General features: G+C 37.4%; 1 protein-coding gene across 2 annotated transcripts; it reads left to right on the top strand.

Moving 5' to 3' along the window:
• Positions 1–2863: 2863 nt before the first annotated feature.
• Positions 2864–59122, top strand: LOC135363432 (alpha-mannosidase 2-like). 2 transcript variants are annotated; one of them, XM_064583972.1, is made up of 10 exons: positions 2864–3168; positions 3626–3740; positions 4949–5016; positions 33276–33441; positions 34763–34981; positions 35741–35863; positions 39607–39721; positions 52893–53026; positions 55834–55975; positions 58674–59122. In XM_064583972.1, the coding sequence occupies exons 1-10, from the start codon at positions 3110–3112 to the stop codon at positions 58817–58819; spliced, it is 1287 nt and encodes a 428-aa protein (XP_064440042.1). In that variant the 5' UTR covers positions 2864–3109; the 3' UTR covers positions 58820–59122. The 2 variants fall into 2 exon arrangements, with proteins under 2 accessions (XP_064440042.1, XP_064440043.1); XM_064583973.1 differs by having other exon boundaries at positions 3137–3193.
• The last annotated feature ends 5531 nt before the right edge of the window (positions 59123–64653 follow it).

Here is a 64653-nt window from a genome sequence, read left to right on the forward strand (position 1 = left end):
ATAGTGAGATTTCCATCATCATGCTCTAGTTTGGGTAACCATTCATTAGGATCATTGTAGAGGAGATTCCTATGTTGGGGAAGGAGTTTTGACTATTATTTCATTATGGCTTAGTTATTATTTCTTCCAGATTTTTTTCCTATCAAAAATGGTGTACTTCAATAATATTTTAAAATTGTTAAAGTGTGCTCTGATTTTCTTATAATACAGATTTAAGAAGTGAACCTCTTTTTTTAATAAATGCTCTCTCCCATATGTTAAAAGTGTATACAACATATAAAGTCAACATTACAGATTGATCCACAACTGATATCACTAATCATTATAAGTGTTAATTAAAATTTTAGTTATAGTATTTTGACTGCCTTTCTAGATATTTGAAAAACAAATTCTTGAGGTTTCATTAGTTGACTTGAATCCTTGAAAATATATTCATGGTAGCATCTTGAATATCTTCTCAGTTTTCTTGTGGCAAATGTATTTGGCATCTGTTGAGGTTGAGCTGGGCTTAAAATGGAAAACATTCATTGGCTGATAATGATAATTGGTTTTTCTCCCACAGAAGGCATTTTTTAAAATAAGGTCAGATCCTCCATTTTTTTCCTTTTCACCTGCTCCTGTCTTCTTGGTTTATTGAATTTAAAAGTGAGGCTTATATTCAGAAAAGAGTTCCTAAGAGGAAATGAAGAAGTCATTCTCCTATACTGTCTACCTGCTCTCTCTCTGGCTGCCATATTGAAAGAGACTTGGGTACAGGTCATTGAGTTTTTGCAACTGAACATTTTCTATCTCATAACCTTTCCAGAAGGGCTGTCATTAGTTCCTCCATATGTTTGGTTATGCTTTTAGCTTATAAAAACATCACCATACAAAATTGCATCTTAGAGAAAAAAGACAATAATTCTCAAATTATACTTGACATTTGTAAATTTGCTTTGCGAGCACTTCACACTTCATTGAGAAGTCATACACAATTATCAAGTCATTAGCATAGACATTTTAAGTAGGAAATTTCAAAACACAAGTTAGAGAGTTATAAACAAAGAGGCAGCTAGCATTGGGTGCTCTCTTGTTCTTAGACTGTTGACTGTTTATTCAAATGTTGGCAGAAGTGTCCCTGTGAACAAGTGTATGAGTTAAGGATTGCATTTGGCTGCTAGTAATAACAACTTAAAACTGAATAAATCCTATCCTACTTATTTTTATGCCACGTGGAAGAAGTCTGCAGGTCCCCAGTTCAGGTATAGCAGCTCTACAGTGCCGACAGGGGTCCAGACCCTTCTAGCTTTCTCTTCTGCCATCTAAAGGTGATTCTTACTTAGAGTACTGCTCTCAACAGTAGATTGAATGTTTATATAATTATCACCTGGAGAACAAGAATACATCATGGCTATTTGAAGGTTAATTCTAATCATGGCATGAAAAAATGAATTAGAGGGGGACAGTGTTTGTGATGGATGTTCAGCCTAAAAGTGGATAATGGGGCTATGTGCAAGAGAAGAAATGGTAATGAGATCAGTTACAGAAATATTTAGAATTCTGCCTATTTCTATGTTGTAGTTAAGGTAGGTAGGAGAAAAAAATGAACAAAGGGTAAGTATGAGGGCCCATATGTATAGATCAAACTTCACTGACAAACATGATAGTATCTGCCTGAAACAGTAGTAATGATACCAGAGTAGAAAACTGTGATTTCTAAGTGATGGTCCGGTTCAGTGATAATAAAATACGGGCATGTTAGAAAATTAGAGGCTCTGGGAAATCCCACAATGATGAATTGTTGAAACATTAAAATTTTGCTTTACCCAATGTTTCCCAAACTTATTTACTGTGTTTAGTCTTGTTTTGCTTTAAACAGAATGGCTTTATGCATCCTGAGAAAGCATTTGGGGAATACACTACCAGTTCTTAGTGCTTACCTCGTTAGAAGACTGTGCATGTGCCTTTAGGATACAAACATTGATGTGTGGCATTCCCTCAGTTTAAGCTCCAGTGCACTGTAATACATATAAGGTTTTAGCTGATGGAGAACATGACTTTTTTTTTTTTTTAAGATTTTATTTATTTATTTCACAGAGAAAGAGACAGTGAGAGAGGGAACACAAGCAGGGGGAGTGGGAGAGGGAGAAGCAGGCTTCCCGCTGAGCAGGGAGCCTGATGCGGGGCTCGATCCCAGGACCCTGGGATCATGACCTGAGCCGAAGGCAGACGCTTAACGACTGAGCCACCCAGGCGCCCCTTCTTTTTTTTTTTTTTAAAGATTTATTTCACAGAGAGAGAGACAGTGAGAGAGGGAACACAAGCAGGGGGAGTACAACATGACTTTTATTCTTCAGGTTCTGACAGCCTAATAAAGATTGCCATATAGATAAAAATAAACTTAAATCGAGGGGCTTGTTCCTATAACTGAATTGTAGTCACTCATATTGTCTTTTAGTCTGGTGAAAACACTTGTTATCACCTAGGAAAACATTTGAATAGACTAAGAAACTTAGCTGGATGATGGCCTGAACTCACATGCAGAAGACTTTAACACTATGTATGTATAACACATTTGCATAGTTAATTAACTTACTGATTGTGATCACTTACATCTTTGAAAGTAATCTCAGTGCTCTGCAAAAAGAAGTTATTTTTAATTCTCTTAAACATTTTTTTTGTCGTTGCATGCCAACAAAAATGTTCTTAACATGTAGGTCCAAAATTGCGTCCTGTATTGGGGAAAATAATATAATCACTCTATAAACATAATAGATTCAATGGCTGATTGAAAGCATGTTTAGCCAAGTTTTTCGACAGATTTCTTCAGTGGCTTTACTTAGGGTTACCTGTTCTATAAAGCTTTAAAGAAACAAGATGGAACTTGAAAAAAAAAACCTTCAAATTCTTTTCCCACGTGTAGTGCTTCAGCAATAGTTGATACTGTACCAAGATTATATTCCAGAATTGATCTTGAGTAGGTTGATTCATACGCATCTCTTTGGTTCCTCAGACATAAAAGTACAATTGGAATACAATTAACAATTTTAATGACCAAGAAAAGTAACAAGGAGAAAGACAATTTCATTATCCAGACCTGTGAAAACTTTCTCTTTTTTTGAACAAGAACATGAAACTAAAGTCAACAAAATATTTATTTGAAGTTTTCAGGAATTTGAGTTTTTTGAAGTATGTATACTGAACGAATATTCTTGTGAGTGACAGTTAATCTCATGCTTTCTTTTGCTGTTTCAACATTTGTTAAAGAATTTTCTAAAGTAAAGGACCAAATCACTTTTTTGGTAACAAAGCCTTAAAGCTATTGGAGTGGTCATGTTGAATATTCTTAGTATTTGGCATGATACTTGTAGAAAGTATCGGTAGTTTGATTAAGTTTACACGTTTCAGGTGTATACAGAAAATTTTCTATTTTAAATGAATCCTTATTAGTGAAATCTTTTGACTAACATTTTTTTCCTAAGTACTTAGTTCTGGGCAAAGAAGAGTCCGTTCATTATAGCTTCATTATAGGTTTCACTTTGTGAATACAGGGTGATGGTGGTTTGGCCATTATTAAAGAAACTGAAAATATTGTATACTGATGTTTGAATTGCTTCTCAGACCAGTAAAAATTTTTGGTTCACAGACTCTTTCATTCATTAACGAATTTGAAGAAGATAATTGGATATTCTGCACTACTTCTTATTTTGAAGGACAAAAACTCGTACAACTCTTACTCTTTTGATAACCTCCTAGACATGGTTAGTTGCTACCTTTTATATTATCATAAAAATGTGTGATTCTTTTGTTCTTGATTCAGAAAAGGGGGTGAGAAGCTGAGTGAAAAGAAACCTTGAAAAATAGTGATTTCCTTATACATGATTTGAAAGAATTTGTATCATTTTATATGAAATACCTATGTGTTCTTCTTTCCTGTAAGTGTGTCTGTATTTGATTTATGGTGTATATTTTGTTCTGACTAAATCTAAGCATGAAAACTAATGAACTTCATTATGTGGAACATACAGCTTTGAGAACACTATTAATATGGTACTGTAAGGTAACTAGACGCTGTAATTAGTTATTTTGCTTGGCTTTAATTAGAAGCCCCTGAATTGTCTTCTGGTTTCAGGATGAGCCCATGGAGCGCTGTGAGCAGTGCTCAGATGTGTGTAACAGCAGAGGAGCAGTTGAGGAATTAAAGACTAGCTATTAGCCCCACCTCTGTACCTGATTGCATGGGCCTGAAAAAGTTGCTTAACATCTGTGAGCCCTCATTCATTTATCTGTTAGATGGGATGATTCCTGCCTTGGCTTGTATCATGGTTAGGATCAGGGGAGCCAATAAAACAGAACATACTCTGAGAGGAAGAATATACTCTTCAGCAGCAAGGAAGAACAGTGGGAAAAAATGGGGGATTGCAAACCTCTTTAGACTTCGATTTGGCAACTCAGATGTTTTAAAACTGTAATATTTTATCATTAGAGTCTATTGTGAGCCATAGGCTTTGAAATTTTACATGTAATTGGAACTTACACATCTGGAATCCGAGATAGTAAGTTCAGTATTTTCATATACTGATGTTTGCAATCAAATTATGGTTACATATATTCATGTTGAAGTAAAAAATCCAATAAATGGACATACATTGCTTAAGGATATGAAACCTGTGATACAAAGGTAAAATAGTGAAACTTTTTGCAAAATGATCTTTAGAACTTTGATTTACTTGGTTCCTAATTGGACTCTAGTAGTCCGTGTAACACATGCCGTACTGAAGTCTAAAGACACACCCATAAAAATGCACACACAAAAGAATTACTTATTTTGAACTTTGATGGACCTTTATGTAGCTAGAAGGAGGACACTATTGTGTCCTTTTTAGGATTTTTGTAAGTACTATTACATAGCTAGTTTTGAAACTTAAGTTTTAAAAGTAAAATAAAAAATTTTTGTTTATTTTTACAGGATTTGAAACAAAACTCACAAGGTTCTCTACCACAAAAAACTGTAATAACACTGAGTGCAGAGCCAAGGTAAATACATAATTTCTCATACACTTTGCTACTGTTCTGACTTGACTTTTTTGCTTTTCATGTTTCTTTTCCCTAGCCAGGATATACTTTGAGGCAGTATTTTGTTTAATAAATTTATTAATTTAAAAAAATTTTTTGAAGAAATGGATTTTTCTCCCATGACTGTCATGTTCAATGTTAATAGTTAACACAGTGTTTGATACATTAATTGCTGAATGAACAATTACAACTATTTTTTTTACAGATATTTGGTATGGGATCATAAATATGATTTATGATTATGTTTTTTCTTAACCCTTTGTTAACTTATCTTTTCATTGATCCCTGATCCCATTTTTAAAATGAAGGAAGAAACTTAATTATGAAAAGTTCCTACTATAAATTGCTTACTAGATAACTGTCATTGTGCTGGCCAGACTGTCTCATTTTGGCATTGTGGATTTATGTTAAGGCAAATGGGAAGGGTGTTCAGTTGACCTGAAAATGGGGCGATTAATTGGTGGCTGCCTCTGATTTATAAAGAAATGTTTTGTGTTTTTATTGGTAATCATTTAACCAAGTCTTCTGTTTTAAATGACCAAATATCACTAGGTCAGTACCCACTATCCCCAGATACACACTATATTCTTATATAATATAACTTTTTGCTATCTAAAGTGAGAAATTTAGTATGTACAAATTGTAGGATAAAAAAAATAATTGTAAAGGATAATTCATGATTTTAGGTATTCTTTATTAGAATCATTTTAAAATAAATGGAATCAAAGTATTACAGAAAATTTACAATTGCTAATAAAATTGACATTTTGGTTACTCAGAAAATAAAGCCTTAGTTTGCTAAATCTCTTCAGGAAGTAGAGACTTAAAAATGTATACAGCTCATACCTTAGAACAAGAAGACAGGTATTTTTTAGTAACACTAAAGTATCACTAAAGTAATGGTAAAGAAATCCTACATTTCTTTCTTTGGGCCAGAAAAAGAAGGGATTAACTGGAAAAGACAGTTTAAGTCTCAACTTTGAAGTCCTGTTGCAGGCTTAACAGCTTTCAGGTTGCCAAGTCATAAGAGAGTAATGATACTCCCATTACAAAATGTTTTCTTTGTCTTAAAATATGTAATATTTTGATGTAGTTGAGGTTGTGTGGCTGTTCCTTAACTATTTTGCCCCTAATAAACTCTGGTATTAGGCATAATCCCCCTTTTTCTATTTTGGTAGGGGAAGATCTTTGTTTCTGCTGACTGTAAGAATGCCTTATGCTTGCTATAAATAATTTATGCCCCTTCCCCACCCCATTAGTCTTCCTCTGGGTGAATGGTAGGGTGGGTGGGATGGAGCCCTAATGGGTTACAAACCCTATGGCTTTTCTTCTTCCTCTATTGTCCTTGCTTTAGCCAGGAGTAAGTGGTATTTTAGCTCTACTTATGCTGGAGGAAGAAAGGAGATCCAGGTGTATTAACTAAGAAGAAATATATTTTGAGCTTTAATATTGAGGAGTTTTAATTATACATCAACGTAAATAGCATTTTGGGGACTATTAGTAAAATGATTGCTTTCTGATATTTCCTTTTAAACAGTTTGTATTTAAATAGTGTTCTTCATCTTAATATTACTCCTTCACAGTTCTTTTCTACCAAATGTCAGTGCTACTACTGTTTCTGTAGTTAGGTGAATTGGGAGTACTTAGGATTGTCAAGTTCTTATTTGTATCTTTATTATCTGTTTTGTACTTGAGGACCTCATGAATAGAACTACTTATACTTCTGGTTTTAAAATCTATATTTTACTTGTTAGCCACAAATAATCTGAGCTGATCTCTCAACAAAATCAGAGAAGAATGGAGGAATGACAGTGGCCTTTAAAATGGAAGAATTTCATAGTTTTATTTAGCAGATACTGAAAGTGATATCATTGCACTTCTCAGTCTTGAAGTTGAAAGTTTCAGGAGTATGGTCATGAGTCTTTCTCATGTTCTTCATGAGTCCCTATATAATGATCTAAGGCTTAGCATTATTTTGGCGATAAGAATAATTCTTGTTTGAGCAACAATTTATTAATCTAAATAAAACATGCATTCTCAGTGAGAGAGACATCCTCCTTAGGAGGGTAAAAATTGGTTCTTGGGGAGTTTGAAAAAAAGTATTTTTTTAAATATATAAAGCATAAAAATAGTACTCAATAGTACAATAACAGATATACTTTTAAGTGTATTAAAATTGTATGGGGGGATGATTAACAAAAAATGTCTAAAGAGTCTTTAAGGAGTTATGTGAAAAGTCTGAGAAATACTGATCTAACTCACACAATTTCATAGCTATTTTTTTTTAAAGTTTTTATTTATTTGACAGAGAGAGACACAGCAAGACAGGGAACACAAGCAGAGAGAGTGGGAGAGGGAGAAGCAGGCCTCCCGCTGAGCAGGGAGCCCGATGTGGGGCTCGATCCCAGGACCCTGGGATCACGACCCAAGCCAAAGGCGGACACTTAATGACTGAGCCAGCCAGGCGCCCCTAACTCACACAATTTCAATAATACATGTAAATGACTTTGATCATGCTGTTTGGCAACATTAGTTATAGCTATAACCTAACATAAGTTAGTTTGGGAGTCTTTAAAAAGGAGTGGCTAGGGGCGCCTGGGTGGCTCAGTGGTTAAGCGTCTGCCTTTGGCTCAGGTCATGATCCCGGGGTCCTGGGATCGAGTCCCGCATCGGGCTCCCTGCTCGGCGGGAAGCCTGCTTCTCCCTCTCCCACTCCCCCTGCTTGTGTTCCTGCTCTCGCTATCTCTCTCTCTGTCAAATAAATAAATAAAATTAAAAAAAAAAAAAGGAGTGGCTAATCTGCTCATGGGGATGTGGTACATATCTGTGAGCCTGATTGAGTTCACAAGGTTGGGTAAGCTCTATAGTATATGCATTCATAGTCTTTATGTGGAAAGAAGGTATAATTGAGAGTTAAAAGTTAGGGCACCCTGAACAAGTCATAAATTTTCTAGCCTTAAATAATCCTTTAATGTACCGAGGTGTTTCTTTTCCTCCAAGGCCCAATTGTAAAAAAAAAAAAACTGTAGTACAAAGATTTACAGGATTAGGGACGTGGAGGACATAGAGGATGGAAGGTAAACTCCTAGGACAGGCAGGGATTTCAGTCTCCTTTCAGTGTTTAGTACTTGAGGCAGGATGGAAGCAAATATCACTGCAGCACAGGACGCCAAATCATGTGTTTTGACAACGTGTGAAGGAACTTTTTTTTTTAAATGTGGATAATTTGAAATGCCACGGAGTATACAACTAAAATCTGAAACTTCTGTAAATCTGAAAATTTAATTTTTCAAGTAGAAAACTTTTAGTTTGAGAGCAATTTATTCAAACCCATTACAAATTTACCATTAAGTGCTTTTAATGTTTAACAAGGCGTTTATTGGTAAGGGATTTTTGGCCAGAAAAAAGAAGGGATTAACTTCAAATGAAACCACCAACCATGTGGAGACACAAAAGAAGTCCTTGTTTTTGGGGCTTGGGTGACTTTAGAGTATCAAACAGATATTAAAAGTACTCAGTTCCAGAAAAGGCACTCAGTACCTCCATTGTCATGTGCTTGTTGTAATGGTTCTTCCTGGATGGCTGCCCAGCACCTCTAATTTAATTTCCTCTTGTTTTCTCCATGTGTGCTTTCTTTTTGGATCCTAATCTTTATTAATAGCATCATTCTCTTTTTGGTTGTCTAGGTGCTGAAAAATAGTCTTTATATGGAAAGCAGGTACAATTAAGAGTTAAGAGTTAGGACACCCTGAACAAGTCATAAATTTTCTAGCCTCTAGAACCCACTTTGACTTCTACCTTTTCTTGTTCTTTTAAGTTTCATCAGCTGGAAAGTGTTTTGGATTTTCCCCTCTGCTCACCTCTGACATTCTTCGTCTCCTGTCTTCCTATTACTTTCTGGTTTTAAGGCCTCTATTATGATTTTTTTTTTTTAATGTTTTACTTGAACTACTGCAATGACTTCCTGCTCTTCTGTCTTCAGTTTCTCTCTGCCCCTGATTTATTGCATGTAGTTGTCACAGGAATCTACCCATAGCGGAACGCAAGAAAGACACCTGGGTGGAAGCAGCAAGGCTTCTCGGACCTAGCTTCAGAACTCCTAGAAGGTCCTTTCCGCTACATTCTTAGTGAAGCAAGTCACTAGCGTCAGCCAAGATTCAGGGGGAGGGAATTATTCTCCATTACTTGAAGGGAATGATGGCAGTCATCTTTGGAGACGGTCTACCACAGTTTATCCACTGGCCACTACAATTCACATACAATTCACCATGTGCACAATATTCCACCTCCTCCCACGATGCCAAAGTGCCATCCCATTATGGTACTGGCCTCAAATTTTCATCTAAATCAGATCCAAAATGACTCAATCATGTAACTGGGAATTGATGTTTTCTTATTTCTCTCAGTATAATAATTATTTGAAGTTAATTCTGCTAGACTGTAAACTCCTTGACAGTAGGAACTATTTCTTTTATTTATTTCTCCCACCATGCCTGTGGAATTGCAGTCAACATAGTAAGAATTGAATAAAGACTTGTTGAAATACAATTAATTACTGATTGAAGAGACTATTAAACTTCAGACACCAGATATGCGTAGACATTCTATGTGACGATGTGGTATCCTGGTATATCTTCTCTCCAAATAGTTCTTTCATCTAGTATTTGGAGTTTGGATGCCAGAGGGCTTATGAATACACTAAATAATACTACAAGCAAAAATAAATAACAACTCAAAGCTTTGAATTTGCTCAACATTTGGACAACTGTTCATTGGAGATTATAGAGTTTCATACCATGGGACCTGAAAAATTTTAGGTTGCCTCTCAGCATCATTGCATTCTTACAGAATTACCTTTGTTGAGATTGCTTTCTTGAAGGCTCTTTAGAATGGGTGGGTTCAAAAGATACTCCCAAATATCTAAATGAGTTGACTTGATCAGATGACTTTTTTTTTCTTTTTTATATTTTATTTAAATTGAAGTTAGTTAACATACAGTTTATTATTAGTTTCAGAGGTAGTATTTAGTGATTGATCAGTTGCCTATAACACCCAATGCTCATTACATCAAGTGCCCTCTTTAATGCCCATCACACAGTTACCCCATCCCCCCCACGTCCCCTCCAGCAACCCTCAGTTTGTTCCCGGTAGTTAAGCATCTCGTGTGACTTGCCTCCTTCTCTGTTTTTATCTTATTTTATTTTTCCTTCCCTTCCCCTATGTTCATCAGTTTTGTTTCTTAAATTCTAGATATTAGTAAAATCATGATATTTGTCTTTCTCTGACTAACTTATTTCACTTAGCGTAATACACTCTAGTTCCATCCACATTGTTGCAAATGGCAAGATTTCATTCTTTTTGATGGCTGAGTAATATTCCACTGTGTGTATGTATGTATATATACATACACATCTTCTTTATTCATTCATCAGTGAGTGGACATTGGGGCTCTTTCCGTGTTTTGGGTACTGTGGACATTGCTGATCAGATCAGTTTTTACACACAAGACTTTCTGTTGTTGCTGACTTAGAGTATTTGCCTGATTCTGCATTTTGTGTTTTTAATGTTGTTATCACAAACCATTCTTCTCACAGTAATTATCTATTAGTGTAATGGAATTCAAGACTTTAAATCATTTTTTCATCTGTTACCATATCATCAGTGTATTTTTAGACCAAATCACACTGTATCTAATCTTCCTACCAGTTGTTTAAATGTAAGTTTTAAATGAAGTAACCAAATTCACAGCCGTACAGTTACTGTTTGGAGTGGAATTTCTAGGGAAATAGAATTCTCACCATTCAGATTCTGGCAGTGTTATTTATTATAATATAGACCTGGTAGAGTCATTTATAGCTCAAGAACTGAGCTGAGATTCCGCTACTTGAACGAAAGTGGTTCTAATCTGAGCACGTGGCGTCTCCTGAGAGAGCTGTGAACGTCACGATGCACCTTACTTTGTACCTGGTGGTTTTTCTTGGGGGAGCTCGAACAGTGTTAGCAGTGATAACTGTGATGAGTTGTGTAAGAACTGTGCTTTATTGCTCATGGATCGTAACAGTGTGAGCTCAGATCTTGTCATGCACTAGAAAACTAGTACAGAAATGTCTTCACATTAGTTAGCAGAAAAATAAATGTACAAAGTCACAGAGATTGAGGGTTTCTGTCCTTGATAATGAAGGGCTGCCTTTTAACATTATCCCAAGGGAATTTAAAGTAATAATAGAATACATGATTTGACTAGGATTTGACACTCTGGATCCTCTGCAGGTTCTGTTATTATGAGAGACTTTAGAACTTTTCTTTTAATGGGGCAATTGTTAACTGAGAGTACTGGAGACTCTTAAAAATAAAAAACTGAGTTCTAGTCTAGTAGAGGTCTGTCTGGGTATTAATAGCATAGTCTATTTAAGAGTTAATGCTCATTACTGGTTTTGAAGGCGTTCCTAAACTCTCCTCTGAGATGCTTTTTTGTTTAAGTATTTCTTGCTTGTGAAAGGTGTTTGTGTGTTTTCATCTATGTTGCATCTGAGTTACATTTTATTCATTTTGACTTGTTTCAAGATATAGATTGACCGGTTCTCCAATTATCCAGAAACACGTTTCAGCCTGTGTGTAATGTGGGATATTTTTAGAAAGGATGTCTCACCCAAAAGACTTGAGTAGAATATAGTACATTACTTTAAGTAACCAAAAACTTCCTAGGGAGTTGGAGATACTTTCAACATGATATATTAGTTAATTTTATGTTATAACTAGTTTTAGAGCAATCATGTCTGGATCACAACATCAAATAATCTTATCTGGTGTTTGCCATTCTAAATCAGTCATTCGCAGGCTTGTCTTTTGCCTGACTTTTTTCAAGGAGATATAAAGGTCTCTGGGGGAGAGAATAGAAAAGGCCCTACCTTTCCCACAACAGTCTCCCTACCCTTAACATTTCTATTTATTTTATGATATCAGAAATGATGAGTATTAATTCCAGAAATACTGTTTCAGCCTTACATTGACTTAGATGAATAACACCTATTCTATGAAAAAACAAAAAAGTTGACACTTTGTTTTATGTGATGGCAGACTAGGGACTCTGAGACTGACTCTCTCAATTTCCTATTAAAACTCATGAAAACAAAGATGATGATCAACAATCAGAGGAACACCAAGTCTTGGTTTGACAGTCAGCCTATTGCCACAATTTAAGATATCCACAAACTATAAAGTTGATCAACTGGACTGGAAAATACAATTACTCACTGACCAGTGGTAAACAGTTAGAAATAATAGCTACATTGCAGGTCTCTAGAAGCAGGTGTGGAGATTGATTCCTTTTCCTTTTTATAATGTCTACCCCCAAAGCTTTGAAATTTGTGTACCTACCACCTAGAACAGAGAACTAATATTTTAATACAGGGACAGGGCTACTTTTTGAGGCTGTTAAGGAGATAAAGTAACTATTCTTTTCATTCTCTCTTCCTAAGATTTCTGTTAACCAATCTCCATTTAATTGGCCAACTAGATCAACTGATTCACTCCATTCCTTTTCTGTGCCCATGATAGCCTGACCTTGTCCCTAACAGGCCACTAGCTAGGGAAACTGGTACAATTCTCTCCCTCTGGTCTTTCCGTTGAATTGTATGATTATCATGAAACAATTATTTATTCCCAGATCAGTTGTTCTTGTTATTTTTCTTACACAATTTGATTAATTTTTATTGAACTGATGAATTATACAAAAGATTGTTTTTTTTTTAAATGAAGTTGGGTTCTTTAGAAATTTTCAACAAATGTGAGTCACTGGTGAGATGCCTAAAAAAAATTGGGAAGAAGTCATAAAGATGTAGAAGCAGTCTGTACTCATATGGCTTAATATTTTTTCAAGTGGTGAAATTCTTGGTCTGCTTTAGAAAAACCTAATCTGGAAACCATACATGATTAATCACATGCATGGTTATGCAGAAAATATGACACAGGACTCCAGTTAGTGGTCCCATAGTTAAACCAGAAGCTTTGCTCTTAATATCAATAGATTAGGAAATGTTATATATATAAGTATATATAAAACATATATGAAAACATGAATTATTAAGTCATATGTGTGTAACTTAAAATTGTACTACTTAAACTTTAACTTTCAAGTCAACTTTATCTCTTTCAGTTAATAGGTCTATTGCCAGCCTTAATCACACTTAAAAGAGGGCTTCCATTGTGTCTGTATTTCACAACCAATTTGGAGACTGAATCTGACAGAAATAAAATAGGCAGGTGCAGCCACTCTGGAAAACAGTATGGAGGTTCTTCAAAAAGTTGAAAATAGAGCTGCCGTACGACCCAGCAATTGCACTACTGGGTAGATACAAATGAGGTGATCCGAAGGGGTACGTGCACCCGGATGTTTATAGCAGCAGTGTCCACAATAACCAAACTATGGAAGGAGCCAAGATGTCCATCAATAGATGAATGGTTAAAGAAGAAATGGTATATATATATGTGTGTGTGTGTGTGTGTGTGTGTGTGTGTGTGTGTATACACACACACATATACACACATACACACACAATGGAATATTATGCAGCCATCAAAAAAAAATCTTGCCATTTGCAACGATGTGGATGGAACCAGAGGGTATTATGCTAAGCGAAATAAGTCAATCAGAGAAAGACATGTATCATATGATCTCACTGATATGAGGAATTCTTAATCTCAGGAAACAAACTGAGGTTTGCTGGAGTGGTGGGGGGTCGGAGGGATGGGGAGCTGGGTGATAGACATTGTGGAGGGTATGTGCTATGGTGAGCGCTGTGAATTGTGTAAGGCTGTTGAATCACAGACCTGTACCTCTGGAACAAATAATACATTATATGTTAAAAAAAGAGAGAGAGAGAAAAGATAGAAGGAAGGGAAAAATGAAGGGGGAGGGGGGAACCGGAGGGGGAGATGAACCATGAGAGACTATGGACTCTAAGAAACAAACTGAGGGTTCTAGAGGGGAGGGGGGTGGGAGAATGGGTTAGCCTGGTGATGGGTATTAAAGAGGGCACGTACTGAATGGAGCACTGGGTGTTAATACGCAAATAATGAATCGTGGAATGCTACATCAAAAACTAATGATGTAATGTATGGTGATTAACATTACATAATTAAATAAAAAAAAAAGAAATAAAATAGGCAGAAACAAGTGGGGAACTGATGGTAGAGCACTGACCTAGGGAAGTATCCGTTCAAGGAAATTACTATTGACAGTGGCATGGGCCAGAAGGATACCCATGATAGTCTTTGCTGAAGAAAGAATCCCTCCATTTGTTCACCAGAGTTGGCATAAAACAATGAATATACAGGCATAGCCACCTTGGATGGTAGCCCTTTGGACCTTTGCAATCAGGCTGGCTCTATGCATGTGGACTTACATTCCTTATTATATATTTTATATATTATATAACTTACTCTTCTCCATCACTGCATTTTTCTTCCCCTCCTTTAGGCATTATTAACAAACTGGTTATTTAATTTATTTATTTCTTGCTGTCTGTCTCCCTTGCTAAAATATTAGCTCCATGATGGCAGGGAACTACCTTGCTTTTGAATCCCCTGGCAAATCCCTTGCTTTTGAATCCCTTGCCAAATACTCGTCAAATAAACTAACTCTAGGTAAGAGAGGGGCTTTAATGCCAAAATAAAGACCAAGAGTACCTTTAGCATACACAGGGTCTGGATATCTGCTTCTGTGAGGGTAAGTAAAGGGAAAGTTATCCTAGCAAACCTTTGCAAAGGCTCTACAGAACGACAGAAAGTAGCGCTACATGAAGACTCAGAAGAACAATTTACCTTTTAAAATGATTTATTACAGAGACCAGGAAAACATTACAAAAAAACCTCTTTGGAGTTCTCAAAAAATTTGAGTCATGATCTCTAAGAAATCTGAAACGGGAAACAAAGAGCCGAGATGAAAAACTGGTGAGATGATACGGGGAAGGGACAAAAGGGAAGGTTATTGGTGGGGGCGCGATGAGTGAGCATCTTTACAAGTGATACTGAAGACTGAGGCCGACATTGTGAAAGAGTGTCCAGTGACACGAAAGAAAAAAACCCATGAGATGCTTTGCAAGAATGCAGAGAAAAGGAAGAGGAGTGGAAACAACAGGAGAGAAGATGATTGGTATGCAGGATAAGATTTAAACAAAAGACAGTGATTTTCTTCAGGAGAAAAAAATGGAGCAGAGACAATGATCAAAGACAGAACTGATGGAAAGTTTTCTGAGCTGAGAAGGTCTGACTTTATAGATAAAAGGGTTAAGTTCTGGGTAATACAAATGAAAAGAGGGTCACTCCTGTTATGTCTTGGTAACTTAGTCCAATTAAAAGGAAAGGGGCATATTGTAGAAGTACCCAAGCAGAAAGATATATACTGTGTAATATGGAACAAAAGCTAAACAGACTTAGGTTTCTTCTCTGTAATGAGAAGACTATAGAGTTTTTAAATCATTTTATACTCACAGTTATCTTTTGTATGTGAAAGCAACAAAAAAATACATTTTCAAATATGAAAACACAAAATGAACCATGGGTACTCTTCTTTTTGAATATTTTCTTGATAAAGTCAACTCAGCTGACTAATATTTGAATCAAAAGTAAGAAGGCCTTGAAAATAATGAGACATCGTGAAATGCAGATCATGACTGGAAATTTGGTTACCGGAACTGAAGCTAGGGATGTACTGTAGAAAAAGCTACAGGAATATAGATCTGTGACTTCAGATTATGTTAACATCTAAAAGAGGTGGAGAGTCAAGAGCATATAAGAGATCTTAAATAAGTAATTGTTTTGCCTCAGGAAGATTTAAAAGATAAAAGCTCCTGGTGAGAGTGATATTTCCTACTCAGTTGCCTTCATTTATTGTCCATGTACTGGTGACTCACCACATCCATATCTCTTCTGAGAAAAGTTGGCCAAGTTCTGCCCACAGGCCAGATAGGTAGCTCCGTCGGGATGGTCCACCTGTACCTCCATTTCAGTGCGTATAAAACTGAACTCCTGGGGCACCTGGGTGCCTCAGTCATTAAGCGTCTGCCTTGGGCTCAGGTCATGATCCCAAGGTCCTGGGATCAAGCCCCACATTGGGCTCCCTGCTCAGCAGGAAGCCTGCTTCTCCCTCTCCCTCTGCTTGTGTGTGTGTGTGTGTGTGCTCTCTCTCTGTCAAATAAATAAAATCTTTTTTTAAAATTTTTTTTAAATTAAAAATAAAACCGGATTCCTACTCTCTACTCAAATATTCTGTGGTCCTGAGCTCCTTAATAAAATTTCAGCATCATCATCCAGTTACCTGGGCCTCAATTTTTGAGTGATCATGTATTCCAGTTTTTCATTAGTGTCCCCTTCAGTCCCTGCTCATCTCTGTCTCTTTCACTTTCTCCTTGTACCCAAACAAATACCAGGTCTCTTCATTCTACTTCCTAAACGTATCACAGTTTTGTCCGCTTCTCCTTAACTTCAGTACCAGTGCCCTCCTTTAGGTTGCTACTGTCTCTCCCCTGAGTGATGGCGACACTCCTGTAACAGGTGTCCGTCCCTCCCTCATACATTTGTTGGAGGAATTAAATAAGGTTACGTATATGAATTTTATAGTGTAGAATCTGGTACTTAGTAGGCATTTAACGGATACTAGCCATGATGTTTGAGCTGCTCAAAACTCTTCTTTTGTCCACTGCCCTAAGGCTAAACTTACAGACTCTTTAACTTGAATTATGTGTCTACATTTTGGTTTCTCTAGCATCATCTTTCACATTACCCCAGCCTGCACTCTGTGTTTCAGCCCTTCAACTATCAATTCTCTTAACATGCCGTGTTCTCTTACTTCTAGACCTTTGCTGCCTGGAAACAAAACAAAACCCCCCTACCAGCACATCCCCAGGCGCGCACGCACACACACACACACACACTCTCTTTGCCTGATTGACCCCTGGTTATCGTTTAGGACTCAGCTTAAGTGTTACATTCTCTGGAAACTTTTTCCAGTATACTTGAGTCATATTAGGTGTCGTTCTTGTATGCTCCCATGGGACTGTGTGTCTAACCACTGTTGTCCCACATAGCACATGTATAATATTCCTATGAAGATGCTTGCTATAAACCCCGTGAAGGCATAGGTTGGGTCTTATTCATCATTCTTACATGACACCTAGCAGTCTGTCTAGAAAGTAACCCAGTAATACGTGCCAGGAGCGTTCAAACTAGGCATTGCACTGGAAAAAATCGATCCTGTGTAGAGATGAAGAGAACTGTGGGCAAAACCTTTCTCTCAGCTTTATCATCTGAAAAAATACTTTAAAAGACTTAAATGTTCAATAATAACCATCGAGGAATTGGTCAAATAAACTATGTTCATAAAATTCTATATAAAGAAGATGCCTGTGCTAGCATGTATTTTGTAATAAAGAGCATAGGATTGGTAAATTCTGAGGCTTAGCTTAAGTTTTTATGAAATCTGCCTTTCACATTCCATGGAGAAAATAAAGAAGACTCGCCTGAATTAAAGAAGTTATGAATGGTTGAATGAAATAAGAAGTACTTGGTATACAAGAGATGTTTGCTGATTGATCATTAAAAATTGTGGTAGAGAAGGTGACAATTATGAGAAGTTACGTGTAGTAATTGATAGGCAGTTAAGGACAGATTTAAAACTAAGCATCCCTCTGAGGAAAAGTATGTTTGTAGTGATCAATCTTTATGGGAAAATTTTTGCTTTAGGAGAATCATCTTGCATTCAGTATTACCTTCTTTTAAGATCAATAGGAGTTTTGGGTACTTCAGTATAATTTGTTGTGGGTATAGTGTTTCGCTTCAGATTGCATTCAACTGCATGTAACAAAAAGCATGCTACATTGGCTTCCCAAGAAACCAAGTTTCAAAGTAGTAGGTAGTCCGGGCCTTGTGATGTGTTCCATGAGGTCATGAAAGGACCAGGCCCCTTTTACCTCTCAGCTCTGAATTAGCCTGTGGTGGTTCTCATGGTTTCAAGATTGTGCCTGGTTCTCCAGACATTGCATTGTGTTCCAGCCAGGAAGGGGTAGGAGGAGCAAAGGATGAAAGTTATGCCACTTGAGTCTGCTGACTTTTATTAAATTGAGGATACAATAATTTTCTGGGAAGCTCCACTTGCTGAATTCTAATTATATTTCATTGGCCAGAACTGTGTCACGTAGCCACAAGCATGGAGAATCAAGGGCTTTTTTTTTTTTTAAAGCTACGATTACTGTCTTCCTGAGTAAAATTGAGTTTCTGTCAGGAAAGGAGAATATGGGAATGGCTATTGGGTAGGCAACTAGCATTATCTACTCATTAGGTTCATTAACTAGACGACTCAGGCCAGCTACCATATTTTCTGATCATGGACTACTCTTCCCTCCCCTCTTCCTCTCAGACTGGAGTTGTATTCTGCACACTGTGGAAACAGGTCTGTGCTGAATAAATCAGTCCTGGATGCTAGAAGCTTCTTAAAATCCTGTTCTCAAGACTCTCCTACCAGTTAGGTAGTAAAATCATATCTAACACAATTATTAAAGAAACAGATTTTCCATTTATTCTAAAACCAAAACATAATTAGATATTGTAAAATTAAGAATTGGGATAGAGATAAAGTAAAAGCATATATGTCCTGTTGGGATTTGGGGTATTCATATATAAAGAAAATATTCTTAAATGTTTACTGTTTCTTAGTGACCTATTTAGGGTCATGTTAAAAGATACTTATTCCTTGGTTCAGATAGTCAGCCATTCAGTGACAGATTTATTTTGTGTTCCTGCCTTTGTCGCACTGTGCTGGGATATGTTCATGTTCTCCTTCCCCTTTCATTTCTTGTGTTTTTTTGTTTTTTTGTTTTTTGTTTTTTTCTTTTTCTTTCTTGTTCAGAACCACAGATAGGGTGTCTTCTATAAGAAGTCTATGCCTTGGACTGCTTGTATAGCCTACCTTTAAATAAAATCCTCAATCCTTTACCTGAAATCTTTTGTGAATTCAGAATTTTTATTTTCTAGGAACATAATATGCATATATGGCATATTATTACATAAATATTTCAGTCTGGGACAGGGCTCATTAAATAATTTAAAATTTCTGAATATTAAGATCAAGTGGAATAAATAATTTTATGTGGCTTCATGTCAGTTCAGTTTAGGTTTTGCCACCAAATGAGTTTTGAAAAAACCTGATTTTCAGAATTTTTCAGATTTTGCAGATAGAGACTGTAGAGCTATATAATAAAGGTTTGGAAGAATTATGAAATAATTAGTTTAAAGTAATTAGCAAATTCCCTAATAAAGGCACAGTACAGGAGAAAGCACCATAACTCTTCTGACTTGCATTGGATTGTTACTAGCATCATGCTTAAGTGCCTCAACTTTTCCTCTTTGTCCAGCTTCCCATCCCTTCCAAAAATTGAAAAATGTCTGTCTTTCAAGAAATTTTTGCAAGTCAAGTGGTGCTGACTTTTCACCCTCAGTACCACATTCCCGAAGCACAGAGGTATTTAAGTGCTAACTTTTCTTCTTTATAAGAGTCCTTTCCTTGATTCTGCTTGTCTACTAGTGTTCTAGCCTCTTGAATATTCATTAGGCTTCCTCGTTATCAGAATTAAAAAAGAAATTCTTATTCCTTTCTTGCACCTCCTGAAAAAATACTTTTTATGGTTTTGTGTTAGGCAGTTTAAAGTTTATGATAGGCAGCTTTAAATAATATAACTATATTTATTATATATACATTTTTACTGTCACTTAGAAGTTTGAAGAAAATATTTATCAGTAGGCTACCATCATTCTCACATACTGATTTCTGAAAGATTTACAACGTGGTCAGAGTTTGTCTCCTTAGTGCTTTCAGGGCATGATATCTTAAATCATTCTTTTCATCAATTTTATGTGAACTTGAAAAGAATCTTCCTTCCCAGGCCCTTATAATTAGTCTACTGTGATTTTGTTCCTAGGTACAAAATTATTTTAGATTTTATTAGCTTTAGATTTTATCTGTGGAAGTGGCTGAACAGACTGCATTTAAAATGATAGTTTTAAGTTTTATTTCTTGAAAAGCAATGGCAAAGTAGTTATGTGTTCAGTGAACACCTGCTAAATTGCCTGGTTAGTCTGTGTTTTAATTGCCTTTTTATTGTTTATACTTTAAATCAAACTTTCTTAACTAGCTGCGTGGTTCTAGTTTGTTGTCAGATTATTATACAGTGAATTAAGTTTATACAAGGTGTTTTAGTTGTGTGGTTTGTCTAATGAAATCAAAGCGATTTTGTTTGTTGCTTCCAACATCTTGCAATTACCTCATCAAGGATCATAATTGGGAGAGTGCAGAAGATGGAGAGGAAAAATGTGTGCCCTCTGTGTGTTGGATTATGATGAGATATTTTGTTACACTGTGAAGGCAGAGTTAGCATGGGGACTACCAACTGTAATCTGGGAAGGATTATAATCATTTCCAGTTATGATATTTGGAAATGCATAACTTGGTAGAACTTAAGAAAAACTTGGGAAAGGAGATGAGATAGTGGCAAAGAAAAGCTGACGTTAGTTTTGCTGTATCTGCCAGGTAATGCAAATCTTGAACGATCCTCTTCTGTTATTGCTGTAATGCCAGAGGTTTTCCCCCCGTTAGTTGGAACTGTGTAATGCACCATGAAAGAGAGAAAGTAAATATCTGGACTACGAGTCATTTTTAAAAGTGATTTGTATTAGGGTTGGGCAGGGGGGAAGTGATGATTAAATGAGAGTCCTTAGCTGTTCTGTTTTGTTTTGTTTTCTGGTTTCTTGCACACTCAGTCCTCTGTTCTCTCTCTTCTTTCCTCCCCGTGTCCATTATGTCTTCTGAAATTGCTGAGACAGAGCTAATTAACTCAAAGCAGTTCACAGCATAGACTGAAGTGATATGGCGTATTTCAAAGTCTTCTGTTCTTCTGAACCAGATTTTTTTTCCTTCTAAATGCAGATTAATAAAGCGTGCACTACAAGAGGAACAAGGAAAAGGATTTTAGTGAAGGTATCCCGACCCTGAAAAAGTCAGGAAGGGCTTCAAGCCCATCTTGGACTTCAGAACACTTCACAACTTTGTGGTAAAAGAAAAATTTTAAATAGAGCCTTTGGACTTATTTATTTCATCCCTATTTGGAGAGCAGCATTATTTTATTATTTTCTTTTATTTTAGGCAAGAATATTGTATGTGAAATTAGGCTACTTTTCAAAGTAAAACATACCTGGGTTTTAGGGGTTTTTGTAGGTGCTTAAAATATACTCAAAGTATTATAGGTAGTTGGATGGCTTGTGTGTTTTTCTTCGAATCGTGTTCTTTATCCCTTGTGACATTGTGTTTGCCTTCACTGTAAGTGATGTTTTCTCTAGTGTTTTGTATCTTCTTCAGTTGGTTCATTGGATTGTAGAGTAGAATGTCTTTCCCAGGACCAATACTGTGTCTAAAAGTGTTTTGAAAACAGAAAGTGGTTTGTGTTTTGTTGTTTTCATCATTTTACCTCTTATATGATGGCTCACTTGCATGGAGAGACATAGCACCAATATAAAGTTTTTTTTTTTCTTTTTTTCTTTTCACCTGAAAAACCTTACACAGGATAGATTTCTGTTGTTGACAAAGATCTACAAAGGGAATACAAACATATTTGTCGTGTCTGTCTTTAGTAACAAAACAACTTTATTTTACTGCATTAACTTTTAAGGTCTTTTTATTCATGAAAATCAGCCTGTTTATGTACAACATGTTCCTCCAATGTTACAGCATTATAGTTATTGGAGAAATGAAATTTTCTCCCAGTAGATGAAAATTACATTTTGATTGAACATCATTCCTTATGCAGTCACCCATAAATATAATGCCTTCTGCTGTCTTTTCAGAAAATGGCTACAGATGTGATTTCTGAATTGACAAGAAAATTGAACATCTTAATGTTTTAGGTAAAGCAGATGGTATTTTTGTTTAAGGCAAAACTCTCTCATAGTGAAAGCAACTTAATTGGTGACAAGACTCTTAGGGTCAGCCAAATTATGTACAGCTTTTGTATCTGTTTCTTATTATTGCTTTAGTACCAAAGGTCTTAGAATAGTTGGAAAGGAGTATTTATCCTTCTTATTGCTGTTTTCTCTTATGCCCTTAAAATAGATGTAAGGTTTTTCAGGCCTGTTTTATTTATAAAAGTTGTAAAATTGCATGTTGATTCTACTTTGGTTATATTTTGGCTTTTAGAAGTGCTTTCCCCATTCCTGAAATATGTAGTTGTACTTTTGACAGTTAACGCCTTATAATATTGAGTTGTAGCTATAACGAGTATTTGCAGCAATAAATTCTGATAACATTTATATACTATTTTGTTTCCATACCATTGAGCTTTGGGCAGCTTTCATGGTCAGGTGCCTAAAAAGAGCACCGTATTGTGAAAGGAGCTCTGGACTGAGAGTCAGGGGCTCATTCTAGTCCCACCTCTGGCACTAACTAGCGTCATTTTTTTGAAACCTAATTCCATTTGCTACACGTGCTGGGAGAGAGGGATCCGAAGTAGGTGATAACTAGAGTTGCATCTAGCTAACAGTGGTTTTCTCGTCTGTTAACACCTAAATCGTATATAAAGCATTCATTTGGATAAACACTACGAAAGGAAGTTTTTATGTAGAAAACTCAGCTGTGGAAATTAAGCCAGCTTGTCCAATAACTGGGACATAGGAAACTATTTTCCAGAATAACACCACAATTGCAAAATGGAGACTTACTATAGCAATTCCTTTCCTACCACCTCTTATAAAGAGTTAGAACTTACTGAAAGAACAGCTTGTGTTGTCATTACAGCAGCTCAGGAAGGTAGCCTCGATTTCATCTCAGAGAAACTCCCTTAAACCGCAGTCCTGCCATTGGAGGTGATTAGAAGGTTTCCGAGTGAAGGCTCTTTATGGGGTGAATACAGAGCACTCTGATGAAGCAGCAGACCGAGAGCCTTGGGGACATGGGGACTCTGATGGGACTCTGAGTGCTGCGGACGGCCCATCTACTTCTAGCGCACACACTGGAGGGAAATAGGACCACCCTCCTTACCTGCAAGGTTCGGTTCCTTGGAGCCTGACTGCTTGAATTTAAATCCTGGCTCTCTCACTTAAGTGGCTCTGTGTCCGTGAGCAGGATACTGAACCACTCTACACATCTGTAGATAGGTATGATTCAGGATGTCACAAGTTAGTTATGAAACTGAGCGGAGTTAATTCAAGTGAAGTACCTCCTGAATGCTAGGCAGTGTTCCAAAGGCAAATTAAGTGCAGCTGCTGGTGTAGTCGGTATTGTTGTTATTACCATTTTGGCTGAAAAACTCTATACCACCTGCTGAGTCAAATTTACTCTGAGTTAAAAATAGCAAAATTATTTCTTTATGGTAAAGTGCTATTTATGAATTACTGCGTTGTCTATTAATATTATAAACAAGCATAATTCTCTACTCAAAGTAATATTTTCTAACAGACAGCTTTCTAGAATACTTACTTAACAATCACATACTTTTCATCTAAACCAAGAACTTGGATTAGAAATATTTTGTGGAATCCTTGGATTTGAGATAGAAGGTATTCTCAGAAATTAAATACTTAGTTGACAATAGCAATTTTAGGTCCCGCTACCATACTGTTTCATGAAGGGCAGCTTCACATTTGCTTTTGAATCTTGTCCTTGCAGAAATGGCTGTTCATAGGATGATAGATTCGTAATATTTTTGTCCCATAAATTTTAAGAAATATATTTCCTATAGTTAATTTAAGAAATTAACTATAGGAAAAAAATGCTGAAATAATGTGTTAGGAAGATCAGGTAACATTTATCCCCTACTTGTATTCAAATATAATCCTAATTTTCATTGTAGAGAAAAAGAGTGTTCTGTTCCTTACTGTTCAATTTTTTTGCCTCTTATAGATGAGACCGTATTTGCTACTTAATCAACTGGAAGCTTTCAGAAAACATCATTTTTTATTTTTCCCCCTACAAATATAAATTCCATTGTCTGGTAATTAAAGAGAAGCAAGACTGTTATTATACAGTTTCTGGAGAAACTTTAATGGGGAAACAGTTAAATATTTGCCTACTTAAGAAGGCCTCTTTCATAAAAATAGAAAGGTTTTTAAACTGGGAGGCCTTGGAAAGTATATGAAAAATCTTGTGCATGTGTGCATGTCTCCAGGGAATGCAGTCTGTGTGAGGTAGTCAAAGATTAGAAAATAAACAGAATTTTAAAAGGCTAGGAATAACCACCTTAGTCACTGTAAGGGACTGTCAATCATTTGTTTTTCACAAAGTACAGGTTCAGGGTTTTCGTTGTTTTCTTCGTAGTGTTTGCTGTGAGCACCTGTGCTGAGACAGTGGGGTTGGGCACATCAGGCCTGGTGGTCTGTGGATGAGGAAGTGGGAAGTCATCCTCCCTGGGAGGGACGGTCAGACAGCTGGATACACTTTATTTCAGTCTTTGCCTGGGCCCAGGTCCAAGGACCCCAAGTTTTTCTCATTGATCTTTGCCCCTCTCCACCCAGCCCTCAAGATTTTCTTGTATGCATTTGGTGGTAAAAAGTCTTTGTGCTACAAAACCACAGCTTAGCCCTCATTTTCAAGAGGAATAGTATAACCTGATGTGTTAGTCTCCTCCTGCTGCTGTAACAAATTAGCACAAAGTTAGTCTCTTAAAAAAAGCACACATTTATTGTTTTACAATGTTGGCGATCAGAAGTCCTAAGTCAGCTTCACAGGCCTAACAGGTTGGCAGGGCTGGTTCCTTCTGGAGGCTCTGAAGGGAGAGTCTGTTTCTTTGCCTTCTTCATCTTCTAGAGGCCACCTGCATTCCCTGGCCTGGGGCCCCTTCCCACATATTCCAACCTCTTCTTCTGTTGTCATGTGGCCTTCTTCTCAGTTGGACCTTCCTATATCTCTCTTATAAGGATCCCTGTGATTATATTGGACTCAACTGGATAATCTAGGAAATCTCACCATCCCAAGATCTTTAATTTAATTGCATCTGCAAAGTCTTTTGCCATATAAGTTACTCATAGGCTCTGGGGATTAGGATGTGGACATCTTGGGGGAGGGGGGAATGGTAAAGTATTCTGTCTGCCATACCTTGAAACCTGATTTTTGTATTTCCAATGGATAAGTAGCTCCTGAATTTGGGATAGTTAATTAAAAAGCATCAGGATAAATCTGTGTGATGTTCCTCAGGCACCTCAAATTCAAGAAGTCTAAACCTGAATTTATCACCTTCATCTTAAAACTTCCTCCCACTACCCATCCTTAGGTGTTCGATCCTGGTTATTGGCACTCCTATCATGTCTATCCCCCCCTAACTGGAAACCAGGAGCTGTAGATTTTTTTTTTTTCTTCTCGTTTTACTCGGCCTTCTCCAAGGAATCCAAAAAATCCTACTGATAAGATATCCTGCCTGTTTCTCAGATTTGTCCCTCTTTTTGTATTTCTATCACTCCTGTAACTTCGGTCTTCACCTTTCCTGCCTGGGTTATTATAGCTACTTGGTTGGTCTTCTGCTTTTAATCCTGACTCCTTAAATCCTTCCTCTACCTAGCAACAGGAAATATCTATTCAAAATGAATCTGACCATGTTAAACCTTCCAGTCACTCCCTGTAACTTATATAATAGGGTCTGTGCTCCTTATAATGATTTAAAGACACCCATTCCTCACTATGACTTGAGATTTAGCTCCCTTTCTAGCTCATATATTGGCGCTTTAGAGGTTCACTTTACTGTGTAGATTTTAGTGGTATTGGATGGCTTGTATGTCCTGAAAATAACATCCTTTTTCTTGTATCTGTGCTTTTATTCTGATAGTCAAACTACCTAGAGCATATTTCCCTATTTTCCTTTACCTGGCTATCCCTCCCTGCCCTACTTTTTAAAAAGTTGCTTGTTTTTGTTGTTGTCATCATATTTTCTGATTACTTTAAAAATATGTACTTTTTGTAGAAGAGGGTTTTACATCCAGAAGTATTAAAAAGTAGTTGCAGAATATTCACTCATAATACCAGAATCTAGAGGAAGTACCCTGTTAATAGTTTAACTTCTCTTCTACTGAATGTACTCTGTTGTTAAATATATCTGCAGAATTCTTAGTTTCAAATATTTCTCCTTAGAGAATTTCATTCTGTTTAATTTTAATGTATTAAGTTTCTGTGGTGAAACTGTTCATCCTTTCACCTACTTACGGAAAGTCTTATCAGTTAAACTCCAGTATCTGGAGCATGTGTAGTTCTCATTCTTTTGTCTTTTTCTCCTTGGTGTTTAATCATGAGGCTCTGTCTTCTGGGATGTCTCGAAATTTTGTATTAAGTGGTAGACATTGTGTATGAAATTTATGTAGTCTCCAGAAAATATTTTCTTCTGGAAAGCGTTCAGTCTTCCTCTAATCAAGCGCTGTGCTAAACTGAGGCTAATTCATGTCTTGTTCATCTAGCTCTCCAAGTTTTCAGCTAATAGTCTTGTATATTCTGTGGGCCCTACTCCCTGGTAGGTTCTGAAATGTCGTGAGGGGGCATGTGTGTGGCTCAGTTGGTTGAGTGTCTGACTCTTGGTTTCGGCTCAGGTCATGATCTCAGGGATGGAGTGCCACGTTGGCCTCTGCCCTCAGAGGGGAGTCTGCTTGAGATTCTCTCTCCCTCTCCTTCTGCCCCTCCCCCCCCACTCTCTCTCTCTCTTTCAAATAAGTAAATCAATCTTTACATAAAATATCATGAGATGTCTCTGCTCTACCTTTCATCAGCTTTCTGTTGAGGGTTTAAGCTTCCCTTTCTGTAGAGCAGTCCAGTATTTGCCATGTGTACTGATGAGAAAGCTACATGTATACTTGAAGCGTCCTGAGTCCTCACCAAATGCTTTTCAGCCACTCTGCTCCCACAGTGACCCTCCTCTAGGCTTTGCATGGAACTCAGCCATTCTCAGGCTGAGAATTGGCATGCCTCAGGGTAAAATGGCTAGAGAAGAAAGCTCATGTCTCTGAAGTTCTTTGCACCCCTTGGCAGTGTTCTCTGTTGCCTGCAGATGATTACCGCATCTCTCTGGGTTTTCTAGTTGGCCGGTAGAAGTGGAGCTCTTGCCTGTCAGCTCCTCCGTCTCTCTGAGAGCCGTGTCTCCTAGAAGCTGAATCAGCCCTGATTTTTCAACTTCAGTCTGACAGTTGAAAAAGGTTCACTTTCTCTACTTGTATCTGTGCTTTTATTCTGATAGTCAAACTACCTAGAGCATATTTCTATTGATTTCTAAGAGCACTTTACAAATTTCCCAAATTTGATTTTCTTTTCTTTTTGGATTCTTTAACCTTATTTTTAAGGTAGAAAATGCTTAAGCTTTTGTTATCAATTCTGCTAGCCTTTCACTTCGCTATTTTTGTACCGTTACGGTTAGAGAGACCCTTTGTGCCACAGAGGACATATTTATCTTTTTCTACTAATCTTGTATCATTTTTAATGTTTCTACATTTTTTTAATCTAGAATCAATGTTGGCATATTGTTTTAATGTGTCTGTTTAACCATTTGTCTTGCCTATTATTATAGATATAGAATTGTTTTTTGCTCTTTCTCCCAACAAAAGGATTTCAGTGAGATTTTGATTAGCATTGCGTAGGATTCATGAATTAATTTTGGGATAGTTGGGGTTTTTCGGCAGTCTTTTATTTTTCTCTCCTAGGCAAGTATGTCTCTCCGTTTATTCATTTTTATGTCTCCCAATAAAGTTTTGTCATTTATGCAGTCATTTTGTGTAAAATTAATTTCCTATTTTGAATACTCTCCTTATTCTTAATCATCCTGCCACCTTTTTGTGTGCATCACAAGATGCTCTGTGCGTACCTTTGTCTTATTACCTACCCTATTGTATTGAACTTAACAGTTTCCGTCTCTCTCTTCTAGATTATAGGTGCTTCCACGACAGGGACTATGTAATCACATTCATAAGTTTGTAACTATACAAAACAGGAGGTATCCTTCTCTCTGTCCTTTTATTCTTTTTAAATTATTCATACACCACGTGGTTACTTTGTACATGTGTGTATTATATCCACCTGTGTGTTTATTTCCCCCCTCCCATGTTATCTGAACTCTTGTTTCAAGGAATCTTTGTTATCACATACGTAGTTTAGTTAATTTCTGTCATTTAGATTTTTATATGCCTTACACAGAAAAGCATTTAAGGCAGCTCAGTCACCTGGGTGAATTAAAACATTCACTCCACCATCCAGTGTGATTCATGTACCAGAGTCCCTGGTCAGGACGCCAGGAGGATTTTGTGAGGAAAAGGAGAGATTTAATTGCTCTTGGGATTCTACTTTGTGTCAGGCCTGAGCTATGTGATTTTCCAAACATTTTATCATTTAACTCCAATAAGAGTCTTATCTCCTGATTTTATAGATGAGGATATTAAGGCTTAGAGAAATGAAATACCTTGCCCAAAGCCTCTCAAATTCTAAGGCCCGTTGTGGGGTTTTCAGCTTGAATTCGTTCGATTCCAGAACCCAGGAATCACAGAACTCTGTGATTTTTGAGACCTGTCATATGTCAAAATGGCTTTTTGTTTTTAATATCTTGATTCTTTTCCCCTTAGTGACTAACATTGTAAGCATTATGTTTTAAATAGAGAAAACTAGGTGGACTATATCAGAAAGACTTCAAGTCTAGAAATTGAAATTTTTATAAACATATAAATCTGTATATTTCCACATTCAGAAAATTCTCTAAGTTTACTACTTTTCTTTAGATTAGGCTCCACTGATGAGGCTACTTAGGGAAGATGAATATATTCTTATTTGAAATGAATTTTTTTTACTATGCTGTCATTGATTAAGAATCAGACACACTGAGCTCTAGTCTGCTTTATTCTTAACTTTCTCTGTGATCTCGGATCTGTCATTTCTCCTGTCTTTGAAAAGGGGTTAATTATATAGCTTGTCGACCATAAAAGCATTTTTTTGTGGAATTAAAATTATCAAAATGAAAATGATCTGATAAAATTATAAAACCCCATACCAGTAGGCATATTTATAAATGATACATTCTCCTAGTGGGATTTTTGTGCATTACTCATTTATCAACTATTTGTTGAACGTTATTCCGTGTCAGGTACTACACTAGGCACATGAAGTTACAATGATTTTTCATATGACCTGGTGTTTGCTTACTTGATTTTAAACTGCACTTAAAGGGGACTTGCAGATACTTCTCATTTTTATCTCCCTTACACAGTCTTAAATATATGTAATGCTTTTTAAATGTTTTCCTTGAATAGTGTTTTGCTTACCTCATGTCGTGAGGTCATAAGATGAGCTCCTTAGTATATATTGCAAGATTTTTTCTGTTCCAGTGTTCCAGTTTATAAATTTTCTTTTACAAATATAATATATTGAAATGCAAATAGCTTTCTGTGAATCCCAAAGAAAGAGGCTCCATGAGGATCTTTGGCATCAGTGAGAAAAGAAAATTCTCCACATATGAATTTGGAACTAAGGAAATTTCTACAGGAAAGCCCAGTTGTCAAAAAGGTACTTAATGAGCTTGACCTGTGAATAAAATGATTAAGAAGATGGCCAAGGGGGTAAGGTCAAGTTCAAAGCCTTATTATGGCACTTTTTTGCTGGGTGAGTCTTACCTGCATACCTAACCTCAGTTTCCTACCTGTTCAGTGGGAATGATGAAAGGCTGTACCTTATAAGTTGCCTGTACAGGCCCAAGGGCTGGGCCGCACAGACAGGAAGCATGCTAAGTGATAACTCCAACGTCACTCTGACCATGAGGCATACTCCTTCCACTCTGCCCTTCATCCAGTCCTAGAAGGAGGTCCATGTGCTCCTAGACTCTTGTTCAGAGTTGGCACGAATTAGATTTGCCTTAAAGAGAGAGTGCCACAGTCATCTTTTTTAACATGGCATGAATCATTTCTACAAAAGGGATGAAGGAATTCTAAATATACTCATCCTCGATAGAGTCTTCAAGGACAGAACCACATTTACGATGGAATTCTAGTTCTTCCATAAAATGATTCCCAATTTGACATAAAGCATGTAGATGTCCTTTCATTTTTCTCTCAGAGTGGATCATAGTCTGTCACCTAATTTGATGGGCAGGTAGCATATGAATGCTTTGCCTCTGTGAGGTGAGGGTTGTTCCTTGTACACAGAGAATTGAGATCATTGCTGTAACCCCAGGTTAAGGGGTCTAGTGTCGTATGAGAACGAGAAGGCTGGATGTGACCTGGTGATAGATGACAGGAGGAAGCTAATGTAAATGTGGGGAAAATCAAGGGGGAAAAAGTTCGGAGTTTCCTTTACAGTTACTTACAAGGTAAAATAGAAATTAACTGTCCCCATTTTTAGGATATAAGTATTACTCTCCTCTTCTTTAGTGTGAATCAGATATTATTAATTTTCAGTAACTGAGTTTGATATTTAGGATATTGAAACCTGTTGGTTTCATTCACAGCTGATGGGTTTAAATGGACTCCTATTTAGGGATGTTGGCAGTATAACAAATATTTGACTACCAAACATAATAAAAATGAACATTTAGTTAATTTTTGATTGTGTACTTATTTCCAAAGGAAAATATTTCATATGTGATTCTCCTGTCTCTGTACTCTACTTAAAATGTATGTAGATGAGAGTTGTGTGTATGTCAGGTAAATTTATGCTGTGGTGCGCTTGAAGAACATGGTGTGAATCTCTAATTATGTTAAAAAATTGATTTTCTTAGTGCAGCATTATACTCATTATATACTCTACACATTCCATTTTTGAACAGATTCCTGGCATGATAATTATATAATCATTCAGTACAGTAGAAACATCATTATGGTCACATACTAATTAGCTACTAAAATGAAACAAAACAGAACCTAGTTCACAGCTTATTATAAAAAGTGATTTAATATTATATAAAACTAAATGTATGGTTAAAATTATTATTTGCTTTAAATGTGAATCTTTTTCCCCTATGGGACACGGGAAGGAATCTGTGTTCTGGATGCTTATTACCTAATTTATTGGTTGGGCACATGTTACATTTTATTATCAGAGCCCTTATGACTAGACCTGTGTAGTAGAGCATCCAACAAACCTGCCAGTAGGAATTCTAGGCTCAGTACCTGGATGTGCCTCAGGGCTTCTGCAGAATCAGGATACTGGCCCGAGTCTTCAGACCATATTATCTCTAAGCCTCTGGGAACATGGGGTTAAGCAGTAAATCACTCATTTCTGGGATGCTGGCTTAAACATCTTTGGTGCTGAGGATAGGTGATCCTCAACTGTTTTTCTTCTCCACGTTGCACATTAGGAATATAGTATTGTCTTGCTGGTAACAATGAATCCTGACAGTTGTGATTCTCCAGGTGTGTTTGTGATGGGACAAGTCAGGTGACACGTAAGCTCTGGTAGAGGGCAGTAGGAGGGCACCAATAGGTTGGCAGATCCTTCAGGTAAGTCTGTTAGCATTGCCCTCACTATTCTTTAGAATTTCTTCTGTGGATAAAATAGGGTTTTACCCAGTATGTCAAGACTTCAGTGTCCTTTGTAAATACGTTTTTGACTACACAGCTTCAGCCACTCTTCTCTCGCACATCTATGGAATCTCGGTGAACATAAGTGGTGTAAGCTAGGTTGTGTGATCCTGATGCATACTATAAGCCATTAGGAATTAGAGACCTTTTTATTGCTGTGTTGTCGCTTTTGGTATCTCAGAATACTATTTCTATCATAAGAGCTTCTCCAGATAAACCCTTTATAAGTCAAACATTTTATAGATTTTATGCTACATGCTCGCTCTTTTCTTTTGTGTTTTCCTGTTGTCCTTCACTTTAGTTTTGACCACTGCAAGTATTAGTTTTACTTCTTATGCGATTTGCAATGCAATTGAAATACACAGAACACACGTGGAATAAAAGAGCACGACTACGCTTTCTAATGCACTAAATACACAATACTAGCTGGTGTCTGCCATCCTTGATGTAGCTGCTATGGGTCAGGGGGAGATGGGGTTGCTATTTGACTATTCAGTTCTGTGGTCCTGCAGTTACAAAATTGTATAGGAAACCAAAATATTTCAATCAAGAAAATATTCACTAATGAATCAGTGAGTTATATTATTCAAACATCCTCTTTGAAATATCTTTTGATTTATTTGAAGATAATCTGATTCAAATTGATCATAAAGTAAAATCATAAATCTTTCAAAGACTCTGTTTCATGAAGTCTGTGATATGATGGTCTAGAACATTTCTGCTCAGAGGCAAAGCCATGAAACAGTGAGGATCTCCAACTAAGAATTCTTTGAATATCAAAGAAATTAAGAAGAGGACTTTAGGAAAAATGATGAAGTCCTTGAATATTTTTTACAAATGTAGTTATGTTTAAAACCATCCTATAAAAATTAAATGCGTGAAGGTGTCATAATGTGCTAATATAAAATATTGTTGGAAAAAGTCTGCCAGAAACTCCAGTTCATTCATTTTTTTGCTCATTCTAAGAATTGCATGTAGTTTTAAATAATTGTCTAAACTTATTTTAATAGTGTGTGTTGTCCTTTTTCTAGCTAGGCCCAGTCAAATCTTTTTTAGCACTATTTGTATAAAATTTTAACACCCTTTTTAAGTGGAGCTACTTGAAATGATCTTTTTTCCAGAACCAACTCTCTTGGGGAATAAGGACCCCATGTATATAAAATAAATGTGTGATTCTGCATGGATAGCCATACATTTTTGTTGTCTTTTAGTGGTCTAAAATGAATGTCAGGATTTTAATTGAAATTAATTGTGGCTAAAGTACAAATAGGCAATGTATGTGTTTTCTTACTCAGCGAGCTTAGGCAGGGATCAGGAGATTAGTTGGATCAAGCTGATTATTTTCGAAAGGCTAATAAAACCATGTGTTATATAGGTCATTTTCTGGGCCATGGAAATAACTTTATTATAGTTCTATTAATGTCTTCCATTTGTATAACATTTTATTCTTAGAAAGTGAATCATTATTTCGTTACCCTTTGTAGTGTGTGTTATTTGTGATGAAATTGCGTGTTCTCCAAAAATTTTACCAGAATGTGTTCCTTATAAGTCCTCTCCGTGTGTTGACTCTATGTCTACAAGCTGAGTCTTTACACAGAGTGTAAAAGAAGTAGAAATACTGTTTTAAGACCCGAGTAGTGAAGCAGCTGTTTTTGCAGGTATCTTGTGGTCTGTAATCCTTCAGAACAAGACCGAATCTCAGTGGTCTCAGTCTATGTGAGTTCCCCCACAGCACAAGTGTCTTCTGCTTCCGGAAAGCCTGTGGAAATTCAGATGAGTGCAGTTTGGAATACAGCAACTACTATTTCACAGACAGCCTATGAGGTACGTTTTCGCCATAGAACTTAAAGAGGCACCATTAAAAAAGCATAGCCAGTATGTAGTTTATATATGTATCCATGCTCCCTTTGAGTCATCACATTGGTGTATGTGAAGTGGTTAAAGTTGTGGATACCAGGGGATTTAACTGACCAGTTAAATGACACTAAAGGAAAAGAGATCCTGTGTTTCCTAGAATACTAATATCTTCTTTAGTGTGTATATCACATGTTATTATTAGTATGTTATTAGCATGTATATTGTATATCTTTGTAAGTATTGGAACTTTTTCCTGAGGTAATGAAGTCATCATTACCTAAAAAATTTTGAAATTCTTTGTTTAACTCAATTCAGTAACAATTATGCACACTGAAGTTGAGATAAATAACACCTTTTCTAAATAACTTAGGTCCTTTCAGCGTTTCATTGCAAAGGTGACGTGACACACCATAAAAGAAGGACTTCCTAAAATAGAGGAAGGTGCTTTTTACCTGAGATACAACTGTGGAAAGCCTGGCCTGAAGTAATAGACATTTTTGGAGAAAATTTCTTAAAGTAATATTAAACTGGACCCCCGCATCACTAGAAAAGTTGAATTCTTGGAGTCTCGAGTGCAAATTAAACTGTACTTCTGAAGACACAGCCAAAAGCTAGGAACTCTAAATGAGAATTGCTTTGCTTGTTAAAAGCCATTGCTGGCTGCTTTCATAAATTCATAATCCTTTAGTTAGAAAGGAGAAGATAATAGAAGTTTTGGTCAGATGTTACAGGAAACAGCCTATCTAGAAAAGGGAGGAATAGCTCCTAGAAGGCAGAGGTCACGACTTACAGTGTGTGTGCATCCTCTGTGCTTTGTGCATTGTCTGCTGGACCCCAGGCATTCGATGGCCACTGTTAGCCTGCCTAATATTTATAGTATTACATTTACCACTTTTATTTTTAATGTACTTGAAACCATAGTATAAAAAGGGTCCTGATAATTAGGAAAAATCGTTGTTCACCTAAAGCTCCTACCTTCATGAAGCATTTTCTCCTCTGAGCATCCATTAAGAGCACCATAGGACAATTGAGGTTGCTCGTATAATTTCATATATTGAATGAAAGCATTCATGCCTTTGATAGTCCTACCAACCTGAAGTTATTAGATTCCCTGGATAAACGGAAATGTGGATACTCTACCCATAAATTCTCAAAACATCTTTAGAGTATTAAATTCTTTTTAAAATACGGTAGTTTTTTTGTTGTTGTTCTTACTAGATGTATAAATCCTTTTCTTTCAGTAGATTGCATTTCTCTTTAAAAAAATTCTCTCCTCTGTCTTTTAAAGATCTCCTTCCTAGTGCAGATGCCACCACTCGGACTGAAAGTGTATAGAATTTTGGAATCAGCAAGTTCAGACCCACATTTAGCTGAGTATGTGCTGCATAATGGTAACGTAAAAGATAAAGGAATTTTCAACATGAAGAATGTAAAAAGTACTGAAGAAGATATAACTCTAGAGAACTCCTTTGTTAAACTTCGGTTTGATCAGTCTGGGCTTTTGGAGGTATGTTCTGAATAGTTTCCAAATTCATGGAAGGCTTATCACTTTTATTATAATATGTGCAGATTATGTATGCAGAGGGGGGAAAGTCGATGCAAATACTCTGGGAGAAAGGATGGATGAGCTATATGTATCTGATATATGTGGTCCACTGTGACCACTTGCTCCTAACAAGGGTGGTCTGTGGGTGGTGCTACTCCGTGAACTGTTACTGGTCCACAAGATAAGTATAGAAGCTGTAATGGTTGAGAAAAATGTTTGTGGAAACTCTGAAAGCACAATGACACAATAAATTTATGCCTACTGAATCTAATAATAAAAAATTTGAGTGTATCTTTGGTATATCACTTTAAATTTAATTTTTCTAGTAATTCACTCTTATTGTACTTCACAAAAATATTGGTCCATGCATACTGGAAATAAAAAAATAAACCTGCTTCTTCAGTACAGAAAGTTTGAGAAGCACTGGTCCACATCTCTTAATTTGTGTATCTCTTTCTTCCTTAATGAAGTGTGTTCTTTTTGTTTCTATTGTGAAAGTTTTAAATTCTAAGTATTAGCTATAAAAGTATACTTTTAAATATAAGATTTTGGGTGTTCATCCAAGAATCGTGAACATTAGAGGCTGAATGTTAGCATTTTTCTGTCTGTCTTGAGGTTTTTTGGTGTTTTTTTTTTAATCAACATATACATGGAACCAGATGCAACATCATTAAAATCTTAATATAGTAAGTTGCTTTTAAACATTGTTTTTATCCTTAGGAAATGATAAATAAAGAAGACAGTAAACATCATGAAGTAAAAGTGCAATTTTCATGGTATGGAACCACCAGTAAAAAGGACAAAAGTGGTGCCTACCTCTTCTTACCTGATGGGGAAGCCAAGGTAAGTGCCAATGAACTGAGCTGTGAATAAGCATTTATTGAAAGAGTAATGAAGAAAAAAATAAGTTCATCTCATTATTTTGTCATCTGTTAGGTATAGATGAGTTGGTTCCACTATTATATTTCCTTATTGACACTTGGCAATCGGTAGTCGTGAGTGTTAGGTAAACAAATAATTTTTCAGGGTTGGAATTCATTAAGGTGCTACAATGAACAGTTGCTCTCCATGGAAAGAAGCCAGATTTGTTGGAGGGTTCAGGTGCTGTTGTGGTGTTCTGTGTGGCACAGCACATATACAGAGACAAATTATCTAGCCATAGGAGAAAAATAAATTGTCCAGTGGGCCATTTTTCTCCTTAACTTTCAGCACTTTAAAAAACAAAAAAAAATTTCCCTCCCCTTGACTGTAAAGGTGTAATAATATATACAAATTTTGGCACATTTTTGAAAATGCAGAAAACTGAAGAAAACAATAAAATTTACCAACTATTCCAAAGGCCATGCAAACCACTGCCAACATTTTGATGTATTTTTTATTGTCTTACTATGCATATCCCTTTCTCCCCCATTTGCACTGTTGTGACAGTGCTCACAATCAAATGGTATATTCTTCGAAAACACAGTTTTAATATATACTGTTGTGATTAAAGGTCTGAGGGTCCAATGTCTAACATGGTGACTGTAGTTGATAACACCATATTATATGATATGCTGAGAGAGTAGAACTTAAATGTTTTCACACACACAAAAATGTATATATATGTAAAAAAAAAAAAAAAAAGAATTTCCTATTGTTGCCTATGTAGATTTTCTCCCAATACTTCACTACTGTAACATTGTGATAAGCTTTCTTTGTAGCATTCTTTTTATGCAGTGATGATTATTTCCTGAGAATAACTTTCTAGAAGAGTTATTTTGTGTCAGTGGATGAGGCCTTTAAGACTTGATACAGGGGCGCCTGGGTGGCTCAGATGGTTAAGCGTCTGCCTTCGGCTCAGGTCATGATCCTGGAGTCCCGGGATGGAGTCCCGCATCGGGCTCCCTGCTCGGCAGGGAGTCTGCTTCTCCCTCTGACCCTCCTCCCTCTCCTGCTCTCTGTCTCTCATTCTCTCTCTCTCAAATAAATAAATAAAATCTTTAAAAAAAAAAAGACTTGATACATACTGGGGCGCCTGGGTGGCTCAGTTGTTAAGCATCTGCCTTCGGCTCAGGTCCTGGTCCCAGGGTCCTGGGATGGAGCCCCGCATCAGGCTCCCTGCTCTGCGGGGAGCCTGCTTCTCCCTCTCCCACTCCCCCTGCTTGTGTTCCCTCTCTAGCTGTGTTTCTCTCTGTCAAATAAATAAAACCTTTAAAAAAAAAAAAAAAAGACTTGATACATACTATTTCTCTGTCCTCTAAAGTGACTGCATAAATATTCGCTCCCACCAGCATTTTTGAGAGTAGCTCTCTAATATACCACTCCAAGCACTGAGAATCAGTCATATCAAAAGCTTTACCTATAATAATGGGTGAAAAATATTTTACTGTTAAGTTTTTGTGATTATTAGGGAAGCTAAACTTCATACATTTATTTCTCTCTCCTATATCTTTTGTGAGTTTCATATATAAGTTCTTTGACCATTTTTCTACTGGTATGACTTACGGATCTATAAGCATTCTTTATATATGGTAAAAATTAATCCTTTTTCCTATATACTGCAAAATGTTCCATCAGTGTGTCATTTAATTTAATTATGTTATGCTGTTATAGTATTTTTTTTTAATTTTTGTGTAGTCAGTTCTGTATTTTTTTCTTTAGAACATCTTCCTTTGCTTTTCTACTTATATAGGTTTTCTCTACTTCAAGATAAGTTAAATATTCTCCATATTTTGTTGCCTAGAAACCTGTCTCCTGCAGAAGTTACTGTTGTTCTTCAATTTCGAAAAACCTGTTAGCCGAAATCAAATAATAGATTTTATTTTATTTTTTTTTAAAGATTTTATTTATTTATTTGACAGAGAGAGACACAGAGAGAGAAGGAACACAAGCAGCAGGGGTGGGAGAGGGAGAAGCAGGCTTCTCGCTGAGCAGGGAGCCCGATGCGGGGCTCGATCCCAGCACCCCGGGACCATGACCTGAGCTGAAGGCAGACGCTTAACGACTGAGCCACCCAGGCGCCCCAAATAATAGATTTTAAAGAATAGCATTGACCGTTCTAAGGAGTCTAGTTTTTTGTTGTTTCGATTTTTTTTTTTAATCAGTGAGGAATTAAAGGTAAACTACAGCTCATAGTAGCCGTTCTAGGAAGGGTAGTGGATCCTAAGTATAAGCTGTATCAGTCTGTTCTCACTTGGACAAGAATTTGGGTTTTGGGTTTTTTTTTTTTTTTTTAAGATTTTTATTTATTTATTTGAGAGAGAGAGTCAGAGAGAGGGCACAAGCAAGGGGAGCAGCAGAGGGAGACGGAGAAGCAGGCTCCCTGCTCAGCAGGGAGACCGACGTGGGGCTTGATTCCAGAAACCTGGGATCATAACCCCAGCCAAAGGCAGACGCTTAACCGACTGAGTCACCCAGGCACCCCAGGAATTTGGTTTTGATTGACTGTTCTTATACCAAAGAAAAAATGAAAAATAACAATACTTCTGGAATATTATGCATGGACAATTGTGACTAATTTATTTAAAATTATTCTATCTTTAAATAGCTCTAATATTAAATTAAAAAACCGAGAGAATTATCATATATTTACAAAGAGAAAATAAAAGACTATCAGGGAGGCAGGTGGGTGCATCAGAAACAGGTAGGAGCCCAGAAATCCCCATGCCAGCTTTCATCTTCTTCCCTTACTTTTTAGCTATATGGTAAAATTAGGTCCAAGAACTTTGTAAACTCTTAATGCATTATATTAATTTCAGAATATTTTTTCTGGAACCAGAGAGGTACATTTGGAAGAAAATTTCACAGTTCTGAAAATCTGATGCTACTTAAGTAGTTCGCAATGCAAGCCTAGCTCGTCATGCCATTGTTGAGCTTCTGCAGCCTGTAATGCTTAAGAAAATATAATTCCTTCAAAAAAAAAGAGAAAATATAATTCTTCATAAATGCTTTCAATGTGTTCCTATGTCACAGAAGTATGTTCTGTTCCTGATTTTTCTTGACAATTAGATTCGAAATGACGAAACCTTAAACCAGTGGTTGCCATAGTTTTTTCAAGTTTGTAAATTTGCTTTATATTCAGCTAGTTCTTTCTAGTAAAAGGGCAGTGTGTTTTATAGACTAGTAAACCTAACTGTGATTAAGCAATTCTCTGAATCCTGCTTTCTGTTTGCTTAGATGACTCCCTGTGGTCATCCTTGCCACCTGCCCGACCCCTGAACATTAGGGGGCCACGGTTATAATAAACGTTTGCCTGGGAAAATGTCACTGCTGCAGAATGAATGATATTTCTAATAAATAGCACATGGACAATATAGAAGGGTTTTAATTAGAAATTTTTATAGCTGGGAGGGAATGTTTGTAGATCACCTAGGCCAGTCAAGTTGTAAACATTTTTATTTTCTATTTTCAGCACTTTTTGTCTAATGAAAAACCTTATACTCCATTTTTATAGCATGCGCCTGTTCTGATACCTTGTAAGGTTTTGTTTTCACTTGAGATTGCAAATATCAGGTGGTATGTATTTGCCATTTGGGAAATGATAATAAACATCCCTTGGAAAAGTTAAAAGCTGAAATTTTTTCTTAAAAATGTCATTTCCTCCTCAGCCTTATGTTTACACAACACTGCCCTTTGTCAGAGTGCAACGTGGAAGGTTTTACTCAGACGTGACTTGCTTTTTGGAACATGTTACCCATAGGGTCCGACTGTACAACATCCAAGGTAAGAAAACAAAGCAATAGCTGTGAAACATGTACTCTGGTTCTGGAATTCTTTGTGTGTCGTTTTTAATAAACTAGCAATTGGTTTTTTGTGTTTTTTTTTTTTTTGTTATGTTATGTTAATCACCATACATTACATCACTAGTTTTAGATGAAGTGTTCCATGATTCGTTGTTTGTGCATAACACCCAGTGCTCCATGCAGTACGTGCCCTCTTTAATACCCATCACCAGGCTCACTCATCCCCCCACCCCCTCCCCTCTAGAACCCTCAGTTTGTTTCTCAGAGTCCATCGCCTCTCATGGAGCAATTGGTTTTTGAACATGGTATTTATGGTGGTCTTTCCTAAACTTGTCATTATACTCACTGTGTGGTTTAAAAATATACTTAGCCTTTTGATAATCAGAAATGGTAAAACATTTAACTCTACATATGTATGTTCTTTCCCTATATATATCTCCTCTTACGTCTCATAATATTTGTCTTGGTCATGAGTTCATTAATTGGAATCTTTATTTCTAAGATCTAAAAACAGTGGGGTTTTTTGTTGTTGTTTTAATTTTACAAAATGGGAATTCTGTCAATTACGGCTTTCAGTTAGTAGATCATTAACCGTCTCTGACATGCACACACACCCCCCACGTATGGCCTGCCTTAAATATGGAATGTATTACAATAGCAGGTGTTACTGGAATTTAACTTTCTTTTAAGAAAAACGTTCGTTACTAATTCTTTCTGTTTACAAGTCTTTACCTGGGAGAGTATAAAATCGGGCGATTGTTTATTGCTTTTAGGATGGGACTGATGAGCAGCATCTTTATCAACCAAGTGACAGTAAATAGGCTTTTAATCCTCTTAGGGACTTAACCATGGGCAGTGGTTCTTGTCCTTCCTTAGGATTTGGATGGAGCCGTGGCTCCCAGACACCCTCAGAGTTGCACATTTATGTTGGTTCATGTTGAATTCACTTTTTTTAGAATGGAGTACTTTTCCAACCACAAATTTAATCCTAGTAACCAGACCACTTAACCATGGTATCAACTCTCTTAGAAAAGGACCTCATAAAAATGCCACTTTAGATTCTTCTTTGCTGTTAGCTAGGCTGAAAAAGTTAGAAAAGGAAATATTGTTTCCTTGAATCTTTATACCAGTAGATAATAAAGCGTTTGAAACTAATGACAAAATATATGGGCAGGCGCTGTTTGCTTTTTGGGTTTTGTGGGGAAGCAAAGGGTACTGTGTTCAGGGAATGTTCACTTTGCTACCTACAAGAAAGTCTGAAATAATCTTTTATTGAGTTTTATTGAGTTTTCTAAAATCTCTGGTAAGCCAGAAACAATATTTTTGACCATCCTTTTCTACTCTTGCATAAGCCATTGTTCAACATCTCTGAGAGCTCTAAAATTATACCTTCAGCTACGGCCAGAGGTTTCATTTTATGGGTAGAAAGTAGCATCCCCATCACACAGGAGATGTGCTTATCTGCTTTTAGATTTGCTTAAAAAACTGTTGCTTGTAATGGAATGTTTCTTCCTTGAGTACAGCATGGCCCCCACTTTGGCCCAGGCCTGTGTCATCAAGCATGGTTTACTGTTGTTTTTCCTTCGGTCTACTTAGGAGGTAGGCTGTGTGACAGAGTTAATGCTGAAGCAGCTCGCCAGAGAATTCCTACTTCTCAGTCAAGTCCGTTTGCTTAATTGCTTTTCTTTTTGTTTAAATGAGTCTGTCACCATCATTGCAGCCTCAGAGTTTTCGCAGGTTGTCCAGGGGATCTGGAGCTCATCACAGAGGATGGTTTCCGTAAATTAGAGGGCCCTCTTCTGCTGCTGTGACTATAAGCTTAGTTTGCCGTCATAGCCCAGTGGTTGATTTGGAAATTAATAGGCTCTGACTTGCCTGTGTACTCAACCCAACAAACATGCATTTACCAGGCCCTAAAAGCTTTTCTTTTCTCCTCTTTCCTTCTCCCCAGCTAAGCAGTCCAAAATGCCCAATGGCTGACTAGTAGCCCCTTTGCAGAACCAGGAACCACCAAGATTTAACTGCCTCCCAGCCCTCCAAGGTGACAATGCCAGTGGATTGGTCAGTTAAGAAAGAGAAGTTGTTCTCAACTGGAAGCTTAGAGTATTAGCATAACAAAAATAATAATAATAAAATAAGAATACAGACCTCGAATTGCCTCTGGATGTCACAATGGGTGGAATAAACAGGGTGAAGCATTTGGATGAGATTTCTGTAGCTTGAAAGCAGAAAGCTTCAGAAGTTGGTGGGAAACGACAGATAAATAAGTTAGGTATAACGTGAAGTTAACTTAGAGTGCTTCTCCAGATGGGTTTTACTGTTCTTGGCTTGGATTGAACCTGAAACCAGCGTGTATAACCATTCAAAGTGACATAGCAATCTTTATTTTTGCTCTCTCAAGCCCAGAGTGTTTATATTTTTTGTTTTTTTCCAACATGAAAGCAATCGGTGGGAGATGGAGATACCAGTTCACCTGAAAGGCTTTCATTCCAACTATACATCCTTCTATGTTTGTATCTGAGCCCCTCTCAACAAATCTCCCTCTTGGAAAAAATAAGCCCCGTTGTGGAGAGAGAGCCTCTTCTCAGTCGCCTTCCTGACCTCCCTCCATCTGTCGTTTTCTTTCACATACCGGTGCATGAAGGCTCAGGTTGTCTGGATCCTGGCTCATTGGGGTTTTAATTAAATCACTGGTCGAAACCTAAGGAAGAGATGTGAGGTCTTCAGGGTGTTTGGATATCGACGAGTTCAAAGTGCCTGAATGGGGTCTGGTTATGCTGCACCAAAGCAGCCATACTGTGAAATACTTGAAAGCTCTTCGGTGTTTTAAACTTCGGCCTCATGTAAACCAGGTATCTGGGCGATTGATCAAAATCCATGGACAGGATGTAGCTTTTCGTCTTAGGTGTAGAGAAAACATCAGCCAACTTCCATGCTTTTGCCGAGTGGCTTGCGTTTAATATTTCTTGAAAGAACGTAAATACCTACTTTCAAATTTAACTTTCTAAATTGTCTTTGGATGTATGCTAATTGTGCCCCCTTTAAATAAACTGACCAGATGCAGTTATTCGGATGAGTATTAATGAATAGAGCCTGTTTGTTGTTAGTACCAAATTTATGAGCCAGAAAAAAATGGGGCTTGGGGGAGAGAAACTATTAATATTTTATGATTAGGTACTATAATGGTATTAGGTTACTAAACCATTAATTATACAAAAGATTTTATTACCTCTCAGCAACAAGGATAAAGAAACAGAAAGAGTTGATATTATGGAATATCTGTCTTTATTGAGAGTCTATATTAAATGTTTCAAATTCAGTTTACTTGAAATATTCTTTTAAAAAAACTAAAGTAATACAAACCTGATAAAGTATCCTTAAATTCCTCAGTCTCTATTTTAGTTACTCTTTGACCGTTTTCTCCCCCAAAGTAACCTTTGGCTCCAATTAAGCTTTGGGAGAGAAAACAAAAGCAAGAACAGAAAGCAAACAGCACTTCCCAGATTATAAAAACTGTGTGGTCATCATTGATTTTGCAACAAACTGAGTTGGGAGGCGTAGGTTCAACCAACTTTGTTTTTTTTGTTTTTTGTTTTTTTCTTGGTGTTTTATATTTAAGTTTTAGTGTCTATTTGTGTTCTCTCCAGATTCTGAAAATGGTCAGAGGTGCAGTTTAGAGTCCTCTCTTAACATCATTTAAGCTATTAAAAAACACTCTTGTGTTTCTTTTCATTATTGTTCAAACATTACATTCAAAACGTTTCTAGAAATATTAAATTAGAGGAAATCTTGTGCTCACTAGCTTTAAAAGCTCTACAAGATCAGAGGGATTTGAAAGAGTTCTAATGCAACACAATGTATCGCCTTCTATCAGGTTAAATAAGAAATCCATTTTGTAGCACCCATAATTTAATGAAATGCCCTTTTGGAACTATTTTTTTTTTAATTTTCCAAAGATTATATTTAGTTTGTAGAAAATAACATTTTTCTGGAGGAAAAGATGGGAGAAATGAGGATTAATTTTTCTTGCACTATAATCATCTTTCATTAAATTGAAGCTTTTCGTGTCACTAAGGCTACTTTAGCTTTTTTTTGTTAATCTTGATTTGGAAGATAGAATGTGATACAGGCAGAAGCCCCTGTATCCCCTTACGTTATATTTGTTTCATCACAACAAATGCATACCTTGCAGTGACATCATGATCAGTAAGTGACATTTGCTAGCTGTGGCTTCATTTGTCTTTGGAGTTGTAATTATTAAACTTTGGTGCCCTAGTTTTTTGACATCAACAGCTACTTTGAAGAATGAGGTTGCTATGGGTTACCAGTGTGTCCTGTACATTTTCACTAGCACAAGGTTCAGGTTCCAGATCGGTTAAAATATATACCTTCAAGCTTCCCCCCGCCTCTCCGCCCCAGGACTACGTTCTCCTAGGCGGGTGTTTGTGAATGAATGAGTATGTGTGCAAACCATGTTTCAACCCTTAAGAGAAATATCTAAATGCAATACTTTTGCCTATTTTCCACCAACATACTATGAAAGTACTATATGTAATGGATCTTGCTAAAAGAAAGCAAGTAGCCTGGAGGTAAAATGTAATGAACTGCCATCAAAAAGTATGGAAGAAAAGACTTTCCTTTGGCTGCAATGACTGAGTAATTTCCTTGCATGGGCACATTTAGCATTCAAAAAGAGGTCGCTTAGTTTTTCTCTGTTTTGAATATGTAATGTGATTGGATTCATAACATGACCCTTGACTTTTAGAAAGTCAAAATGAACTCCATCTAGTTAAACACATAAGAGAATCACACTGGGAATTAGAGGTCTGAATCCTCAGTTGTGCCTTGAAGCCAACCAGTGACCTTGAGTTTGTCCTTAGATTTCTTACGGACTCAGTTTCTTAAACTGTAGAAAGACTAGATAGATGGCCAATTAGGTATAACCATTAAAGAGTCTTCACAAAACTTAGTATTACATAAAGTCTCTGTTGTGCTTAACTCCTTGCTCCTAAATTCATCTTCTAAGGTTGGTTGAATCTGGGCCTTCCATCCCTGGAGTCCTCCTCCTTGTAAACAAGGTCTCAGAGCTTCACTGAAGTTGTTTTTATTTCCATGAAAAGATTCATGAGGATATTAAAATGGTTTGCAATCAATCTCTCATTTTTTTCCCAGGACTGCATTCCATATTTAGTTTAAGAGTAAAAAGCATTAAGTAAGTTATGGCTAGGCAGACTTAGGTAATTCAGACATTTTTGGAATACCATAATATGCAATTGACTGCTAAGGATTTTTCTTTCCTGTTAATTGGAACTTTTAAAAATTGAAATAAGTAGCTATGTGTTGAATCTGATTATTCCCTACAGGCATGAAAGAGGAGGTTATTTTAAGGGACTATAAGCACATTCTGGCTACACAAATTGAGAACTCAGAGGTTATCTTGGGGGCTCGTTGACAGCAGCTGCTGTGTTGAAAGCATAGCTTCTTAGCAGGGAAGCATCCTCCCCCACAAATAAGTGTTGTACTAAACTCAGATGAAGGGCAGGGGGATGGGAAATATAGGGGGAGTATGGTGGTTAAGAGCTCAGACTCCAGAGTCCACGTACCTGCATGTCATCTCCAGCTCCTATCCCAGCTCTGCCGCTTACTAGCTAGCTGCTTGACCTTGCGCAAGTTATTACCTCTCTGTCCTTGGTTTTGTCATACTGAAAAAGGTGACAATAATAGAATCCACCTCACAGAAGTGTTGGAAGATTAACTGAGTTAATATACATAAAGCCTGGCACATATTAAGTGTTGTGTCTCCTTAAGAGGTTGTGTAGGCTTTGGGCACCTGGGTGGCTCCGTCGGTTAGGCGTCTGACTCTTGATCTCAGCTCAGGTCTTGATCTTAGGGGTTGTGAGTTCAAGCCCCACATTGGGCTCCGTGCTGGGTGTGGAGTCTACTTAAAAAAAAAAAAAAGAGGATGTGGGCCAGATGAATTAGACATAAGTGTTACAAAAGACAGTAGCCATTGAGGGTTGGGGGTGTTGGGGAAGATTTGATAAAGGAAGTGAGCTGTTGAGATGCTATGTCTTAGAGAAATGTCATTTATATAGGCAGAAAGGAGGGAAAGAACATTACAAAGCGTGAAGTGGGGTTTTTTTTAATCAGACTCCTTTGTTCCTATTAGAATTTGAAAAACTATTACATATATTTAAGTTGGCATCTAGTTTTTATACATTTAAAGAATTGCAGATGTTTTTTTCTGGAATATAATAAATATTGACATTTTAAAATAAGCATATCCAGTGAGTAGCAATTTGATTTCCAAATCATGCATTTTTAAAAAGGCCTGAATAAGATCTTTAACAGTCAAATTTCACATCCTTATTTTCTCCTTGAACTCGTATTTCCATTCTACTTCCACAGAATTTTATCTTAATGTAATATTTTTATGCTTGAGAGTCTTGTTATTCATCAACCTTTCATTACTCTTATGAAATACATATGTATGTGTATATTAAGTTTAAAAATTCTATCATCCTAAAAGTAAGTATTAAATTTTTTCTGGATTGAGTTATAAAGATTATTAGTAGTATACAGTTGATCAAAACAGTCCCTGTATAGGGGCACCTGGGTGGCTCAGTCGTTAAGCGTCTGCCTCCTGTATATTGCCATTTTGGTCATTTATTTCATGAACTTATAGGAAACTTTTTGCTCAGTGGATGAATCGTTTCTACCCTTTGTATCCCCATATGTTCATGTATCCATTGGTGAATGTTACTTATTGCTAGAATGAGATAGGTTTCAGCATCGATTTTCTTCTTAATTTTTGTTTTTATAAAGGTAAGGCCAAAAAATGATGTTACCATAAATAGGTGGGAATGGAAGGAGTTCTATTATAAGAATGTCATTCAGTCCCTTGAACTCCTTATGAGTTATGGTCCATAAATCACAGAATTGTCTATTGTCAAACTTGAGTTTCAATCAATTATTTTTAATGATCTACTGCCTGACAAATTGATTAGATACACCTTCAGTTTTGTTGAAGGCAAACAATAGAAAATCACATGTTTTGGAAAATATTTGTTACCCAGCCTTTAAAGTTCAACCAAACACCAGTATTGCAAATTGTCTCTGTTCAGCGTCCACTGGAGTTAGGATGAATGAGTGGTATGCTACTGATTCTTTTTTGTTAATTCAAGAGAAGGAACGGTAAAAGTGTGATTTAAAAAAAAAAAGAAAAAAACAAGGAAGAACTGCTTGCCTCCATAGCAAGATCAACTTGAGAAGTAAGAGTACACAGAATCCAGGCTTCCTGCATTAAGCTACCTTGGAAAGGAGCATGTTTGGGAGAGCGGGAAGTAGGCAAGTTCAGAGTGACTGTCAGTGTGGAGAGTATGCGAACAGACCATTATGAGTATTCTAGCATTCTTCCCTCGCTTGTCCTGGACCAGCCCCAGCTTGGATCGTTGGGAAGGGAACAGGAAAGCTCTACAGTGTTGTGAGCTGTTTTATTCACTCCCCATGGAAGTGCTTTCGTTAGATCTTGTCTGTTTTGGATTTAAAAAAATGTTACTGATGTAGATGTTGTATTCCCTCCAAGAGAGAGCTTCCAAAAAACCTATTGTTTCTTTTTTTTTTTTTTAAGATTCTATTCATTTATTCATGAGAGATAGAGAGAGAGAGGCAGAGGCAGAGGGAGAAGCAGGCTCCCAAGGAGCAGGGAGCCTGATGCGGGACTCGATCCCAGGACCCTGGGATCATGACCTGAGCCGAAGGCAGACGCTTAACGACTGAGCCACCCAGGCGTCCCAAACCTATTGTTTCTTAAAATCAATGCTTAATAGGACAAAAAAAAAAAAGAGACAGCTTTCAGTGTTATTGTGTGTTTTTTTCTATTACTAGGTCTTCAAGTATATTGTAGTTAATTGGTGTCATCTTTAACCAAAAATTGCAATCCATGGAATCAAAATGCTATACTTTTCCTATTATGCATTTACTTTTGCATCATTTTAAGAATTACTGAAATGAAAAGCCTAAAATATGTAGACTAGTGCCTTGCTCATGATAAGTTGATCAATAAGTCGTAGTAGTTATTTATCAAGTGCTTTAGAAATGAAACGAAGTGGTGCATCATCATTTTCTTAAATTCAAGACTTGGAATGAAATTTACTCAAATTTATATTCATGAAAGCAGATGTTAAAATTTTCACTTGTGGAGAAATAGTCAATATGAACATTTACAGACCTGGAAATCAGCAAGTACCTCAGAGGATAAATTAGATCTTACAATGGATAGGCAAGTTGAATAAGTCAACATGAACAAAAAGGTCATCTAGTTATGGGAGTTATTACCATTTTTATTTTTGGTACTTTCAGATATGAGTACAGTTTTTAAAAATGATAATATTTGCTTTTTTAGAAACATCATCTCCATATTGTCCTACTAAATTTATCATTGTTGCGAGAATTGTCGTTTATGTGTTGAGTGAAGCAGTGTGTATTAGTTAACCCTAAGCGTCAACTCCTGGTTAAGTTGGGTAAGTTCGGGGGCACCTGGGTGGCTCAGTTGTTAAGTGTCTGCCTTCGGCTCAGGTCATGGTCCCGGGGTCCTGGGATCGAGCCCCGTATCGTGCTCCCTGCTCAGCGGGAAGCCTGCTTCTCCCTCTCCCACTCTGCCTGCTTGTGTTCCTTCTCTTGCTGTGTCTTTCTCTGTCAAATAAATAAAATCTAAGAAAAATAGAATAAAAAAGATAATAATTTTTATGTATACAAATAATATATATGTATACTCTTTTGACAAAAGTGTCACACATTATAGTATATGTATATAATGTAAAATCCCTCTAGAATCTGTGCGTGGTCCCTATCCACTACTCAAGAGAGGTAATCAGATACCTGTGTGCACCCTCGGATCACTTGCATTCTCTCTCTCTATCTCCTCTCTCTCTCTCACACACACCTCTCTTGCATGCATATCTGCAGAAAGGTATAGTATTGTGTTTGGTTTTAGCAAAAAGTTCATCACACTGTACAAATGCTCCATTCACCTCTTGCATCAGATATCGTTCTTTGCCGGGGCAGAGAGCTACCTCATTCATTTGCTACAGAGCAGTCCAAAACGTGGATGTACTGGTTTTATTATTCATTTGTCTGTTGGTGGGCATCTAGCCTGTTTCCCCATGTTTCTACCCTTGGCACCAGTGCACAGTGAACATGCTTGTGCTTGTGATTAGTGTTCATCTTAAGTAAATACGTGAGATCACAGTGTCTTTAATTAGTATATATTACTTTATTGGCTTCTAAAGTGACCGTGACATTTTTAAAGAAAAGATTTCGGATTGTTTTGAAGAAGTTTTGTATTCTGGCAAGCCTGTCCCATAATTATTTTTTATTATTTTTATTTTATTTTACTGATAATGTATTTGTCTCCTTTAGGTAGCACTTGCAGCATATCATCCCAGATCAGTACCCTCTCCCTTTCTTAAAAAATAACCTGGAGGTCTCCTTTCTACTTAGAGTCACTGCAAAGCTTCTCCAATCCATGGTCCCAAAGTAACTTTAACATTCTCTAGTGGTCAATTTGCCAGTGAGACATGATGGCCGAGAGGCTTAGTGCTGGTTCTGTCAGCCTTGTGATCTGGGGCAAGGTATGTTCTCCTAGGCTTAGGGTCAGGATTGAATGAGTTACTGTATGTAAAGCATATGGCGGGGCATATGGTACATAGCGGGGACTCAGTAATTGTTGGCTGATTCTTCCATGTAGCTGCTGCCCGTTACTCAGCAAACACTATCTGCCTATTATGTGCTGGGAGCATAAAGATAAATAAGACATGGTCCCAGTGCTTGAGGAGCTTACATTCTAACATGCATGTGTTTGCTCAAAATCTAAGTACTTATTCCCTTCTTTCTATTTAAACTCTGTCCATGGCCTAGTTTGCTTTCCTCCCATGTCAGCTGACTTCTGCATCATGAAGGACAGCCTCTCACATCTTAACTCATTCTCTTTAATGGTGATTCAGCACCTACTACATCCCCAAATTATTGTTAAAAACTGGAATGCAGAGATGGTGTGTAAGACAATCTGTAAGGAGCTAACAGGCTCCAGGGAGGAGAAAAAAAAAAAAAAAAAAAAAAAAACTTCAGAGTTCTGCAAGACTCTTTCCGCTTCTCTATGATGGCTTTCCACCTGTGGACTTGCTCTGTTTTTACCTTGCATTGCCTCTGTTAATAAAGATAAATAATCTCCATTCTCTCTTTCTGGGGACAGAGGGTGAGGTGTTAGCAGCAAGGGAGTTCTTAATTCTCTGTCTTTATCAATGACATAACTCTTCGGACTATGCTTGTTAGGTAGGAGCTGTTTTCTTTCCCAGGACTGAAGAAAAACCAGAGGGGCTTAGAAATTCCTGGCCATCCATGCCCAGGTGGAACCAATTTGGTAAAAGAACCTTTTGCTGCAAAGGTTCTGCAGGTCACTGAGACCGATCGGTTCATACCCATGCTTCCCAGGGAGTTCTCCCCTCAATCCCATGAGCTTCTTTGGGAATGGCACACTTTAGGGAATTCTTGACCTAGAGTAGGAAAAGGTAGCAGTCCTTTATCCCCCTCACATAGATTCTTCTTTAAAAAGTAATAAATTACCTTTGATGACTCAGGGATACCTCCTTGCTTTGATTACCATTACAAGATTTATTTGGTTTGTTCGTAATAAGTGTATTAGGTTTGATCTTACTTTAAAAGCCTGTCCTGGCACAGATGTCTTGCTGAACTGTGAATGGACATCGAGGCTCCTTTTAAAGGAGACTTAAGCATTTGTTGCCACAACCGGATCTGAGCATAATACTGAGCTCAAGAAAGATCATTTTCTCAACAGAAATAATTTATTATTGCCAGAGGTAATGTGAAATTATTTATTTTTTCTTGAAGCATGTTTTTTGTAAATGTTTTCCAGAGATACGTGACTTGAAATTAATGACACTCTCCTTTGTAAAGACTTTATTTCATTTCATGTACTCTATTGACCCCCTGGGAGAATATCGAGTCTAGAGAGGAGAAAACAGACGTGGTGCCAAACAGCCACGAATGCCTCCAGTAGATGAGGTGTTCGCCTGAATGCTTCATGGGGGACTTCATCCCTATGCTGTATTTTGTGTTTTTTGGCATCTTTGGTTCATTTGTGGAAGCTTGTCTGTTAGAATTCCATATACATTTCATTGGCTTTGAAAGATATTGGGGTTGACATAAACCTACTGAAAGGAAAGTTTGCATCGAAAGTAATACATTTCCTAGTCAAAGAAAACACCGTTGTTCTGGCATCAGTGGATGTGATTTTTGTTTTCTTTTAACTTCCCAGTAGTAGTGAAGCTATTTGGGTCAGTTATCTGGTAATTGTCAGAAGGAAAGTTATATGTATATTTTACTGGTTAGTGGTTCAGACTGGCCATAAAGTGGGAGGGAAAAGAAAAGGACCTTCTTCCCCCACACATGAGGTCATACTGCTCATCACAGCTTTATGAACATAGTAAGAAACTGAAGTCATCTCTGACTGAGGTTGTCGAGTTGGAGGCGTAACATCTCCCAGAAAAGAACTTCTGTGAGAATTCTGAAAAATCTGTTGATGGAGGCTTCTGCCCATTTAGTATTGTCAGCATATTACTATTGATGTCTTACAATTTCCGGTGTACTTCTCACATAAACCTATAGTGCCTCAGCTAGCTGCATTTTCATTATTTTCCACCAGTCCCACCGATTCAAACTTCCTTCCTTTAACTGTTTGCTTTCATCTTCTCTAAGCCCTGGGGATTCTTCTTGGCTTCCAGAAAAAGTCCTCCTTACTCCCTTCTCCCACTCCCCATTTCTCTTTACATAGCCTTCTTTGTCTAAAGAGTGTCCTGGTGATCAGCACGCTGTGACAGAGTGTGTGTGAGGCCTGGTGGGTAACGGCTGACAACTGCAGGTACGTGTCCAGGGCTCTTAGAACCTTAAAAACCTTCTGCCGTATGAAATAGGATAGGGCCAGTCTTTCTTCTTTTGATTGCTTGCTTTCCTGATTGCTCTTTTGTAGAAGATCCAGTATCTCTTCTACATACTCAGTCTGTATTAGGAGTGTTGGATTTCTCCATAACTCCCCTCTCCGTCTCGGAAATAGACCCAAGGCTTCACTCAGGACCATAAGATATAGTTAGGGTGGCATGACAGATAGAAATTAGTGAAAAGTTTAGGCTTATCCAAAAAAATAAATGTTTGATACATCTGGGACTTCTTCAAGCTGTCCTCTGCTTTATATAGCAAAGGACAAAATGAATCACTCCATAACAAGGGGTCCTAAGAGATACCAAACTCAATTAAAATTGATTTAACTTGGGGCACCTGGGTGGCTCAGTCGGCTAAGTGGCTGCCTTCCGCTCAGGTCATGATCCCAGGGTCCTGGGATCGAGCCCCGCATCGGACTCCCTGCTCGGCGGGAAGCCTGCTTCTCCCTCTCCCACTCCCCCTGCTTGTGTTCCCTCTCTCGCTGTCTCTCTCTGTCAAATAAATAAATAAAATCTTAAAAAAAAATTGATTTAACTTCTGGGGAGCTGTCCAGATTATACTCCACAAATACTAATATGATAATATCCATTTTAGCCATAAAGCATCTCATTGGATCTCGTGTCTCTTTTCCTAGATTATAGATCATGGGCAGTAATAGACTGTCTCTCGAACCAACAGAGTGTAGATCTCACTGCTTCAGATTTCCAGCACGGAAGGCGAGCCGTGAAGAAGTAGGCTCACATGGCTCTGTTGGAGAATGGCCGTACACGTGACAGGCGGCCTGGCCTGGACTGGGGCTAACCTTTTCTCATTTAAAGTTCTCTTTTCCCTCCAGAACTCATTGGAGAATCATTTGCATGTTATATTTCATCTGCATTTATCTCATCCCAAGCTCTTCATCCTTCTGTTGAGTTACATGTTCTCCGGAGTAAATGTTTTCTACTGTCTGACAGTGTAAAAAAAAAAAAAGAAAGAAAGAAAAGAAAGAAAAAGGTGAACGGTGGCACAGTTAGCATGAAAAATGGTGAAGATAGGAATAGAAAATGGGAAAATGTATGTCACTCTGGAAGTTCTGTACAGTATAAGAAAAGTGGAGCAATCAATTTCTATTAACATATATATTCTTTTAAATTTAGGAATAGACGGACAGTCTGTGGAAGTGTCCAATATCGTGGACATCCGAAAAGAACATAACCGTGAGATTGCAATGAGAATTTCTTCTAGCATAAACAGTCAAAACAAATTTTATACTGACCTGAATGGATATCAGGTAATTTTCTCTTAAAATGTCTAAGTAATAGCTGTGTTAGTGTGTAACTTTTATATATGGTAGTGGGCCAGTTAATTTTGGATCCTTTGAAAAATATGCTTAAGTTTACAAATTATTTCTAAAGGAAAACTGAATTTTAACAGGTACTTATAGGTTCTATATTCAACCAGATGTCCAAAGTTAGAACAGATATTTGAGAGATTGGTTTGTAGAGCATCTGATTTACGGAGGTAGTTTTTTCAAAGGCAGATTTGGTGACCATTTGCATGTTAAATGCCTTGACACCAAAATATATCTGAATTTGTTTAATAGAAAGGAAACATAATTAGGGATTGGTGGAGTATGTATTTTTCCCCTCATAAAGAAATGGTATGTGTGTATTTAATTTATTACATATATACTTTTAAATGTATAATGTAATAATGGGCTCTTTTAAATTTCAGGAAAGCTCTTTCCCTCTTTTTATCAATAATGTATGTGTATTTACCTTTATGCACACACTTGTGTACATATACATAGACAAAGAAATACAAGCACATATATAGAAATGTGGGCAGGTATGTATTTAATCAAAATGTTCACAAAATAGTTTGAAATAGTAATGAGAAAATTGACTCATTTTTTTTCAGATTGTTAGCTCTCTAATTTAATAGGGCTCTTTTGATTGTTACATAAATTTCTATATTCAGAGTATATGTGTGTGACAACATAGCTTTGAAATACTACCACTAAAAACATTAGCATGTTTTTGAGACATTAGCATTTTAGAAATTTCTGGCTATGAATAGAAATAATTTCACAACAAATGCTTTTACTTTGTCTGATTTTCAACTGGGATGAGTGGAAGGGGTTGTGATAATTTTCTCTTCTACAATTTCCTGCAAAGGTTAAATTTAAACCTGTTCCAAAGCATAAAAATTGCATTATACACTTTGAATTTACATGTTAATTCTACCACAGCTGTTTGGTTTTCAAATGAAGCCCTGACTTTATGGTGATTCATTTTCCTTGTGTACAAAAGAAACTCTTTTCTTAAAATCTTACAAAAGCAATTATTTGTATGTGTGGGTGTATACATGAATGAAAAAAACTTAGTAAAAGTGAATAAACATGTGAATTTTCTTTTCAAGGATCGAACATTTGAATAAATGGGAAAATATTATTTCTAAACTTCTAAATTTCTAAATTTATGACCTAAATATGTCTGCTTCTAAAATAGGCCATTTTTTAAGCCTTGGAAAGAGTAGTCCTTGAGCAAAACTAGAAATCTAGACCAACAGGTAGGGAGTGAGGGTGGCAGCCCTATAGTCATGACAGTGTGAATGTCCTTTTCAGTGAGTATACAAGTTAATTTGATTGGGAAGATCCAGATTGGAAAGGAGAAATGGAAAATTCTTTGAAACTCTCTCTTCTTTTTTCTTTCTTTCTTTCTTTTTTTTTTTTTTAACATTTTGCAGTTGTTTCTTCAGGTTCATAATTTCCTGGGCCTGTGATACAAATTACCACAAAATGGGTGGCTTAGAACAACAAGAATTTATTCTGTCATAGTTCTGGACACCAGAAGTCCCAAATCAAGATGTCTTCAGGGCCACACTCCCTCCAGAGGCTCTAGGGAAATACTCTTCCTTGCCTGTTGGGGCTTCTGATGGGCTTGTAGACCCATCACTCCACTGTCTGCCTCTGCTGTCCCAGAGTCCCTGTCGTATTCTCCTTGTGTTGCCGTGTGTGTCCTTTCGTGTCCAGGTTTCCTGCTTAGAAGGACACCAGCCCTTGGATTAGAGCCCACCCTAATCCACTATACCTTATGTCTGTAGAGATCCTATTTCAGAACAAAATCACATTCACAGGTTATGGATGACCATGAATTTGGGGGACACTATTCAGTACAACCAGTAAGTTAAAGGATGCACTACAGGGTTGTTGTAAAGATTAAAGATCATATTTGTGAATGCCCGTACTTTGTCTCGTTATAATGGGCACTCAATACTATTACATTAACTTTGTACTCCTTTTCTTCTTGAGTGTCATGTCAGACTTGCATGAGCTGAACAGGAGAGATGTCATTTTTATGTGGTGTGAATAAGATACCTCGTAACAAAGTCTCTGTTTGATGTTTCCTCCTGAGGTTTGAGGGACTCTCCTCAGCCCCAACCAGCTTAGTGAATTTTGGGTCAAAAAATAAAATAATGTATTTCATGCATTCACATACCAGACCAAGAAAAGTTAAAATATGGAACTACCTACATTGACACTAAACAAGAAGAATAAGCACTGAAGAGTTTTTAAATATAAATATTAATTTGATTATTTTAATGTAATATGTTAGAGGATTTGATAAGGGGATCTGTGGTATTTATTAAAACTGATTCAAGAATTATAAGAGAGATTTTTTGAAAGGGGATAGAGAGCTATTATGCTTAGCATTCATTACAAAAGCAGTATGTTAGATTTAGATGAGAAATGAATACTTGATACCTTTATAATTTGTTTTATGCAAATATTGGAAAGCTAGAAGACTTTTGTTAAGGATTTTTATTCTGAATTAAATAGGAATGCCTATTTTAAGAACCTGGATAAGTTCTACCTTTCTCACCTAAAAGTTTTCTAAGATCCTCCTTATTTTTTTTTTCATATTGTTTGAAAGAATGTTTTAATTCCTAAATTAGCTCTTCCTTTGAACAAGAAAGGAAGCTATACCTTTTTCTTTTTGGAAGAAACGTCATCTGTAGTCAGTACTAATTTTTTAAAGTACATCTGTAAATATCCCTTGATTTCTTTTTTTTAAAGTGAACTGTTTGGTCTTATAGATTCAGCCCAGAATGACGATGAGCAAATTGCCTCTTCAAGCAAATGTCTATCCGATGACCACAATGGCCTATATACAGGACACCAAGCATCGCTTGACATTACTCTCAGCTCAGTCTTTAGGGGTTTCAAGTTTGAAAAGTGGTGCGTGTTGTTTGGATTCTTTTTTGCTCTTACAAGTTTCAGTTCCAAATGTATAATTTTTCTGTTGGTCATATTATTAATTATCATCTTCAGACACCAGCTATTAGTTAATTTTGGTTTTGTGAGAATAACATAAAATAATGTATTTCTTCAATCTTCTGATGAAGAATGAGGGACCTAAAGCTCCATGAAACCATGGCTTCTTAAAGATAATTTTTCTCTCCTGATAGCTCATTGTTTGCACAAGCCTCTGTCGTTGTCATAATGGAATGGCTGTGGAAACTCTCTCAGAAGCCAAAGAGGAGAGGGAGCTGGGGTAAAAGTTAGAAATTCCCAGAGTTGCCTAAGTTCGCAAAGGCGGGACGTAACAGTTCAAACCTAGGTCCTTCTCTGAATCGTATCGTTCTAGGGCACTTCTACCCGAAAGAAGAAAGGGAGTTGCAATGATACAGCTAGGCAGATAAAGAGGTGACAGACACAACTTTAAGGATTCCAAAAGATAGAACAAGATGGAAAGAGAAAATAAATCGTAAACACAGATTAATTTTTATAAAACCTTCTATGGAGAGGCGTATGTCCTTTATAATACATATTTTTTCATTATCATTTATATGTAGTCAAATTGCTCTTCTTTCTTACATATTAAGAGTTGCTAAGACAAATGTCTTAAGGAGCCAGGCAGATAATAAAGGTGTGCAGGTACCTGACGTACCCTTTGCCCCAAACCCACTTTTTTAATTGGGCATATACATACATTCCATATGTCCACCCACACAAAAAAGCATACTACTCATCTTCTTTTGTGGCTTTCATTACACAGACTCATGAGATGATGCCATAAAGACATTAACGCTGTTAGAAAAATAATAATGGCCTCACATCAGGGATGCAGCGGGGAGTGGTGGGGCTTCGGCAAACTGGGGCACACCATTCCCAGTGAACGGTGGGGCAGCCGCTGCTCAGCGCCAGGTTGTTGTCACCATGGGGAAAGGGGCCCAGGGTTGCCAAATTTTTCTGCTTCTGAAGAGCCCAGGAGTCTGGAATTTTTTATGTTTTTATTTTTATTTTTTTTGGAGATTTTATTCATTTATTTGACAGAGAAAGAGAGAGACAGCGAGAGAGGGAACATAAGCAGGGGGAGTGGGAGAGGGAGAAGCAGGCTTCCCAGGGAGCAGGGAGCACAATATGGGGCTCGATCCCGGGACCCCGGGACCATGACCTGAGCTGAAGGCAGCCGCTTAATGACTGAGCCACCCAGGCACTCCATATGTTTTGATTTTTAAAAAATTAAGTCAACTATTTATAGATTGGACAACTTCACATAAAATTCCTAAATGTGGTTTAGGGACAGAGGAGCTTTATTTCTCAGCTTGCCTTTGTCAAGGGAAGTGACATAACTGTCTACTCCATGATTGCTCCAGTCCTAATGTCTAGTTCCCTATTTAAGGACCCAGCTTTGAGAATTTAAGGCAACGTTTAAAAATGGGGGGCTCAAGAGTCACACCTGGCCCAGGTGCCCCTGCTACAGACAGCCAAGCACCCTAGCATTTCAGTACCTACAAACAGAAGAACAATTTGAGTACAGCCCAGGAGATTTACTGAGTGTCACATATTATGAGGGCTAACATTTGGAGGCAGGGAGAAGAGAGAAACTGCCAAGAGATTGATGTACTCATTTGGGTGTGACATGATCAAGCTCTAGATGGCCAATTCGTCCCAGTGCCTGAGGAGCACATTCTAGACAGTTGTGTTCTAAGATAAATATGGAGGTAGTAACAACGAAAATTCTGACCATCACTGGCAGTTTTATGTACTGGGTACCTAAATTGAGAAGAAAGAACTAAACAGAGTTGGATTGACTGTGTGAAAATAATAGTTATTAAAATATTTTATGTATTGCTCTTTTATGCCAAAAGATCATTTAGTACTGTAACAAATGTGAATGAGTGGATGGATGAATATGCATATATTTTTATGTATGACTAGGGTTTTTTTTAGTGTAAATATATGACTGTGGCTCTGGGTGGTTTTTTGCTTTGTTTTGGATAGGGTTTTTTGGTTTGTAGTCTCATAGCCTAATTCTTAGCTTACAACTTAACCTAGAGGAGGTGTGGAATTACTGCACAGCCAATGAAGGAACCAAATATGACCTCTTCTTGAACTAGAGGAGAGAGGATAGTTGATGCCACTAACTTAATACCAGGGAGGGAAGGGGGTACGTGCTGGGTGTCTCCAAATCCTGGGGTTTCTTCAGAGAATCACCAGATACCAAGTAACCAAAACGCTTAGTCTTTCAAATCCTTTTTAGATTCTACACATCTGTATTTGCCTTGTTACTCCAGGTGTGATGTATGTTTCCTAATGAACCTCATAAATGTTTTTAAATTCCAGGTGCTACCACTAAAAATTTTAGAGGACATAATTTACTCTTCAGATTAATTCTTTTTAAATTTCACTTAAGTTTTGATCTGTCTCATTTTTAAATTTCTTACCAAATTTTACCAGACATTTATGAAGAAGAATGGAAATAAAGTCCTGTTTTTTGCATTTATCCTAGCTGTTTTGAGAAAGCCCTTGGTACTTTGGGCTATATGGATCTGTCTCCTTGGCTTAAATCAGGACCGTGCCTAAACTTATGTGATTGTCACTGGATGTTTGTATTAAATAACTCTGGCCAGTTTGTTTGTTTGTTTGTTAGGTCAGATTGAAGTTATCATGGATCGAAGACTCATGCAAGATGATAATCGCGGCCTTGAGCAAGGTGTCCATGATAACAAGGTTACAGCTAATTTATTTCGACTACTACTGGAAAAAAGAAGTGTGAATACGGTAGGAAAAAAATAATAACTCATACGTTCTGATGTTGTTTGTTCTTTGCCACCCAAAATTTGAAATTATGACTGTCCACTTTTTTTATGATTTTCAGTTCCCAGGATTGAGATATCTTTATAATAGGTGTAGCCTATATTGACAAAAAAGAGAACTTCAGTTACACATATGTCAGATTTGCATTTAGGTCATCTTATTTTTTATTTTTCCTTATTATGTAGATGTAAAATGTTAAAGAATCAGTTTGGGTGAGATTTTCTGAGATTATTTTGAAAGAAAATAAGAGTTGAATTTAAGAATAGAACTTAATCACATACTTAGATTAAGTTTGATTAGTAAAATTTATGGGAAACCTTAGTGTGCTTATTCTAGTCTTAGACTCCTCAATTGAAAATGGATTTACTTGTCTATCTTCTTGCTCAGTTTTCATTTCTCAAGACAAAACCTCAGCATTCCATTAAAAAAATCTGGCTAAAGCTCAGTTGGATGTAAACCAACATGACAATACGCCTCTTCAAGGCTACACAAAAGTCATCATCACAGTCCTCCGTGCTTTACTGATTTCCCACCTCAGATGATCTGTACACAGCCCTTTTTTTCTCACTCTGCTCTCCTTCTTTCTTCACTGATCCATTTCAGATCTTTTCTACTCTTTTTAGCTGGTGGCCTCACCATCGACTTCACATCTGACAGGGCTCTCTGTTCTAGGTATCAACCATCTCCTCCCACCCTTTCCTTCTTCCCTCATGTTGCAATAGAGACATTTTTACCTTCCTTTCCTCCCAGGCCAGTACCTCCACTTGTCCTTGCAACGTACCCCAGCGCCCTCCTCAGCAGCATCATCCTCCTTCCCTCTCTCTGCCCTTCATAGCTGACATTTCCCTAGGAAAGAAACCCTTTCTGCAGGCTTTTAGACACTCTTCATTTTCTCCTATTAAAAATAAAAACCAAGGGCGCCTGGGTGGCTCAGATGGTTAAGCGTCTGCCTTCGGCTCGAGTCATGAACCCAAGGTCCTGGGATCGAGTCCCACATCAGGCTCCCGGCTCAGCAGGAAGCCTGCTTCTCCCTCTGACCCTTTCCCCTCTCATGCTGTTTCTCGCTCGCTCGCTCTCTAAAAAATAAATAAAATCTTTAATAAATAAATAAATACATACATACATACATACATACCAAAAACAACCTCCACACAGACTCATGTCCATTTGCCCTGCTCTCCCGTCCTGTCTTCCACACCCAGTTGAGCCGCTTTGGAAGATGGGTTTATTTCATTGCTTCCGTGTCACACTCGACTCATTTCAGATTTGCTTTAGCTTCCCCCACCACACACACACCCTTGCCAGTGTCACGAGATCCACCATCTTACTTCACCTTGCAGCAGCATTCGACACTGACCATGTCACTTCTTAGAAGACAGTCTAGCCAGGGCTTCCGTGGTGCCATGCTCATCTGGTTTTCCTCCTAGCTCTCAAGTAGTTCTTTATCTCTCTGATGGTTATTAAGCCGTTAAATGTCAGAGTCCTCAAGGGTTGGCCCCACGCCTTCTCCTTTTCTCGTTTTATATGTTCTCCCTCTGCAATCTCTCCTACTCCTGTGGCTTTGGTGACCACCTCTATGCAGATGAAACCCACACATATATTTCACCTCTTACCTGCAGACCCATCTACCTAGCTGCATCCTGCTATTCAGACCCGACATATCCATGATCACTCTCATGATCTCTCTTCCCTTCCCCCCAGACCTGCTCTTTTCTAGTGTTTGCTCTCTCGGGGACTAGCACCACCTTCCATCCAGTGCCACATACATAGCAGTCATCTCTCATTGATACTTCTCCTTTGCCTGCCCCTTTCTTAAAACAATGATCACCAGTGTTGACTATCTTATTGCCTAAATATTTCAAATCTATAAACTCGCTTATTTTGACCACCATTATCTAAACAAACATCATGTGTTTCCTGAATCATTCTGCTCTTCTTTTCCTGCCATATTTGTTCTCAAATCAAGTAAGCAAAGTGATTCATCTTTTCAAAATTCAATCTGACCCCACTGCTCCCTTCTTAACCCTCAGGTGTCTTCTCATTGCTCTCCAAATAAAAGCCAAAATCCTTCCCATGGCCTGAAGAGCCCCTCATGATCTGGGCCCTGCCTGTCCCCCAGCTTCATCCAGCATGACTCGTGTTATTTCTGCTCTAGGCCCACTAGTTTTCTTTCAGTCCCAAGTGCTCCCTACGCACCTGGGGCCCACAGCACCTTTGCATTTGTGGTTTCATTCTGTGCCCAGGGAACTCTTCATAATAGTTCAGGCCAAAGCTGCCTTGGTCAACTGCTTTTTCTTGACCAGGCCAGATCACCATCCTCAGTGCCTCCTCAGAATTGCGCATCTGTCCTCCGTGCATAGATGTGATTATATTTGATCATTGTCTCTCTCCTCTTTTGGACCATAACTTCATGAGAGTGGGGGCCATGTTCCTCTGCTTCTAGAATTGTTCCTGGTAGAGGAAGCACCCGATATGTGTTGCATGAATGAATGCACAAATGCATAAATGAGTGAGCTGTAATAGCGCATGGTGCCACCGCATTTATCCCAGCCCCTGCTTACTGCCTTGTCATACTCGGCATGTTCTCTTTCCCTGCTCCATTCCAGGGACTTGTCTGCTTCATTTTTATGTACCCCACAGGGCTCCTTGCCTATGGTAGCTATTCTATAAATAAAACACTGGTTGATTGAATGAAATGGCAACAGCTCATTAAAGCCAAGAATTCTTTCAGTATCTAGAATCTTTTAGGAAAAAAGATTTTAGTATCCATTTTTAGATGTCAAGATTTAAACCAGTTCTTGGGACTCATGGTTTAAATCAATTACTGACAAGATAGCTTAATTTGAGGACTAAAACTGCACAGGAAAATCATTGTCTGAGTGCTGGCAGCTACTGTCTTTTTCTCCTCCCGAAAATGTCTCTGGCTTTTATGATTTTTTTTTTCTCTCTATATAGACACTAATTTGCAAAGCTTCTATTAACTATGGCAATAAGCATTTTCATGTCAGATCTATAAAGCTTTCACTTAGAAGTGAAATAATTTGTTTATTCCCATTCAAAACTCCTTGGATAGTAATTGATTGAAATTTGATCCAGTGTTTGTATAATCCTATGTTGGTTAAATTTTTCTTTTTGCTCAACTATAGATTCTTGGACTTAAATCAATAGTTTCTTTTAAATAAAAAATGAACTAGAGAAGAGAAAATACATTTTAATTTCTAGTGCAATTGATTAAAAAGGCATTTGATTAAGGAATGTTCCATCTCCTATAACTTAAACTTTGCAGAAAGTGTTTTTATTTTCAACTCAGACTCTCATGTTTAAGATGTCGATGGTAGGAACCATGGTGAGGAGACAGTCTCTGTACAGGAAGGCATTTTAGTAGAAAGTCTTCAGCCTGCCAGAGCCTCTGGGAGGAGTTATCTGGGTGACTAAGTGGAACCGAATCCTGTTCGTGAGTGTTCTGCAGAGAGGCAGTGAGAACAAGGACTGGAATGATAATTGCTGTGAGATGTGCAGATGCCCAGTGGGTTACTGTAGCTATGTGAGGTGGACTATCATCCATGTGTAATGACCAACGGAAGCGGAAAGTGGGAATTGTCTCTTTGGCATTGACCCTTTAGGTTTTGTTTCTTTGACACTTATTCCCTATCCCTTCCTGCTGAAGACTGCTATAGGTAGAGGGCATTGAACCAGGAATTAGAAGTGCTGGGAAGTGTTCAGGTATTACAGTTGTGTCATTTTACCTGTGGATACCAGTTCTTTACATGTCAGGAAAAGGAGCTAGGAGAGATCAGATGAAAAGCTCAAATGCTGACAGGACTCAGAAAAGTGATGGCATGAGGGAGGTTGGTCAGGTTTAAGGGCAAACGCGTAAGTGAGGTGACCCCAGGTCTGTGATGAGTGAGGACACATCCCACCAAGGAGCTACAACTCAGCTGCACTTGAGGGAATATGGGGGCCCAGGGTGACTTGGGTTTCCAGTGTTTTGGGTTTAAAAAAAAAGTTACCTGTTTTAGGGAGTTTTTTTGTTGTTGTTGACAATTTCACTGTGAAATCTCCTGGATTTTTTTTCTTTTTTGAGAGTTGGCCAAAAAACAGACAACTTTTTAATACCATGCAGACCTATCAAAACCTATCTGTAGGCAGATTTAGCTCACAGATCACCAGGCTTCACCTCTGCGCTAAATGAGATATATTTCTAAATCTTATGATTCATTAATTTTCATCAATTATTTCTTCTGTCTCTTTTTACCACATCCTTTCTCCTACTGTATTTTTCTCTCCTTTATTTATATTACATTTACTTGTTGATAGATTAAGTTTAAAAAAACATTTATCAAGTTCTCACCATGTATCAGGTCATACTGAATAAGCCAAAGTGACTCAAAATATCCTCTCTTATTGTCTTAGATAATTTATTTAGCAAGTTTTGCTGTAGATGGATGGAAACCTTTGATGTTTAGGGATCAGATAACTTAAATGGGCTTCATGAAGGACACCATGGAGCCTAGCAGGAAGTTCTGATTTATAAAATAAGGGCTGGAACCCAATGGAGATCTCAACTTCTTGTGGTTTGGATCAGAATGTGCTATAAACTCTTTATAATTTCATACAGAATGCAAGAGAAAGCTAGATCTGAACAGCTTGAAGCCTTCCAACCCACAAGGAACCAAATAATGTTTAGAGTAGTATATTAGTACTGCAAGGCTGGAGAATTCATTTACAGCTTAAAATTTCCTATAGCAAACATGTGTTATAAGCTTTGGGTTTATCATAAAGGTTACAGTTAAAAGATTACCTTTCCAGGAGATTAATCAAAAGGTGATAATTCACCAGCTAAATATCTTGTCGAGCCCCTCGTTGCTATAAACATGTTAAGAAAGTGCATGAATCATGGAACCTTCTGTGAGATTTTGTCCCACCCTGCCTGGCCAGCTTCCAGCAGCGTTATTTGTTCGTGGTGCTTTTATAGCTCTGAACCACAAATCTTCCCTAAACTTCTCTCCCTTATCCTGCTTAGGACAGTAAATGGCACAGTTCTTGAATTCTCGAAGAACTTACAGTCATGATATTGTTTCCTTTGACGAGACTTAGCATTAACATGTTTCTGAGTCTGAATCATTTTCTTAATCCAAAACTAGTTAAAGGATGAGACTCAGACATTTGATTGCAAAGGCAGCGGTTTCTTCTACAAGGTTGGGAGGATGTCTGGGGTGATGGTTCCCAGCACGTGTCCACAGAGCTGTGTCAGACTGACCGAGATTTGAGACTCACTCTGGGGGCTGTTAAGCTTTGGCTTCCTAGGGCTCACCCCTGGAAATTCTGATTAAGTAGATTTGGGTTAGGGTTCGGGGATCTATGTTTAAAGCTCCCCAAGCCATTTTTATGTATGGTAGGTTGCAGGGGGGCACTGAGAGTCAAGGGAACTGGTGTGGTTGGGAGGAAGAGTATATATGCACATTACTGTTTGAAAGGTATACATAATCCATCAAGAAGTATCCCACCTATTCACTGAAGTGTCCAGGGATTCCTCCAAGAGCATAGAACAAAGCCAGAGAGCTTTCTCTGAATGTTACTTGACCTAGAATGGACTTAATGCCTTCTGATTCTGATACGGCAGGTGTCTTCTTTTCTGTTGGGATCTTTTATCTTTTATTATTGAAAAGTGATTTTGTCAGCAATCCTGACCTAGATTATGAAGTCCTTTGATCTTGGAGTACATTTAAAGTTTCCAGTTGAAACTGTTCCCTCAGTATTCAACAACATGCATTAAATTTCAGTATTGCTGGTGAATATTATTATATATGCTT

The sequence above is a fragment of the Mirounga angustirostris genome, unplaced genomic scaffold, assembly GCF_029215605.1.
Source record: "Mirounga angustirostris isolate CCGP_5_RB_7025 unplaced genomic scaffold, mMirAng1.0.hap1 SCAF_235, whole genome shotgun sequence".
Taxonomy (NCBI): Eukaryota; Metazoa; Chordata; class Mammalia; order Carnivora; family Phocidae; genus Mirounga; species Mirounga angustirostris.

Excerpts from the sequence above, each read along its gene's own strand:
- LOC135363432 (XM_064583972.1), top strand. The coding sequence starts at position 3,110 with ATGAAACTAAAGTCAACAAAATATTTATTTGAAGTTTTCAGGAATTTG. Across the intron at positions 3,741-4,948 it reads TTGATAACCTCCTAGACATG|GATTTGAAACAAAACTCACA; the intron begins GTTAGTTGCTAC and ends TTATTTTTACAG. Across the intron at positions 39,722-52,892 it reads CCGACTGTACAACATCCAAG|GAATAGACGGACAGTCTGTG; the intron begins GTAAGAAAACAA and ends TTTTAAATTTAG.